The following is a 72,089-nucleotide window of genomic DNA, read 5'->3' as shown; positions in this document are numbered from 1 at the left end:
GATACCCTTCCTATTGCATGAGATGTGATATCCAACTCCTTCCCATTCCAATCCTGACACACTTCCTATAGCATGAGATGTGATATCTCAATGCTTCTAATACCAAACCTGAGACCCGTCCTATAACATGGGATGTGATATCCAAATCCTTCATCTTCCAAACCTGAGACCCTTCCTTTAGCATGAGATGTGATATCCAGCTCCTCCCATTCCAATCCTGAGACCCTTCCGATAGCATGAGATGTGATATCTCAATGCTTCTAATATCAAAACTGAGACCCTCCCCATAGCATGAGATGTGATATCTAAGTCCTTCCCATTCCAATCCTGAGACCCTTCCAATAGCAGAGATGTGATATCTCAATGCTTACACCAAACCTGAGACCCTTCCTATAGCATGAGATGTGATATCCAACTCCTTCCCATTCAAATCCTGAGAACCTTCCTATAGCATGAGATGTGATATCTCAATGCTTCTACCAAAACTGAGACCCTTCCTTTAGCATGAGATGTGATATCCAACTCCTTCCCATTCCAATCCTGAGACCCTTCCTATAGCATGAGATGTGATATCTCAATGCTTCTAATACCAAACCTGAGATCCTTCCTATAACATGAGATGTGATATCCAACTCCTTCCCATTCCAATCCTGGGACCCTTCCTATAGCATGAGATGTGATATCTCAATGCTTCTAATACCAAACCTGAGATCTTCCGATAGCATGAGTTGTGATTTCTCAATGCTTCTAATACCAAACCTGAGATCCTTCCTATAACATGAGATGTGATATCCAAATCCTTCCCCTTCCAAACCTGAGACCCTCCCTTTAGCATGAGATGTGATATCCAACTTCTTCCCATTCCAATCCTGATACCCTTCTGATAGCATGAGATGTGATATCTCAATGCCTCTAATACCAAACCTGAGATCCTACCTCTAACATGAAATGTGATAGCCCACTCCTTCCCTTTCCAAACCTGAGAGCCTTCCTACAGCATGAGATGTGATATCCAAGTCCTTCCCATTCCAATCCTGAGACCCTTCCTATAACATGAGATGTGATATCCAACTCCTTCCTATTCCAACCTGAGACCCTTCCTATAGCATGAGATGGGATATCCAACTCCTTCCAAATCCAATCCTGATACCCTTCCGATAGCATGAGATGTGATATCCCAATGCTTCTACAAAACCTGAGACCCATACCATGGCATGAGATGTGATATCAAACTCCCGTCCTATAACATGAGACTTGATATCTGAATGCTTCTAATACCAAACCTGAGACCGGTCCAATAACATGAGATGTGATATCCAAATCCTTCCCCTTCCAAACCTTAGACCCTTCCTTTATCATGAGATGTGATATCCAACTCCTTCCCATTCCATTCCTGAGACCCTTCCTATAGCATGAGATGTGATATCTCAATGCTTCTAATACCAAACCTGAGACCCTTCCTATAACATGAGATGTGATATCCAAGTCCTTCCCATTCCAATCCTGAGACCCTTCCTATAGCATGAGATGTGATATCTCAATGCTTCTAATACCAAACCTGAGACCCTTCCTGTAACATGAATTGTGATATCCAAGTCCTTCCCATTCCAATCCTGAGACCCTTCCGATAGCAGAGATGTGATATCTCAATGCTTATACCAAACCTGAGACCTTTCCGATAGCATGAGATGGGATATCCAACTCCTTCCAAATCCAATCCTGATACCCTTCCGATAGCATGAGATGTGATATCCCAATGCTTCTACAAAACCTGAGACCCATACCATGGCATGAGATGTGATATCAAACTCCCGTCCTATAACATGAGACTTGATATCTGAATGCTTCTAATACCAAACCTGAGACCGGTCCAATAACATGAGATGTGATATCCAAATCCTTCCCCTTCCGAACCGTAGACCCTCCCTTTAGCATGAAATGTGATATCCAACTCCTTCCCATTCCAATCCTGAGACCCTTCTGATAGCATGAGATGTGATATCTCAATGCTTCTAATACCAAACCTGTGATCCTTCCTATAACATGAGATGTGATATCCAAATCCTTCCCCTTCCAAACCTGAGACCCTCCCTGTAGCATGAGATGTGATATCCAACTCCTTCCCATTCCAATCCTGAGACCCTTCTGATAGCATGAGATGTGATATCTCAATGCCTCTAATACCAAACCTGAGATCCTTCCGATAGCATGAGATGTGATATCTCAATGCTTCTAATACCGAACCTGAGATCCTTCCTATAACATGAGATGTGATATCCAAATCCTTCACCTTCCAAACCTGAGACCCTCCCTTTAGCATGAGATGTGATATCCAAGTCCTTCCCATTCCAGTCCTGAGACCCTTCCTATAACATGAGATGGTATGTCTCAATGCTTCTAATACCAAACCTGAGACCCTTCCTATGGCATGAGATGTCATATACAACTCCTTCCCATTCCAATCCTGAGACCCTTCCTATAGCATGAGATGTGATATCGCAATGCTTATACCAAACCTGAGACCCTTCCTATAACATGAATTGTGATATCCAAGTCCTTCCCATTCCAATCCTGAGACCCTTCCGATAGCAGAGATGTGATATCTCAATGCTTATACCAAACCTGAGACCCTTCCGATAGCATGAGATGTGATATCTCAATGCTTCTAATACCAAACCTGAGATCCTTCCTATAACATGAGATGTGATATCCAAATCCTTCCCCTTCCGAACAGTAGACCCTCCCTTTAGCATGAAATGTGATATCCAACTCCTTCCCATTCCAATCCTGAGACCCTTCTGATAGCATGAGATGTGATATCTCGATGCTTCTAATACCAAACCTGTGATCCTTCCTATGACATGAGATGTGATATCCAAATCCTTCCCCTTCCAAACCTGAGACCCTCCCTTTAGCATGAGATGTGATATCCAACTCCTTCCCATTCCAATCCTGAGACCCTTCTGATAGCATGAGATGTGATATCTCAATGCCTCTAATACCAAACCTGAGATCCTTCCGATAGCATGAGATGTGATATCTCAATGCTTCTAATACCGAACCTGAGATCCTTCCTATAACATGAGATGTGATATCCAAATCCTTCACCTTCCAAACCTGAGACCCTCCCTTTAGCATGAGATGTGATATCCAAGTCCTTCCCATTCCAATCCTGAGACCCTTCCGATAGCAGAGATGTGATATCTCAATGCGTATACCAAACCTGAGACCCTTCCTATGGCATGAGATGTCATATACAACTCCTTCCCATTCCAATCCTGAGACCCTTCTGATAGCATGAGATGTGATATCTCAATGCCTCTAATACCAAACTTGAGATCCTACCTCTGACATGAAATGTGATATCCAACTCCTTCCCTTTCCAAACGTGAGACCCTCCCTATAGCATGAGATGTGATATCCAAGTCCTTCCCATTCCAGTCCTGAGACCCTTCCTATAACATGAGATGTGATATCTCAATGCTTCTAATATCAAACCTGAGACCCTTCCTATAACATAAGACGGGATATCCAACTCCTTCCCATTCCAATCCTGAGACCCTTCCGATAGCAGAGATGTGATATCTCAATGCTTATACCAAACCTGAGACCCTTCCTATGGAATGAGATGTCATATACAACCCCTTCCCATTCCAATCCTGAGACCCTTCCTATAGCATGAGATGTGATATATCAATGCTTATACCAAACCTGAGACCATTCCTATAGCATAAGATGTGATATCCAACTCCTTCCCATTCCAATCCTGAGACCCTTCCTATAACATGAGATGTGATGTCTCAATGCTTCTAATACCAAACCTGAGATCCTTCCTATGGCATGAGATGTCATATAAAACTCCTTCCCATTCCAATCCTGAGACCGTTCTGATAGCATGAGATGTGATATCTCAATTCTTCTAATACCAAACCTGAGATCATTCCTATAACACGAGATGTGATATCCAAATCCTTCCCCTTCCAAAACTGAGACCCTCTCTTTAGCATGAGATGTGATATCAAACTCCTTCCCATTCCAATCCTGAGACCCTTCTGATAGCATGAGATGTGATATCTCAATGCCTCTAATACCAAACCTGAGATCCTACCTCTAACATGAAATGTGATACCCAACTCCTTCCCCTTCCAAACCTGAGAGCCTTCCTATAGCATGAGATGTGATTTCGAAGTATTTCCCATTCCAATCCTGAGACCTTTCCTATAACATGAGATGTGAAATCCAACTCCTTCCCATTCCAACCTGAGACCCTTCCTATAGCATGAGATGGGATATCCAACTACTTCCCATTCCAAACCTGAGACCCTTCCGATAGCATGAGATGTGATATCTCAATGCTTCAAAAACCAAACATGAGAACCATCCTATAACATGAGATGTGAAATCCAAATCCTTCCCTTCCCAAACCTGAGACTCTTCCTATAGCATGAGATGTGATATCTCGATGCTTCTACCAAACCTGAGACCCTTCCTATAGCATGAGATGTGATATCCAGCTCCTCCCATTCCAATCCTGAGACCCTTCCGATAGCATGAGATGTGATATCTCAATGCTTCTAATATCAAAACTGAGACCCTCCCTATAGCATGAGATGTGATATCTAAGTCCTTCCCATTCCAATCCTGAGACCCTTCCAATAGCAGAGATGTGATATCTCAATGCTTATACCAAACCTGAGACCCTTCCTATAGCATGAGATGTGATATCCAACTCCTTCCCATTCCAATCCTGAGACCCTTCCTATAGCATGAGATGTGATATCTCAATGCTTCTACCAAAACTGAGACCCTTCCTTTAGCATGAGATTTGATATCCAACTCCTTCCCATTCCAATCCTGAGACCCTTCCTATAGCATGAGATGTGATATCTCAATGCTTCTAATACCAAACCTGAGATCCTTCCTATAACATGAGATGTGATATCCAACTCCTTCCCATTCCAATCCTGGGACCCTTCCTATAGCATGAGATGTGATATCTCAATGCTTCTAATACCAAACCTGAGATCCTTCCGATAGCATGAGTTGTGATTTCTCAATGCTTCTAATACCAAACCTGAGATCCTTCCTATAACATGAGATGTGATATCCAAATCCTTCCCCTTCCCAACCTGAGACCCTCCCTTTAGCATGAGATGTGATATCCAACTTCTTCCCATTCCAATCTGATACCCTTCTGATAGCATGAGATGTGATATCTCAATGCCTCTAATACCAAACCTGAGATCCTACCTCTAACATGAAATGTGATAGCCCACTCCTTCCCTTTCCAAACCTGAGAGCCTTCCTACAGCATGAGATGTGATATCCAAGTCCTTCCCATTCCAATCCTGAGACCCTTCCTATAACATGAGATGTGATATCCAACTCCTTCCTATTCCAACCTGAGACCCTTCCTATAGCATGAGATGGGATATCCAACTCCTTCCAAATCCAATCCTGATACCCTTCCGATAGCATGAGATGTGATATCCCAATGCTTCTACAAAACCTGAGACCCATACCATGGCATGAGATGTGATATCAAACTCCCGTCCTATACCATGAGACTTGATATCTGAATGCTTCTAATACCAAACCTGAGACCGGTCCAATAACATGAGATGTGATATCCAAATCCTTCCCCTTCCAAACCTTAGACCCTTCCTTTATCATGAGATGTGATATCCAACTCCTACCCATTCCATTCCTGAGACCCTTCCTATAGCATGAGATGTGATATCTCAATGCTTCTAATACCAAACCTGACACCCTTCCTATAACATAAGATGGGATATCCAACTCCTTCCCATTACAATCCTGAGGCCCTTCCAATAGCAGAGATGTGATATCTCAATGCTTATACCAAACCTGAGACCCTTCCTATGGCATGAGATGTCATATACAACTCCTTCCCATTCCAATCCTGAGACCCTTCATATAACATGAGATGGTATTTCTCAATGCTTCTAATACTAAACCTGAGATTCTTCCTATGGCATGAGATGTCATATAAAACTCCTTCCCATTCCATTCCTGAGACCCTTCCTATAGCATGAGATGTGATATCCAACTCCTTCCCATTCCAATCCTGAGAACCTTCCTATAGCATGAGATGTGATATCTCAATGCTTCTAAGACCAAACCTGAGATCCTTCCTATAACATGAGATGTGATATCCAAATCCTTCCCCTTCCAACCCTGAGACCCTTCCTATACCATGAGATGTGATATCTCAATGCTTCTAATACCAAACCTGGGACCCGTCCTATAACATGAGATATGATATCCAAATCCTTCCCCTTCCAAACCTGAGACCCTTCCTTTAGCATGAGATGTGATATCCAAATCCTTCCCATTCCAATCCTAAAACCCTTCCTATAGCATGAGATGTGATATCTCAATGTTTCTAATAAAAAACCTTAGACCCTTCCTATAGCAAGAGATGTGATATCCAAATCCTTCCCATTCCAATCCTGAGACCCTTCCTATAACATGAGATGTGATATCCAACTCCTTCCCATTCCAACCTGAGACCCTATAGTATGAGAAGGGATATCCAACTCCTTCCCAATCCAATCCTGAGACCCTTCCGATAGCAGAGATGTGATATCTCAATGCTTATTCCAAACCTGAGACCCTTCCTATGGCATGAGATGTGATATCCAAATCCTTCACATTCCAATCCGGAGACCCTTCCTATAGCATGAGATGTGATATCTCAATGCTTCTAATACCAAACCTGAGATCCTTCCTATAACATGAGATGTGATATCCAACTACTTCCCATTCCAAACCTGAGACCCTTCCGATAGCATGAGATGTGATATCTCAATGCTTCAAAAACCAAACATGAGAACCATCCTATAACATGAGATGTGAAATCCAAATCCTTCCCTTCCCAAACCTGAGACTCTTCCTATAGCATGAGATGTGATATCTCAATGCTTCTACCAAACCTGAAACCCTTCCTATAGCATGAGATGTGATATCCAACTCCTTCCCATTCCAATCCTGACACACTTCCTATAGCATGAGATGTGATATCTCAATGCTTCTAATACCAAACCTGAGACCCGTCCTATAACATGAGATGTGATATCCAAATCCTTCCCCTTCCAAACCTGAGACCCTTCCTTTAGCATGAGATGTGATATCCAGCTCCTCCCATTCCAATCCTGAGACCCTTCCGATAGCATGAGATGTGATATCTCAATGCTTCTAATATCAAAACTGAGACCCTCCCTATAGCATGAGATGTGATATATAAGTCCTTCCCATTCCAATCCTGAGACCCTTCCTATAGCATGAGATGTGATATCTCAATGCTTATACCAAACCTGAGACCCTTCCTATAGCATAAGATGTGATATCCAACTCCTTCCCATTCCAATCCTGATACCCTTCCTATAACATGAGATGGTATGTCTCAATGCTTCTAATACCATTCCTGAGACCCTTCCTATAGCATGAGATGTGATATCTAACTCCTTCCCATTCCAATCCTGAGAACCTTCCTATAGCATGAGATGTGATATCTCAATGCTTCTAAGACCAAACCTGAGATCCTTCCTATAACATGAGATGTGATATCCAAATCCTTCCCCTTTCAACCCTGAGACCCTTCCTATACCATGAGATGTGATATCTCAATGCTTCTAATACCAAACCTGGGACCCGTCCTATAAAATGAGATATGATATCCAAATCCTTCCCCTTCCAAACCTGAGACCCTTCTTTAGCATGAGATGTGATATCCAAATCCTTCCCATTCCAATCCTAAAACCCTTCCCATAGCATGAGATGTGATATCTCAATGTTTCTAATAAAAAACCTTAGACCCTTCCTATAGCAAGAGATGTGATATCCAAATCCTTCCCATTCCAATCCTGAGACCCTTCCTATAACATGAGATGTGATATCCAACTCCTTCCCATTCCAACCTGAGACCCTATAGTATGAGAAGGGATATCCAACTCCTTCCCAATCCAATCCTGAGACCCTTCCGATAGCAGAGATGTGATATCTCAATGCTTATTCCAAACCTGAGACCCTTCCTATGGCATGAGATGTGATATCCAAATCCTTCACATTCCAATCCGGAGACCCTTCCTATAGCATGAGATGTGATATCTCAATGCTTCTAATACCAAACCTGAGATCCTTCCTATAACATGAGATGTGATATCCAACTACTTCCCATTCCAAACCTGAGACCCTTCCGATAGCATGAGATGTGATATCTCAATGCTTCAAAAACCAAACATGAGAACCATCCTATAACATGAGATGTGAAATCCAAATCCTTCCCTTCCCAAACCTGAGACTCTTCCTATAGCATGAGATGTGATATCTCAATGCTTCTACCAAACCTCAAACCCTTCCTATAGCATGAGATGTGATATCCAACTCCTTCCCATTCCAATCCTGACACACTTCCTATAGCATGAGATGTGATATCTCAATGCTTCTAATACCAAACCTGAGACCCGTCCTATAACATGAGATGTGATATCCAAATCCTTCCCTTCCAAACCTGAGACCCTTCCTTTAGCATGAGATGTGATATCCAGCTCCTCCCATTCCAATCCTGAGACCCTTCCAATAGCATGAGATGTGATATCTCAATGCTTCTAATATCAAAACTGAGACCCTCCCTATAGCATGAGATGTGATATATAAGTACTTCCCATTCCAATCCTGAGACCCTTCCTATAGCATGAGATGTGATATCTCAATGCTTATACCAAACCTGAGACCCTTCCTATAGCATAAGATGTGATATCCAACTCCTTCCCATTCCAATCCTGAGACCCTTCCTATAACATGAGATGGTATGTCTCAATGCTTCTAATACCAAACCTGAGACCCTTCCTATGGCATGAGATGTCATATACAACTCTTTCCCATTCCAATCCTGAGACCCTTCCTATAGCATGAGATGTGATATCTCAATGCTTATACCAAACCTGAGACTCTTCCTATAACATGAGATGTGATATCCAACTCTTTCCAGTTCCAAACCTGAGACCCTTCCTATAGCATGAGATGTGATATCCAACTCCTTCCCATTCCAATCCTGAGACCCTTCCGACAGCATGAGATGTGATATCTCAATGCTTCTAATACCAAACCTGGGATCCTTCCTATAACATGAGATGTGATATCCAAATCCTTCCCCTTCCAAACCTGAGACCCTCCCTTTAGCATGAGATGTGATATCCAACTCCTTCCCATTCCAATCCTGAGACCCTTCTGATAGCATGAGATGTGATATCTCAATGCCTCTAATACCAAACCTGAGATCCTTCCGATAGCATGAGATGTGATATCTCAATGCTTCTAATATCGAACCTGAGATCCTTCCTATAACATGAGATGTGATATCCAAAACCTTCACCTTCCAAACCTGAGACCCTCCCTTTAGCATGAGATGTGATATCCAAGTCCTTCCCATCCAGTCCTGAGACCCTTCCTATAACATGAGATGTGATATCTCCATGCTTCTAATATCAAACCTGAGACCCTTCCTATAACCTAAGATGGGATATCCAACTCCTTCCCATTCCAATCCTGAGAGCCTTCCGATAGCAGAGATGTGATATCTCAATGCTTATACCAAACCTGAGACCCTTCCTATGGCGTGAGATGTCATATACAACTCCTTCCCATTCCAATCCTGAGAGCCTTCTGATAGCATGAGATGTGATATCTCAATGCCTCTAATACCAAACCTGAGATCCTACCTCTGACATGAAATGTGATATCCAACTCCTTCCCTTTCCAAACGTGAGACCCTCCCTATAGCATGAGATGTGATATCCAAGTCCTTCCCATTCCAGTCCTGAGACCCTTCCTATAACATGAGATGTGATATCTCAATGCTTCTAATATCAAACCTGAGACCCTTCCTATAAAATAAGATGGGATATCCAACTCCTTCCCATTCCAATCCTGAGACCCTTCCGATAGCAGAGATGTGATATCTCAATGCTTATACCAAACCTGAGACCCTTCCTATGGCATGAGATGTCATATCCAACTCCTTCGAATTCCAATCCTGAGACCCTTCCTATAGCATGAGATGTGATATATCAATGCTTATACCAAACCTGAGACCATTCCTATAGCATAAGATGTGATATCCAACTCCTTCCCATTCCAATCCTGAGACCCTTCCTATAACATGAGATGTGATGTCTCAATGCTTCTAATACCAAACCTGAGATCCTTCCTATGGCATGAGATGTCATATATAACTCCTTCCCATTCCAATCCTGAGACCGTTCTGATAGCATGAGATGTGATATTTCAATGCTTCTAATACCAAACCTGAGATCCTTCCGATAGCATGAGATGTGATATCTCAATTCTTCTATTACCAAACCTGAGATCATTCCTATAACACGAGATGTGATATCCAAATCCTTCCCCTTCCAAAACTGAGACCCTCTCTTTAGCATGAGATGTGATATCAAACTCCTTCCCATTCCAATCCTGAGACCCTTCTGATAGCATGAGATGTGATATCTCAATGCCTCTAATACCAAACCTGAGATCCTACCTCTAACATGAAATGTGATACCCAACTCCTTCCTCTTCCAAACCTGAGAGCCTTCCTATAGCATGAGATGTGATATCGAAGTATTTCCCATTCCAATCCTGAGACCTTTCCTATAACATGAGATGTGAAATCCAACTCCTTCCCATTCCAACCTGAGACCCTTCCTATAGCATGAGATGGGATATCCAACTACTTCCAAATCCAATCCTGATACCCTTCCGATAGCATGAGATGTGATATCTCAATCCCTCTAATACCAAACCTGAGATCCTTCGGATAGCATGAGATGTGATATCTCAATGCTTCTAATACCAAACCTGAGATCCTTCCTATAACATGAGATGTGATATCAAAATCCTTCCCCTTCCAAACCTGAGACCCTCCCTTTAGCATGAGATGTGATATCCAAATCCTTCCAATTCCAATCCTTAGACCCTTCTCATAGCATGAGATGTGATATCTCAATGCCTCTAATACCAAACCTGAGATCCTACCTCTAACATGAAATGTGATATCCAACTCCTTCCCTTTCCAAACGTGAGACCCTCCCTATAGCATGAGATGTGATATCCAAGTCCTTCCCATTCCAATCCTGAGACCCTTCCTATAGCATGAGATGTGATATCTCAATGCTTCTAATACCAAACCTGACACCCTTCCTATAACATAAGATGGGATATCCAACTCCTTCCCATTACAATCCTGAGACCCTTCCAATAGCAGAGATGTGATATCTCAATGCTTATACCAAACCTGAGACCCTTCCTATGGCATGAGATGTCATATACAACTCCTTCCCATTCCAATCCTGAGACCCTTCCTATAGCATGAGATGTGATATCCAACTCCTTCCCATTCCAATCCTGAGAACCTTCCTATAGCATGAGATGTGATATCTCAATGCTTCTAAGACCAAACCTGAGATCCTTCCTATAACATGAGATGTGATATCCAAATCCTTCCCCTTCCAACCCTGAGACCCTTCCTATACCATGAGATGTGATATCTCAATGCTTCTAATACCAAACCTGGGACCCGTCCTATAACATGAGATATGATATCCAAATCCTTCCCCTTCCAAACCTGAGACCCTTCCTTTAGCATGAGATGTGATATCCAAATCCTTCCCATTCCAATCCTAAAACCCTTCCTATAGCATGAGATGTGATATCTCAATGTTTCTAATAAAAAACCTTAGACCCTTCCTGTAGCAAGAGATGTGATATCCAAATCCTTCCCATTCCAATCCTGAGACCCTTCCTATAACATGAGATGTGATATCCAACTCCTTCCCATTCCAACCTGAGACCCTATAGTATGAGAAGGGATATCCAACTCCTTCCCAATCCAATCCTGAGACCCTTCCGTAAGCAGAGATGTGATATCTCAATGCTTATACCAAACCTGAGACCCTTCCTATGGCATGAGATGTGATATCCAAATCCTTCACATTCCAATCCGGAGACCCTTCCTATAGCATGAGATGTGATATCTCAATGCTTCTAATACCAAACCTGAGATCCTTCATATAACATGAGATGTGATATCCAACTACTTCCCATTCCAAACCTGAGACCCTTCCGATAGCATGAGATGTGATATCTCAATGCTTCAAAAACCAAACATGAGAACCATCCTATAACATGAGATGTGAAATCCAAATCCTTCCCTTTCCAAACCTGAGACTCTTCCTATAGCATGAGATGTGATATCTCAATGCTTCTACCAAACCTGAAACCCTTCCTATAGCATGAGATGTGATATCCAACTCCTTCCCATTCCAATCCTGACACACTTCCTATAGCATGAGATGTGATATCTCAATGCTTCTAATACCAAACCTGAGACCCGTCCTATAACATGAGATGTGATATCCAAATCCTTCCCCTTCCAAACCTGAGACCCTTCCTTTAGCATGAGATGTGATATCCAGCTCCTCCCATTCCAATCCTGAGACCCTTCCGATAGCATGAGATGTGATATCTCAATGCTTCTAATATCAAAACTGAGACCCTCCCTATAGCATGAGATGTGATATCTAAGTCCTTCCCATTCCAATCCTGAGACCCTTCCAATAGCAGAGATGTGATATCTCAATGCTTATACCAAACCTGAGACCCTTCCTATAGCATGAGATGTGATATCCAACTCCTTCCCATTCCAATCCTGAGACCCTTCCTATAGCATGAGATGTGATATCTCAATGCTTCTACCAAAACTGAGACCCTTCCTTTAGCATGAGATGTGATATCCAACTCCTTCCCATTCCAATCCTGAGACCCTTCCTATAGCATGAGATGTGATATCTCAATGCTTCTAATACCAAACCTGAGATCATTCCTATAACATGAGATGTGATATCCAACTCCTTCCCATTCCAATCCTGGGACCCTTCCTATAGCATGAGATGTGATATCTCAATGCTTCTAATACCAAACCTGAGATCCTTCCGATAGCATGAGTTGTGATTTCTCAATGCTTCTAATACCAAACCTGAGATCCTTCCTATAACATGAGATGTGATATCCAAATCCTTCCCTTTCCAAACCTGAGACCCTCCCTTTAGCATGAGATGTGATATCCAACTTCTTCCCATTCCAATCCTGATACCCTTCTGATAGCATGAGATGTGATATCTCAATGCCTCTAATACCAAACCTGAGATCCTACCTCTAACATGAAATGTGATAGCCCACTCCTTCCCTTTCCAAACCTGAGAGCCTTCCTACAGCATGAGATGTGATATCCAACTCCTTCCTATTCCAACCTGAGACCCTTCCTATAGCATGAGATGGGATATCCAACTCCTTCCAAATCCAATCCTGATACCCTTCCGATAGCATGAGATGTGATATCCCAATGCTTCTACAAAACCTGAGACCCATACCATGGTATGAGATGTGATATCAAACTCCCGTCCTATACCATGAGACTTGATATCTGAATGCTTCTAATACCAAACCTGAGACCGGTCCAATAACATGAGATGTGATATCCAAATCCTTCCCCTTCCAAACCTTAGACCCTTCCTTTATCATGAGATGTGATATCCAACTCCTTCCCATTCCATTCCTGAGACCCTTCCTATAGCATGAGATGTGATATCTCAATGCTTCTAATACCAAACCTGAGACCCTTCCTATAACATGAGATGTGATATCCAAGTCCTTCCCATTCCAATCCTGAGACCCTTCCTATAGCATGAGATGTGATATCTCAATGCTTCTAATACCAAACCTGAGACCCTTCCTATAACATGAATTGTGATATCCAAGTCCTTCCCATTCCAATCCTGAGACCCTTCCGATAGCAGAGATGTGATATCTCAATGCTTATACCAAACCTGAGACCCTTCCGATAGCATGAGATGTGATATCTCAATGCTTCTAATACCAAACCTGAGATCCTTCCTATAACATGAGATGTGATATCCAAATCCTTCCCCTTCCGAACCGTAGACCCTCCCTTTAGCATGAAATGTGATATCCAACTCCTTCCCATTCCAATCCTGAGACCCTTCTGATAGCATGAGATGTGATATCTCAATGCTTCTAATACCAAACCTGTGATCCTTCCTATAACATGAGATGTGATATCCAAATCCTTCCCCTTCCAAACCTGAGACCCTCCCTTTAGCATGAGATGTGATATCCAACTCCTTCCCATTCCAATCCTGAGACCCTTCTGATAGCATGAGATGTGATATCTCAATGCCTCTAATACCAAACCTGAGATCCTTCCGATAGCATGAGATGTGATATCTCAATGCTTCTAATACCGAACCTGAGATCCTTCCTATAACATGAGATGTGATATCCAAATCCTTCACCTTCCAAACCTGAGACCCTCCCTTTAGCATGAGATGTGATATCCAAGTCCTTCCCATTCCAGTCCTGAGATCCTTCCTATAACATGAGATGGTATGTCTCAATGCTTCTAATACCACACCTGAGACCCTTCCTATGGCATGAGATGTCATATACAACTCCTTCCCATTCCAATCCTGATACCCTTCCTATAGCATGAGATGTGATATCGCAATGCTTATACCAAACCTGAGACCCTTCCTATAACATGAATTGTGATATCCAAGTCCTTCCCATTCCAATCCTGAGACCCTTCCGATAGCAGAGATGTGATATCTCAATGCTTATACCAAACCTGAGACCCTTCCGATAGCATGAGATGTGATATCTCAATGCTTCTAATACCAAACCTGAGATCCTTCCTATAACATGAGATGTGATATCCAAATCCTTCCCCTTCCGAACCGTAGACCCTTCTTTAGCATGAAATGTGATATCCAACTCCTTCCCATTCCAATCCTGAGACCCTTCTGATAGCATGAGATGTGATATCTCAATGCTTCTAATACCAAACCTGTGATCCTTCCTATGTCATGAGATGTGATATCCAAATCCTTCCCCTTCCAAACCTGAGACCCTCCCTTTAGCATGAGATGTGATATCCAACTCCTTCCCATTCCAATCCTGAGACCCTTCTGATAGCATGAGATGTGATATCTCAATGCCTCTAATACCAAACCTGAGATCCTTCCGATAGCATGAGATGTGATATCTCAATGCTTCTAATACCGAACCTGAGATCCTTCCTATAACATGAGATGTGATATCCAAATCCTTCACCTTCCAAACCTGAGACCCTCCCTTTAGCATGAGATGTGATATCCAAGTCCTTCCCATTCCAATCCTGAGACCCTTCCGATAGCAGAGATGTGATATCTCAATGCTTATACCAAACCTGAGACCCTTCCTATGGCATGAGATGTCATATACAACTCCTTCCCATTCCAATCCTGAGAACCTTCTGATAGCATGAGATGTGATATCTCAATGCCTCTAATACCAAACTTGAGATCCTACCTCTGACATGAAATGTGATATCCAACTCCTTACCTTTCCAAACGTGAGACCCTCCCTATAGCATGAGATGTGATATCCAAGTCCTTCCCATTCCAGTCCTGAGACCCTTCCTATAACATGAGATGTGATATCTCAATGCTTCTAATATCAAACCTGAGACCCTTCCTATAACATAAGACGGGATATCCAACTCCTTCCCATTCCAATCCTGAGACCCTTCCGATAGCAGAGATGTGATATCTCAATGCTTATACCAAACCTGAGACCCTTCCTATGGAATGAGATGTCATATACAACTCCTTCCCATTCCAATCCTGAGACCCTTCCTATAGCATGGGATGTGATATATCAATGCTTATACCAAACCTGAGACCATTCCTATAGCATAAGATGTGATATCCAACTCCTTCCCATTCCAATCCTGAGACCCTTCCTATAACATGAGATGTGATGTCTCAATGCTTCTAATACCAAACCTGAGATCCTTCCTATGGCATGAGATGGCATATAAAACTCCTTCCCATTCCAATCCTGAGACCGTTCTGATAGCATGAGATGTGATATTTCAATGCTTCTAATACCAAACCTGAGATCCTTCCGATAGCATGAGATGTGATATCTCAATTCTTCTAATACCAAACCTGAGATCATTCCTATAACACGAGATGTGATATCCAAATCCTTCCCCTTCCAAAACTGAGACCCTCTCTCTAGCATGAGATGTGATATCAAACTCCTTCCCATTCCAATCCTGAGACCCTTCTGATAGCATGAGATGTGATATCTCAATGCCTCTAATACCAAACCTGAGATCCTACCTCTAACATGAAATGTGATACCCAACTCCTTCCCCTTCCAAACCTGATAGCCTTCCTATAGCATGAGATGTGATTTTGAAGTATTTCCCATTCCAATCCTGAGACCTTTCCTATAGCATGAGATGGGATATCCAACTACTTCCCATTCCAAACCTGAGACCCTTCCGATAGCATGAGATGTGATATCTCAATGCTTCAAAAACCAAACATGAGAACCATCCTATAACATGAGATATGAAATCCAAATCCTTCCCTTCCCAAACCTGAGACTCTTCCTATAGCATGAGATGTGATATCTCAATGCTTCTACCAAACCTGAGACCCTTCCTATAGCATGAGATGTGATATCCAGCTCCTCCCATTCCAATCCTGAGACCCTTCCGATAGCATGAGATGTGATATCTCAATGCTTCTAATATCAAAACTGAGACCCTCCCTATAGCATGAGATGTGATATCTAAGTCCTTCCCATTCCAATCCTGAGACCCTTCCAATAGCAGAGATGTGATATCTCAATGCTTATACCAAACCTGAGACCCTTCCTATAGCATGAGATGTGATATCCAACTCCTTCCCATTCCAATCCTGAGACCCTTCCTATAGCATGAGATGTGATATCTCAATGCTTCTACCAAAACTGAGACCCTTCCTTTAGCATGAGATGTGATATCCAACTCCTTCCCATTCCAATCCTGAGACCCTTCCTATAGCATGAGATGTGATATCTCAATGCTTCTAATACCAAACCTGAGATCCTTCCTATAACATGAGATGTGATATCCAACTCCTTCCCATTCCAATCCTGGGACCCTTCCTATAGCATGAGATGTGATATCTCAATGCTTCTAATACCAAACCTGAGATCCTTCCGATAGCATGAGTTGTGATTTCTCAATGCTTCTAATACCAAACCTGAGATCCTTCCTATAACATGAGATGTGATATCCAAATCCTTCCCCTTCCCAACCTGAGACCCTCCCTTTAGCATGAGATGTGATATCCAACTTCTTCCCATTCCAATCCTGATACCCTTCTGATAGCTTGAGATGTGATATCTCAATGCCTCTAATACCAAACCTGAGATCCTACCTCTAACATGAAATGTGATAGCCCACTCCTTCCCTTTCCAAACCTGAGAGCCTTCCTACAGCATGAGATGTGATATCCAAGTCCTTCCCATTCCAATCCTGAGACCCTTCCTATAACATGAGATGTGATATCCAACTCCTTCCTATTCCAACCTGAGACCCTTCCTATAGCATGAGATGGGATATCCAACTCCTTCCAAATCCAATCCTGATACCCTTCCGATAGCATGAGATGTGATATCCCAATGCTTCTACAAAACCTGAGACCCATACCATGGCATGAGATGTGATATCAAACTCCCGTCCTATACCATGAGACTTGATATCTGAATGCTTCTAATACCAAACCTGAGACCGGTCCAATAACATGAGATGTGATATCCAAATCCTTCCCCTTCCAAACCTTAGACCCTTCCTTTATCATGAGATGTGATATCCAACTCCTACCCATTCCATTCCTGAGACCCTTCCTATAGCATGAGATGTGATATCTCAATGCTTCTAATACCAAACCTGACACCCTTCCTATAACATAAGAAGGAATATCCAACTCCTTCCCATTACAATCCTGAGACCCTTCCAATAGCAGGGATGTGATATCTCAATGCTTATACTAAACCTGAGACCCTTCCTATGGCATGAGATGTCATATACAACTCCTTCCCATTCCAATCCTGAGACCCTTCATATAACATGAGATGGTATGTCTCAATGCTTCTAATACTAAACCTGAGATTCTTCCTATGGCATGAGATGTCATATAAAACTCCTTCCCATTCCATTCCTGAGACCCTTCCTATAGCATGAGATGTGATATCCAACTCCTTCCCATTCCAATCCTGAGAACCTTCCTATAGCATGAGATGTGATATCTCAATGCTTCTAAGACCAAACCTGAGATCCTTCCTATAACATGAGATGTGATATCCAAATCCTTCCCCTTCCAACCCTGAGACCCTTCCTATACCATGAGATGTGATATCTCAATGCTTCTAATACCAAACCTGGGACCCGTCCTATAACATGAGATATGATATCCAAATCCTTCCCCTTCCAAACCTGAGACCCTTCCTTTAGCATGAGATGTGATATCCAAATCCTTCCCATTCCAATCCTAAAACCCTTCCTATAGCATGAGATGTGATATCTCATTGTTTCTAATAAAAAACCTTAGACCCTTCCTATAGCAAGAGATGTGATATCCAAATCCTTCCCATTCCAATCCTGAGACCCTTCCTATAACATGAGATGTGATATCCAACTCCTTCCCATTCCAACCTGAGACCCTATAGTATGAGAAGGGATATCCAACTCCTTCCCAATCCAATCCTAAGACCCTTCCGATAGCAGAGATGTGATATGTCAATGCTTATACCAAACCTGAGACCCTTCCTATGGCATGAGATGTGATATCCAAATCCTTCACATTCCAATCCGGAGACCCTTCCTATAGCATGAGATGTGATATCTCAATGCTTCTAATACCAAACCTGAGATCCTTCCTATAACATGAGATGTGATATCCAACTACTTCCCATTCCAAACCTGAGACCCGTCCGATAGCATGAGATGTGATATCTCAATGCTTCAAAAACCAAACATGAGAACCATCCTATAACATGAGATGTGAAATCCAAATCCTTCCCTTCCCAAACCTGAGACTCTTCCTATAGCATGAGATGTGATATCTCAATGCTTCTACCAAACCTGAAACCCTTCCTATAGCATGAGATGTGATATCCAACTCCTTCCCATTCCAATCCTGACACACTTCCTATAGCATGAGATGTGATATCTCAATGCTTCTAATACCAAACCTGAGACCCGTCCTATAACATGAGATGTGATATCCAAATCCTTCCCCTTCCAAACCTGAGACCCTTCCTTTAGCATGAGATGTGATATCCAGCTCCTCCCATTCCAATCCTGAGACCCTTCCGATAGCATGAGATGTGATATCTCAATGCTTCTAATATCAAAACTGAGACCCTCCCTATAGCATGAGAAGTGATATCTAAGTCCTTCCCATTCCAATCCTGAGACCCTTCCAATAGCAGAGATGTGATATCTCAATGCTTATACCAAACCTGAGACCCTTCCTATAGCATGAGATGTGATATCCAACTCCTTCCCATTCCAATCCTGAGACCCTTCCTATAGCATGAGATGTGATATCTCAATGCTTCTACCAAAACTGAGACCCTTCCTTTAGCATGAGATGTGATATCCAACTCCTTCCCATTCCAATCCCGAGACCCTTCCTATAGCATGAGATGTGATATCTCAATGCTTCTAATACCAAACCTGAGATCCTTCCTATAACATGAGATGTGATATCCAACTCCTTCCCATTCCAATCCTGGGACCCTTCCTATAGCATGAGATGTGATATCTCAATGCTTCTAATACCAAACCTGAGACCCTTCCTATAGCATGAGATGTGATATCTCAATGCTTCTAATACCAAACCTGAGACCCTTCCTATAACATGAATTGTGATATCCAAGTCCTTCCCATTCCAATCCTGAGACCCTTCCGATAGCAGAGATGTGATATCTCAATGCTTATACCAAACCTGAGACCCTTCCGATAGCATGAGATGTGATATCTCAATGCTTCTAATACCAAACCTGAGATCCTTCCTATAACATGAGATGTGATATCCAAATCCTTCCCCTTCCGAACCGTAGACCCTCCCTTTAGCATGAAATGTGATATCCAACTCCTTCCCATTCCAATCCTGAGACCCTTCTGATAGCATGAGATGTGATATCTCAATGCTTCTAATACCAAACCTGTGATCCTTCCTACAACATGAGATGTGATATCCAAATCCTTCCCCTTCCAAACCTGAGACCCTCCCTTTAGCATGAGATGTGATATCCAACTCCCTCCCATTCCAATCCTGAGACCCTTCTGATAGCATGAGATGTGATATCTCAATGCCTCTAATACCAAACCTGAGATCCTTCCGATAGCATGAGATGTGATATCTCAATGCTTCTAATACCGAACCTGAGATCCTTCCTATAACATGAGATGTGATATCCAAATCCTTCACCTTCCAAACCTGAGACCCTCCCTTTAGCATGAGATGTGATATCCAAGTCCTTCCCATTCCAGTCCTGAGACCCTTCCTATAACATGAGATGGTATGTCTCAATGCTTCTAATACCAAACCTGAGACCCTTCCTATGGCATGAGATGTCATATACAACTCCTTCCCATTCCAATCCTGAGACCCTTCCTATAGCATGAGATGTGATATCGCAATGCTTATACCAAACCTGAGACCCTTCCTATAACATGAATTGTGATATCCAAGTCCTTCCCATTCCAATCCTGAGACCCTTCCGATAGCAGAGATGTGATATCTCAATGCTTATACCAAACCTGAGACCCTTCCGATAGCATGAGATGTGATATCTCAATGCTTCTAATACCAAACCTGAGATCCTTCCTATAACATGAGATGTGATATCCAAATCCTTCCCCTTCCGAACCGTAGACCCTCCCTTTAGCATGAAATGTGATATCCAACTCCTTCCCATTCCAATCCTGAGACCCTTCTGATAGCATGAGATGTGATATCTCAATGCTTCTAATACCAAACCTGTGATCCTTCCTATAACATGAGATGTGATATCCAAATCCTTCCCCTTCCAAACCTGAGACCCTCCCTTTAGCATGAGATGTGATATCCAACTCCTTCCCATTCCAATCCTGAGACCCTTCTGATAGCATGAGATGTGATATCTCAATGCCTCTAATACCAAACCTGAGATCCTTCCGATAGCATGAGATGTGATATCTCAATGCTTCTAATACCGAACCTGAGATCCTTCCTATAACATGAGATGTGATATCCAAATCCTTCACCTTCCAAACCTGAGACCCTCCCTTTAGCATGAGATGTGATATCCAAGTCCTTCCCATTCCAGTCCTGAGACCCTTCCTATAACATGAGATGGTATGTCTCAATGCTTCTAATACCAAACCTGAGACCCTTCCTATGGCATGAGATGTCATATACAACTCCTTCCCATTCCAATCCTGAGACCCTTCCTATAGCATGAGATGTGATATCGCAATGCTTATACCAAACCTGAGACCCTTCCTATAACATGAATTGTGATATCCAAGTCCTTCCCATTCCAATCCTGAGACCCTTCCGATAGCAGAGATGTGATATCTCAATGCTTATACCAAACCTGAGACCCTTCCGATAGCATGAGATGTGATATCTCAATGCTTCTAATACCAAACCTGAGATCCTTCCTATAACATGAGATGTGATATCCAAATCCTTCCCCTTCCGAACCGTAGACCCTCCCTTTAGCATGAAATGTGATATCCAACTCCTTCCCTTTCCAATCCTGAGACCCTTCTGATAGCATGAGATGTGATATCTCAATGCTTCTAATACCAAACCTGTGATCCTTCCTATAACATGAGATGTGATATCCAAATCCTTCCCCTTCCAAACCTGAGACTCTCCCTTTAGCATGAGATGTGATATCCAACTCCTTCCCATTCCAATCCTGAGACCCTTCTGATAGCATGAGATGTGATATTTCAATGCCTCTAATACCAAACCTGAGATCCTTCCGATAGCATGAGATGTGATATCTCAATGCTTCTAATACCGAACCTGAGATCCTTCCTATAACATGAGATGTGATATCCAAATCCTTCACCTTCCAAACCTGAGACCCTCCCTTTAGCATGAGATGTGATATCCAAGTCCTTCCCATTCCAATCCTGAGACCCTTCCGATAGCAGAGATGTGATATCTCAATGCTTATACCAAACCTGAGACCCTTCCTATGGCATGAGATGTCATATACAACTCCTTCCCATTCCAATCCTGAGACCCTTCTGATAGCATGAGATGTGATATCTCAATGCCTCTAATACCAAACTTGAGATCCTACCTCTGACATGAAATGTGATATCCAACTCCTTCCCTTTCCAAACGTGAGACCCTCCCTATAGCATGAGATGTGATATCCAAGTCCTTCCCATTCCAGTCCTGAGACCCTTCCTATAACATGAGATGTGATATCTCAATGCTTCTAATATCAAACCTGAGACCCTTCCTATAACATAAGATGGGATATCCAACTCCTTCCCATTCCAATCCTGAGACCCTTCCGATAGCAGAGATGTGATATCTCAATGCTTATACCAAACCTGAGACCCTTCCTATGGAATGAGATGTCATATACAACTCCTTCCCATTCCAATCCTGAGACCCTTCCTATAGCATGAGATGTGATATATCAATGCTTATACCAAACCTGAGACCATTCCTATAGCATAAGATGTGATATCCAACTCCTTCCCATTCCAATCCTGAGACCCTTCCTATAACATGAGATGTGATGTCTCAATGCTTCTAATACCAAACCTGAGATCCTTCCTATGGCATGAGATGTCATATAAAACTCCTTCCCATTCCAATCCTGAGACCGTTCTGATAGCATGAGATGTGATATTTCAATGCTTCTAATACCAAACCTGAGATCCTTCCGATAGCATGAGATGTGATATCTCAATTCTTCTAATACCAAACCTGAGATCATTCCTATAACACGAGATGTGATATCCAAATCCTTCCCCTTCCAAAACTGAGACCCTCTCTTTAGCATGAGATGTGATATCAAACTCCTTCCCATTCCAATCCTGAGACCCTTCTGATAGCATGAGATGTGATATCTCAATGCCTCTAATACCAAACCTGAGATCCTACCTCTAACATGAAATGTGATACCCAACTCCTTCCCCTTCCAAACCTGAGAGCCTTCCTATAGCATGAGATGTGATATCGAAGTATTTCCCATTCCAATCCTGAGACCTTTCCTATAACATGAGATATGAAATCCAACTCCTTCCCATTCCAACCTGAGACCCTTCTTATAGCATGAGATGGGATATCCAACTACTTCCCATTCCAAACCTGAGACCCTTCCGATAGCATGAGATGTGATATCTCAATGCTTCAAAAACCAAACATGAGAACCATCCTATAACATGAGATGTGAAATCCAAATCCTTCCCTTCCCAAACCTGAGACTCTTCCTATAGCATGAGATGTGATATCTCAATGCTTCTACCAAACCTGAGACCCTTCCTATAGCATGAGATGTGATATCCAGCTCCTCCCATTCCAATCCTGAGACCCTTCCGATAGCATGAGATGTGATATCTCAATGCTTCTAATATCAAAACTGAGACCCTCCCTATAGCATGAGATGTGATATCTAAGTCCTTCCCATTCCAATCCTGAGACCCTTCCAATAGCAGAGATGTGATATCTCAATGCTTATACCAAACCTGAGACCCTTCCTATAGCATGAGATGTGATATCCAACTCCTTCCCATTCCAATCCTGAGACCCTTCCTATAGCATGAGATGTGATATCTCAATGCTTCTACCAAAACGGAGACCCTTCCTTTAGCATGAGATGTGATATCCAACTCCTTCCCATTCCAATCCTGAGACCCTTCCTATAGCATGAGATGTGATATCTCAATGCTTCTAATACCAAACCTGAGATCCTTCCTATAACATGAGATGTGATATCCAACTCCTTCCCATTCCAATCCTGGGACCCTTCCTATAGCATGAGATGTGATATCTCAATGCTTCTAATACCAAACCTGAGATCCTTCCGATAGCATGAGTTGTGATTTCTCAATGCTTCTAATACCAAACCTGAGATCCTTCCTATAACATGAGATGTGATATCCAAATCCTTCCCCTTCCAAACCTGAGACCCTCCCTTTAGCATGAGATGTGATATCCAACTTCTTCCCATTCCAATCCTGATACCCTTCTGATAGCATGAGATGTGATATCTCAATGCCTCTAATACCAAACCTGAGATCCTACCTCTAACATGAAATGTGATAGCCAACTCCTTCCCTTTCCAAACCTGAGAGCCTTCCTACAGCATGAGATGTGATATCCAAGTCCTTCCCATTCCAATCCTGAGACCCTTCCTGTAACATGAGATGTGATATCCAACTCCTTCCTATTCCAACCTGAGACCCTTCCTATAGCATGAGATGGGATATCCAACTCCTTCCAAATCCAATCCTGATACCCTTCCGATAGCATGAGATGTGATATCCCAATGCTTCTACAAAACCTGAGACCCATACCATGGCATGAGATGTGATATCAAACTCCCGTCCTATACCATGAGACTTGTTATCTCAATGCTTCTAATACCAAACCTGAGACCGGTCCAATAACATGAGATGTGATATCCAAATCCTTCCCCTTCCAAACCTTAGACCCTTCCTTTATCATGAGATGTGATATCCAACTCCTTCCCATTCCATTCCTGAGACCCTTCCTATAGCATGAGATGTGATATCTCAATGCTTCTAATACCAAACCTGAGACCCTTCCTATAACATGAGATGTGATATCCAAGTCCTTCCCATTCCAATCCTGAGACCCTTCCTATAGCATGAGATGTGATATCTCAATGCTTCTAATACCAAACCTGAGACCCTTCCTATAACATGAATTGTGATATCCAAGTCCTTCCCATTCCAATCCTGAGACCCTTCCGATAGCAGAGATGTGATATCTCAATGCTTATACCAAACCTGAGACCCTTCCGATAGCATGAGATGTGATATCTCAATGCTTCTAATACCAAACCTGAGATCCTTCCTATAACATGAGATGTGATAACCAAATCCTTCCCCTTCCGAACCGTAGACCCTCCCTTTAGCATGAAATGTGATATCCAACTCCTTCCCATTCCAATCATGAGACCCTTCTGATAGCATGAGATGTGATATCTCAATGCTTCTAATACCAAACCTGTGATCCTTCCTATAACATGAGATGTGATATCCAAATCCTTCCCCTTCCAAACCTGAGACCCTCCCTTTAGCATGAAATGTGATATCCAACTCCTTCCCATTCCAATCCTGAGACCCATCTGATAGCATGAGAAGTGATATCTCAATGCCTCTAATACCAAACCTGAGATCCTTCCGATAGCATGAGATGTGATATCTCAATGCTTCTAATACCGAACCTGAGATCCTTCCTATATCATGAGATGTGATATCCAAATCCTTCACCTTCCAAACCTGAGACCCTCCCTTTAGCATGAGATGTGATATCCAAGTCCTTCCCATTCCAGTCCTGAGACCCTTCCTATTACATGAGATGGTATGTCTCAATGCTTCTAATACCAAACCTGAGACCCTTCCTATGGCATGAGATGTCATATACAACTCCTTCCCATTCCAATCCTGAGACCCTTCCTATAGCATGAGATGTGATATCGCAATGCTTATACCAAACCTGAGACCCTTCCTATAACATGAATTGTGATATCCAAGTCCTTCCCATTCCAATCCTGAGACCCTTCCGATAGCAGAGATGTGATATCTCAATGCTTATACCAAACCTGAGACCCTTCCGATAGCATGAGATGTGATATCTCAATGCTTCTAATACCAAACCTGAGATCCTTCTTATAACATGAGATGTGATATCCAAATCCTTCCCCTTCCGAACGGTAGACCCTCCCTTTAGCATGAAATGTGATATCCAACTCCTTCCCATTCCAATCCTGAGACCCTTCTGATAGCATGAGATGTGATATCTCAATGCTTCTAATACCAAACCTGTGATCCTTCCTATAACATGAGATCTGATATCCAAATCCTTCCCCTTCCAAACCTGAGACCCTCCCTTTAGCATGAGATGTGATATCCAACTCCTTCCCATTCCAATCCTGAGACCCTTCTGATAGCATGAGATGTGATATCTCAATGCCTCTAATACCAAACCTGAGATCCTTCCGATAGCATGAGATGTGATATCTCAATGCTTCTAATACCGAACCTGAGATCCTTCCTATAACATGAGATGTGATATCCAAATCCTTCACCTTCCAAACCTGAGACCCTCCCTTTAGCATGAGATGTGATATCCAAGTCTTTCCCATTCCAATCCTGAGACCCTTCCGATAGCAGAGATGTGATATCTCAATGCTTATACCAAACCTGAGACCCTTCCTATGGCATGAGATGTCATATACAACTCCTTTCCATTCCAATCCTGAGACCCATCTGATAGCATGAGATGTGATATCTCAATGCCTCTAATACCAAACTTGAGATCCTACCTCTGACATGAAATGTGATATCCAACTCCTTCCCTTTCCAAACGTGAGACCCTCCCTATAGCATGAGATGTGATATCCAAGTCCTTCCCATTCCAGTCCTGAGACCCTTCCTATAACATGAGATGTGATATCTCAATGCTTCTAATATCAAACCTGAGACCCTTCCTATAACATAAGATGGGATATCCAACTCCTTCCCATTCCAATCCTGAGACCCTTCCTATAGCATGAGATGTGATGTCGCAATGCTTATACCAAACCTGAGACCCTTCCTATAACATGAATTGTGATATCCAAGTCCTTCCCATTCCAATCCTGAGACCCTTCCGATAGCAGAGATGTGATATCTCAATGCTTATACCAAACCTGAGACCCTTCCGATAGCATGAGATGTGATATCTCAATGCTTCTAATACCAAACCTGAGATCCTTCCTATAACATGAGATGTGATATCCAAATCCTTCCCCTTCCGAACCGTAGACCCTCCCTTTAGCATGAAATGTGATATCCAACTCCTTCCCATTCCAATCCTGAGACCCTTCTGATAGCATGAGATGTGATATCTCAATGCTTCTAATACCAAACCTGTGATCCTTCCTATAACATGAGATCTGATATCCAAATCCTTCCCCTTCCAAACCTGAGACCCTCCCTTTAGCATGAGATGTGATATCCAACTCCTTCCCATTCCAATCCTGAGACCCTTCTGATAGCATGAGATGTGATATCTCAATGCCTCTAATACCAAACCTGAGATCCTTCCGATAGCATGAGATGTGATATCTCAATGCTTCTAATACCGAACCTGAGATCCTTCCTATAACATGAGATGTGATATCCAAATCCTTCACCTTCCAAACCTGAGACCCTCCCTTTAGCATGAGATGTGATATCCAAGTCCTTCCCATTCCAATCCTGAGACCCTTCCGATAGCAGAGATGTGATATCTCAATGCTTATACCAAACCTGAGACCCTTCCTATGGCATGAGATGTCATATACAACTCCTTCCCATTCCAATCCTGAGACCCTTCTGATAGCATGAGATGTGATATCTCAATGCCTCTAATACCAAACTTGAGATCCTACCTCTGACATGAAATGTGATATCCAACTCCTTCCCTTTCCAAACGTGAGACCCTCCCTATAGCATGAGATGTGATATCCAAGTCCTTCCCATTCCAGTCCTGAGACCCTTCCTATAACATGAGATGTGATATCTCAATGCTTCTAATATCAAACCTGAGACCCTTCCTATAACATAAGATGGGATATCCAACTCCTTCCCATTCCAATCCGGAGACCCTTCCGATAGCAGAGATGTGATTTCTCAATGCTTATACCAAACCTGAGACCCTTCCTATGCCATGAGATGTCATATACAACTCCTTCCCATTCCAATCCTGAGACCCTTCCGATAGCAGAGATGTGATATCTCAATGCTTATACCAAACCTGAGACCCTTCCTATGGCATGAGATGTCATATACAACTCCTTCCCATTCCAATCCTGAGACCTTCTGATAGCATGAGATGTGATATCTCAATGCCTCTAATACCAAACTTGAGATCCTACCTCTGACATGAAATGTGATATCCAACTCCTTCCCTTTCCAAACGTGAGACCCTCCCTATAGCATGAGATGTGATATCCAAGTCCTTCCCATTCCAGTCCTGAGACCCTTCCTATAACATGAGATGTGATATCTCAATGCTTCTAATATCAAACCTGAGACCATTCCTATCACATAAGATGGGATATCCAACTCCTTCCCATTCCAATCCTGAGACCCTTCCTATAGCATGAGATGTGATATCGCAATGCTTATACCAAACCTGAGACCCTTCCTATAACATGAATTGTGATATCCAAGTCCTTCCCATTCCAATCCTGAGACCCTTCCGATAGCAGAGATGTGATATCTCAATGCTTATACCAAACCTGAGACCCTTCCGATAGCATGAGATGTGATATCTCAATGCTTCTAATACCAAACCTGAGATCCTTCCTATAACATGAGATGTGATATCCAAATCCTTCCCCTTCTGAACCGTAGACCCTCCCTTTAGCATGAAATGTGATATCCAACTCCTTCCCATTCCAATCCTGAGACCCTTCTGATAGCATGAGATGTGATATCTCAATGCTTCTAATACCAAACCTGTGATCCTTCCTATAACATGAGATCTGATATCCAAATCCTTCCCCTTCCAAACCTGAGACCCTCCCTTTAGCATGAGATGTGATATCCAACTCCTTCCCATTCCAATCCTGAGACCCTTCTGATAGCATGAGATGTGATATCTCAATGCCTCTAATACCAAACCTGAGATCCTTCCGATAGCATGAGATGTGATATCTCAATGCTTCTAATACCGAACCTGAGATCCTTCCTATAACATGAGATGTGATATCCAAATCCTTCACCTTCCAAACCTGAGACCCTCCCTTTAGCATGAGATGTGATATCCAAGTCCTTCCCATTCCAATCCTGAGACCCTTCCGATAGCAGAGATGTGATATCTCAATGCTTATACCAAACCTGAGACCCTTCCTATGGCATGAGATGTCATATACAACTCCTTCCCATTCCAATCCTGAGACCCTTCTGATAGCATGAGATGTGATATCTCAATGCCTCTAATACCAAACTTGAGATCCTACCTCTGACATGAAATGTGATATCCAACTCCTTCCCTTTCCAAACGTGAGACCCTCCCTATAGCATGAGATGTGATATCCAAGTCCTTCCCATTCCAGTCCTGAGACCCTTCCTATAACATGAGATGTGATATCTCAATGCTTCTAATATCAAACCTGAGACCCTTCCTATAACATAAGATGGGATATCCAACTCCTTCCCATTCCAATCCTGAGACCCTTCCGATAGCAGAGATGTGATATCTCAATGCTTATACCAAACCTGAGACCCTTCCTATGGCATGAGATGTCATATACAACTCCTTCCCATTCCAATCCTGAGACCCTTCCTATAGCATGAGATTTGATATATCAATGCTTATACCAAACCTGAGACCATTCCTATAGCATAAGATGTGATATCCAACTCCTTCCCATTCCAATCCTGAGACCCTTCCTATAACATGATATGTGATGTCTCAATGCTTCTAATACCAAACCTGAGATCCTTCCTATGGCATGAGATGTCATATAAAACTCCTTCCCATTCCAATCCTGAGACCGTTCTGATAGCATGAGATGTGATATTTCAATGCTTCTAATACCAAACCTGAGATCCTTCCGATAGCATGAGATGTGATATCTCAATTCTTCTAATACCAAACCTGAGATCATTCCTATAACACGAGATGTGATATCCAAATCCTTCCCCTTCAAAAACTGAGACCCTCTCTTTAGCATGAGATGTGATATCAAACTCCTTCCCATTCCAATCCTGAGACCCTTCTGATAGCATGAGATGTGATATCTCAATGCCTCTAATACCAAACCTGAGATCCTACCTCTAACATGAAATGTGATACCCAACTCCTTCCCCTTCCAAACCTGAGAGCCTTCCTATAGCATGAGATGTGATATCGAAGTATTTCCCATTCCAATCCTGAGACCTTTCCTATAACATGAGATGTGAAATCCAACTCCTTCCCATTCCAACCTGAGACCCTTCCTATAGCATGAGATGGGATATCCAACTACTTCCCATTCCAAACCTGAGACCCTTCCGATAGCATGAGATGTGATATCTCAATGCTTCAAAAACCAAACATGAGAACCATCCTATAACATGAGATGTGAAATCCAAATCCTTCCCTTCCCAGACCTGAGACTCTTCCTATAGCATGAGATGTGATATCTCAATGCTTCTACCAAACCTGAGACCCTTCCTATAGCATGAGATGTGATATCCAACTCCTTCCCATTCCAATCCTGAGACCCTTCCTATAGCATGAGATGTGATATCCAACTCCTTCCCATTCCAATCCTGAGACCCTTCCTATAACATGAGATGGTATGTCTCAATGCTTCTAAGACCAAACCTGAGATCCTTCCTATAACATGAGATGTGATATCCAAATCCTTCCCCTTCCAACCCTGAGACCCTTCCTATACCATGAGATGTGATATCTCAATGCTTCTAATACCAAACCTGGGACCCGTCCTATAACATGAGATGTGATATCCAAATCCTTCCCATTCCAATCCTAAAACCCTTTCTATAGCATGAGATGTGATATCTCAATGTTTCTAATAAAAAACCTTAGACCCTTCCTATAGCAAGAGATGTGATATCCAAATCCTTCCCATTCCAATCCTGAGACCCTTCCTATAACATGAGATGTGATATCCAACTCCTTCCCATTCCAACCTGAGACCCTATAGTATGAGAAGGGATATCCAACTCCTTCCCAATCCAATCCTGAGACCCTTCCGATAGCAGAGATGTGATATCTCAATGCTTATACCAAACCTGAGACCCTTCCTATGGCATGAGATGTGATATCCAAATCCTTCACATTCCAATCCTGAGACCCTTCCTATAGCATGAGATGTGATATCTCAATGCTTCTAATACCAAACCTGAGATCCTTCCTATAACATGAGATGTGATATCCAACTACTTCCCATTCCAAACCTGAGACCCTTCCGATAGCATGAGATGTGATATCTCAATGCTTCAAAAACCAAACATGAGAACCATCCTATAACATGAGATGTGAAATCCAAATCCTTCCCTTCCCAAACCTGAGACTCTTCCTATAGCATGAGATGTGATATCTCAATGCCTCTAATACCAAACTTGAGATCCTACCTCTGACATGAAATGTGATATCCAACTCCTTCCCTTTCCAAACGTGAGACCCTCCCTATAGCATGAGATGTGATATCCAAGTCCTTCCCATTCCAGTCCTGAGACCCTTCCTATAACATGAGATGTGATATCTCAATGCTTCTAATATCAAACCTGAGACCCTTCCTATAACATAAGATGGGATATCCAACTCCTTCCCATTCCAATCCTGAGACCCTTCCGATAGCAGAGATGTGATATCTCAATGCTTATACCAAACCTGAGACCCTTCCTATGGCATGAGATGTCATATACAACTCCTTCCCATTCCAATCCTGAGACCCTTCCTATAGCATGAGATGTGATATATCAATGCTTATACCAAACCTGAGACCATTCCTATAGCATAAGATGTGATATCCAACTCCTTCCCATTCCAATCCTGAGACCCTTCCTATAACATGAGATGTGATGTCTCAATGCTTCTAATACCAAACCTGAGATCCTTCCTATGGCATGAGATGTCATATACAACTCCTTCCCATTCCAATCCTGAGACCGTTCTGATAGCATGAGATGTGATATTTCAATGCTTCTAATACCAAACCTGAGATCCTTCCGATAGCATGAGATGTGATATCTCAATTCTTCTAATACCAAACCTGAGATCATTCCTATAACACGAGATGTGATATCCAAATCCTTCCCCTTCAAAAACTGAGACCCTCTCTTTAGCATGAGATGTGATATCAAACTCCTTCCCATTCCAATCCTGAGACCCTTCTGATAGCATGAGATGTGATATCTCAATGCCTCTAATACCAAACCTGAGATCCTACCTCTAACATGAAATGTGATACCCAACTCCTTCCCCTTCCAAACCTGAGAGCCTTCCTATAGCATGAGATGTGATATCGAAGTATTTCCCATTCCAATCCTGAGACCTTTCCTATAACATGAGATGTGAAATCCAACTCCTTCCCATTCCAACCTGAGACCCTTCCTATAGCATGAGATGGGATATCCAACTACTTCCCATTCCAAACCTGAGACCCTTCCGATAGCATGAGATGTGATATCTCAATGCTTCAAAAACCAAACATGAGAACCATCCTATAACATGAGATGTGAAATCCAAATCCTTCCCTTCCCAGACCTGAGACTCTTCCTATAGCATGAGATGTGATATCTCAATGCTTCTACCAAACCTGAGACCCTTCCTATAGCATGAGATGTGATATCCAACTCCTTCTCATTCCAATCCTGAGACCCTTCCTATAGCATGAGATGTGATATCCAACTCCTTCCCATTCCAATCCTGAGACCCTTCCTATAACATGAGATGGTATGTCTCAATGCTTCTAAAACCAAACCTGAGATCCTTCCTATAACATGAGATGTGATATCCAAATCCTTCCCCTTCCAACCCTGAGACCCTTCCTATCCCATGAGATGTGATATCTCAATGCTTCTAATACCAAACCTGGGACCCGTCCTATAACATGAGATGTGATATCCAAATCCTTCCCATTCCAATCCTAAAACCCTTCCTATAGCATGAGATGTGATATCTCAATGTTTCTAATAAAAAACCTTAGACCCTTCCTATAGCAAGAGATGTGATATCTAAATCCTTCCCATTCCAATCCTGAGACCCTTCCTATAACATGAGATGTGATATCCAACTCCTTCCCATTCCAACCTGAGACCCTATAGTATGAGAAGGGATATCCAACTCCTTCCCAATCCAATCCTGAGACCCTTCCGATAGCAGAGATGTGATATCTCAATGCTTATACCAAACCTGAGACCCTTCCTATGGCATGAGATGTGATATCCAAATCCTTCACATTCCAATCCTGAGACCCTTCCTATAGCATGAGATGTGATATCTCAATGCTTCTAATACCAAACCTGAGATCCTTCCTATAACATGAGATGTGATATCCAACTACTTCCCATTCCAAACCTGAGACCCTTCCGATAGCATGAGATGTGATATCTCAATGCTTCAAAAACCAAACATGAGAACCATCCTATAACATGAGATGTGAAATCCAAATCCTTCCCTTCTCAAACCTGAGACTCTTCCTATAGCATGAGATGTGATATCTCAGTGCTTCTACCAAACCTGAAACCCTTCCTATAGCATGAGATGTGATATCCAACTCCTTCCCATTCCAATCCTTACACACTTCCTATAGCATGAGATGTGATATCTCAATGCTTCTAATACCAAACCTGAGACCCGTCCTATAACATGAGATGTGATATCCAAATCCTTCCCCTTCCAAACCTGAGACCCTTCCTTTAGCATGAGATGTGATATCCAGCTCCTCCCATTCCAATCCTGAGACCCTTCCGATAGCATGAGATGTGATATCTCAATGCTTCTAATATCAAAACTGAGACCCTCCCTATAGCATGAGATGTGATATATAAGTCCTTCCCATTCCAATCCTGAGACCCTTCCGATAGCAGAGATGTGATATCTCAATGCTTATACCAAACCTGAGACCCTTCCTATAGCATGAGATGTGATATCCAACTCCTTCCCATTCCAATCCTGAGACCCTTCCTATAGCATGAGATGTGATATCTCAATGCTTCTACCAAAACTGAGACCCTTCCTTTAGCATGAGATGTGATATCCAACTCCTTCCCATTCCAATCCTGAGACCCTTCCTATAGCATGAGATGTGATATCTCAATGCTTCTAATACCAAACCTGAGATCCTTCCTATAACATGAGTTGTGATATCTCAATGCTTCTAATACCAAACCTGAGATCCTTCCTATAACATGAGATGTGATATCCAAATCCTTCCCCTTCCAAACCTGAGACCCTCCCTTTAGCATGAGATGTGATATCCAACTCCTTCCCATTCCAATCCTGATACCCTTCTGATAGCATGAGATGTGATATCTCAATGCCTCTAATACCAAACCTGAGATCCTACCTCTAACATGAAATGTGATAGCCCACTCCTTCCCTTTCCAAACCTGAGAGCCTTCCTACAGCATGAGATGTGATATCCAAGTCCTTCCCATTCCAATCCTGAGACCCTTCCTATAACATGAGATGTGAAATCCAACTCCTTCCTATTCCAACCTGAGACCCTTCCTATAGCATGAGATGGGATATCCAACTCCTTCCAAATCCAATCCTGATACCCTTCCGATAGCATGAGATGTGATATCCCAATGCTTCTACAAAACCTGAGACCCATACCATGGCATGAGATGTGATATCAAACTCCCGTCCTATACCATGAGACTTGATATCTCAATGCTTCTAATACCAAACCTGAGATCCTTCCTATGGCATGAGATGTCATATAAAACTCCTTCCCATTCCAATCCTGAGACCGTTCTGATAGCATGAGATGTGATATTTCAATGCTTCCAATACCAAACCTGAGATCCTTCCGATAGCATGAGATGTGATATCTCAATTCTTCTAATACCAAACCTGAGATCATTCCTATAACACGAGATGTGATATCCAAATCCTTCCCCTTCCAAAACTGAGACCCTCCCTTTAGCATGAGATGTGATATCAAACTCCTTCCCATTCCAATCCTGAGACCCTTCTGATAGCATGAGATGTGATATCTCAATGCCTCTAATACCAAACCTGAGATCCTACCTCTAACATGAAATGTGATACCCAACTCCTTCCCCTTCCAAACCTGAGAGCCTTCCTATAGCATGAGATGTGATATCGAAGTATTTCCCATTCCAATCCTGAGACCTTTCCTATAACATGAGATGTGATATCCAACTCCTTCCCATTCCAACCTGAGACCCTTCCTATAGCATGAGATGGGATATCCAACTACTTCCAAATCCAATCCTGATACCCTTCCGATAGCATGAGATGTGATATCTCAATCCCTCTAATACCAAACCTGAGATCCTTCCTATAACATGAGATGTGATATCAAAATCCTTCCCCTTCCAAACCTGAGACCCTCCCTTTAGCATGAGATGTGATATCCAAATCCTTCCAATTCCAATCCTGAGACCCTTCTCATAGCATGAGATGTGATATCTCAATGCCTCTAATACCAAACCTGAGATCCTACCTCTAACATGAAATGTGATATCCAACTCCTTCCCTTTCCAAACGTGAGACCCTCCCTATAGCATGAGATGTGATATCCAAGTCCTTCCCATTCCAATCCTGAGACCCTTCCTATAGCATGAGATGTGATATCTCAATGCTTCTAATACCAAACCTGACACCCTTCCTATAACATGAATTGTGATATCCAAGTCCTTCCCATTCCAATCCCGAGACCCTTCCGATAGCAGAGATGTGATATCTCAATGCTTATACCAAACCTGAGACCCTTCCGATAGCATGAGATGTGATATCTCAATGCTTCTAATACCAAACCTGAGATCCTTCCTATAACATGAGATGTGATATCCAAATCCTTCCCCTTCCGAACCGTAGACCCTCCCTTTAGCATGAAATGTGATATCCAACTCCTTCCCATTCCAATCCTGAGACCCTTCTGATAGCATGAGATGTGATATCTCAATGCTTCTAATACCAAACCTGTGATCCTTCCTATAACATGAGATCTGATATCCAAATCCTTCCCCTTCCAAACCTGAGACCCTCGCCTTTAGCATGAGATGTGATATCCAACTCCTTCCCATTCCAATCCTGAGACCCTTCTGATAGCATGAGATGTGATATCTCAATGCCTCTAATACCAAACCTGAGATCCTTCCGATAGTATGAGATGTGATATCTCAATGCTTCTAATACCGAACCTGAGATCCTTCCTATAACATGAGATGTGATATCCAAATCCTTCACCTTCCAAACCTGAGACCCTCCCTTTAGCATGAGATGTGATATCCAAGTCCTTCCCATTCCAATCCTGAGACCCTTCCGATAGTAGAGATGTGATATCTCAATGCTTATACCAAACCTGAGACCCTTCCTATGGCATGAGATGTCATATACAACTCCTTCCCATTCCAATCCTGAGACCCTTCTGATAGCATGAGATGTGATATCTCAATGCCTCTAATACCAAACTTGAGATCCTACCTCTGACATGAAATGTGATATCCAACTCCTTCCCTTTCCAAACGTGAGACCCTCCCTATAGCATGAGATGTGATATCCAAGTCCTTCCCATTCCAGTCCTGAGACCCTTCCTATAACATGAGATGTGATATCTCAATGCTTCTAATATCAAACCTGAGACCCTTCCTATAACATAAGATGGGATATCCAACTCCTTCCCATTCCAATCCTGAGACCCTTCCGATAGCAGAGATGTGATATCTCAATGCTTATACCAAACCTGAGACCCTTCCTATGGCATGAGATGTCATATACAACTCCTTCCCATTCCAATCCTGAGACCCTTCCGATAGCAGAGATGTGATATCTCAATGCTTATACCAAACCTGAGACCCTTCCTATGGCATGAGATGTCATATACAACTCCTTCCCATTCCAATCCTGAGACCCTTCTGATAGCATGAGATGTGATATCTCAATGCCTCTAATACCAAACTTGAGATCCTACCTCTGACATGAAATGTGATATCCAACTCCTTCCCTTTCCAAACGTGAGACCCTCCCTATAGCATGAGATGTGATATCCAAGTCCTTCCCATTCCAGTCCTGAGACCCTTCCTATAACATGAGATGTGATATCTCAATGCTTCTAATATCAAACCTGAGACCCTTCCTATAACATAAGATGGGATATCCAACTCCTTCCCATTCCAATCCTGAGACCCTTCCTATAGCATGAGATGTGATATCGCAATGCTTATACCAAACCTGAGACCCTTCCTATAACATGAATTGTGATATCCAAGTCCTTCCCATTCTAATCCTGAGACCCTTCCGATAGCAGAGATGTGATATCTCAATGCTTATACCAAACCTGAGACCCTTCCGATAGCATGAGATGTGATATCTCAATGCTTCTAATACCAAACCTGAGATCCTTCCTATAACATGAGATGTGATATCCAAATCCTTCCCCTTCCGAACCGTAGACCCTCCCTTTTGCATGAAATGTGATATCCAACTCCTTCCCATTCCAATCCTGAGACCCTTCTGATAGCATGAGATGTGATATCTCAATGCTTCTAATACCAAACCTGTGATCCTTCCTATAACATGAGATCTGATATCCAAATCCTTCCCCTTCCAAACCTGAGACCCTCCCTTTAGCATGAGATGTGATATCCAACTCCTTCCCATTCCAATCCTGAGACCCTTCTGATAGCATGAGATGTGATATCTCAATGCCTCTAATACCAAACCTGAGATCCTTCCGATAGCATGAGATGTGATATCTCAATGCTTCTAATACCGAACCTGAGATCCTTCCTATAAAATGAGATGTGATATCCAAATCCTTCACCTTCCAAACCTGAGACCCTCCCTTTAGCATGAGATGTGATATCCAAGTCCTTCCCATTCCAATCCTGAGACCCTTCCGATAGCAGAGATGTGATATCTCAATGCTTATACCAAACCTGAGACCCTTCCTATGGCATGAGATGTCATATACAACTCCTTCCCATTCCAATCCTGAGACCCTTCTGATAGCATGAGATGTGATATCTCAATGCCTCTAATACCAAACTTGAGATCCTACCTCTGGCATGAAATGTGATATCCAACTCCTTCCCTTTCCAAACGTGAGACCCTCCCTATAGCATGAGATGTTATATCCAAGTCCTTCCCAATCCAGTCCTGAGACCCTTCCTATAACATGAGATGTGATATCTCAATGCTTCTAATATCAAACCTGAGACCCTTCCTATAACATAAGATGGGATGTCCAACTCCTTCCCATTCCAATCCTGAGACCCTTCCGATAGCAGAGATGTGATATCTCAATGCTTATACCAAACCTGAGACCCTTCCTATGGCATGAGATGTCATATACAACTCCTTCCCATTCCAATCCTGAGACCCTTCCTATAGCATGAGATGTGATATATCAATGCTTATACCAAACCTGAGACCATTCCTATAGCATAAGATGTGATATCCAACTCCTTCCCATTCCAATCCTGAGACCCTTCCTATAACATGAGATGTGATGTCTCAATGCTTCTAATACCAAACCTGAGATCCTTCCTATGGCATGAGATGTCATATAAAACTCCTTCCCATTCCAATCCTGAGACCGTTCTGATAGCATGAGATGTGATATTTCAATGCTTCTAATACCAAACCTGAGATCCTTCCGATAGCATGAGATGTGATATCTCAATTCTTCTAATACCAAACCTGAGATCATTCCTATAACACGAGATGTGATATCCAAATCCTTCCCCTTCCAAAACTGAGACCCTCTCTTTAGCATGAGATGTGATATCAAACTCCTTCCCATTCCAATCCTGAGACCCTTCTGATAGCATGAGATGTGATATCTCAATGCCTCTAATACCAAACCTGAGATCCTACCTCTAACATGAAATGTGATACCCAACTCCTTCACCTTCCAAACCTGAGACCCTCCCTTTAGCATGAGATGTGATATCCAAGTCCTTCCCATTCCAATCCTGAGACCCTTCCGATAGCAGAGATGTGATATCTCAATGCTTATACCAAACCTGAGACCCTTCCTATGGCATGAGATGTCATATACAACTCCTTCCCATTCCAATCCTGAGACCCTTCTGATAGCATGAGATGTGATATCTCAATGCCTCTAATACCAAACTTGAGATCCTACCTCTGACATGAAATGTGATATCCAACTCCTTCCCTTTCCAAACGTGAGACCCTCCCTATAGCATGAGATGTGATATCCAAGTCCTTCCCATTCCAGTCCTGAGACCCTTCCTATAACATGAGATGTGATATCTCAATGCTTCTAATATCAAACCTGAGACCCTTCCTATAACATAAGATGGGATATCCAACTCCTTCCCATTCCAATCCTGGAACCCTTCCGATAGCAGAGATGTGATATCTCAATGCTTATACCAAACCTGAGACCCTTCCTATGGCATGAGATGTCATATACAACTCCTTCCCATTCCAATCCTGAGACCCTTCCGATAGCAGAGATGTGATATCTCAATGCTTATACCAAACCTGAGACCCTTCCTATGGCATGAGATGTCATATACAACTCCTTCCCATTCCAATCCTGAGACCCTTCTGATAGCATGAGATGTGATATCTCAATGCCTCTAATACCAAACTTGAGATCCTACCTCTGACATGAAATGTGATATCCAACTCCTTCCCTTTCCAAACGTGAGACCCTCCCTATAGCATGAGATGTGATATCCAAGTCCTTCCCATTCCAGTCCTGAGACCCTTCCTATAACATGAGATGTGATATCTCAATGCTTCTAATATCAAACCTGAGACCCTTCCTATAACATAAGATGGGATATCCAACTCCTTCCCATTCCAATCCTGAGACCCTTCCTATAGCATGAGATGTGATATCGCAATGCTTATACCAAACCTGAGACCCTTCCTATAACATGAATTGTGATATCCAAGTCCTTCCCATTCCAATCCTGAGACCCTTCCGATAGCAGAGATGTGATATCTCAATGCTTATACCAAACCTGAGACCCTTCCGATAGCATGAGATGTGATATCTCAATGCTTCTAATACCAAACCTGAGATCCTTCCTATAACATGAGATGTGATATCCAAATCCTTCCCCTTCCGAACCGTAGACCCTCCCTTTTGCATGAAATGTGATATCCAACTCCTTCCCATTCCAATCCTGAGACCCTTCTGATAGCATGAGATGTGATATCTCAATGCTTCTAATACCAAACCTGTGATCCTTCCTATAACATGAGATCTGATATCCAAATCCTTCCCCTTCCAAACCTGAGACCCTCCCTTTAGCATGAGATGTGATATCCAACTCCTTCCCATTCCAATCCTGAGACCCTTCTGATAGCATGAGATGTGATATCTCAATGCCTCTAATACCAAACCTGAGATCCTTCCGATAGCATGAGATGTGATATCTCAATGCTTCTAATACCGAACCTGAGATCCTTCCTATAAAATGAGATGTGATATCCAAATCCTTCACCTTCCAAACCTGAGACCCTCCCTTTAGCATGAGATGTGATATCCAAGTCCTTCCCATTCCAATCCTGAGACCCTTCCGATAGCAGAGATGTGATATCTCAATGCTTATACCAAACCTGAGACCCTTCCTATGGCATGAGATGTCATATACAACTCCTTCCCATTCCAATCCTGAGACCCTTCTGATAGCATGAGATGTGATATCTCAATGCCTCTAATACCAAACTTGAGATCCTACCTCTGACATGAAATGTGATATCCAACTCCTTCCCTTTCCAAACGTGAGACCCTCCCTATAGCATGAGATGTTATATCCAAGTCCTTCCCATTCCAGTCCTGAGACCCTTCTTATAACATGAGATGTGATATCTCAATGCTTCTAATATCAAACCTGAGACCCTTCCTATAACATAAGATGGGATATCCAACTCCTTCCCATTCCAATCCTGAGACCCTTCCGATAGGAGAGATGTGATATCTCAATGCTTATACCAAACCTGAGACCCTTCCTATGGCATGAGATGTCATATACAACTCCTTCCCATTCCAATCCTGAGACCCTTCCTATAGCATGAGATGTGATATATCAATGCTTATACCAAACCTGAGACCATTCCTATAGCATAAGATGTGATATCCAACTCCTTCCCATTCCAATCCTGAGACCCTTCCTATAACATGAGATGTGATGTCTCAATGCTTCTAATACCAAACCTGAGATCCTTCCTATGGCATGAGATGTGATATCTCAATTCTTCTAATACCAAACCTGAGATCATTCCTATAACACGAGATGTGATATCCAAATCCTTCCCCTTCCAAAACTGAGACCCTCTCTTTAGCATGAGATGTGATATCAAACTCCTTCCCATTCCAATCCTGAGACCCTTCTGATAGCATGAGATGTGATATCTCAATGCCTCTAATACCAAACCTGAGATCCTACCTCTAACATGAAATGTGATACCCAACTCCTTCCCCTTCAAAACCTGAGAGCCTTCCTATAGCATGAGATGTGATATCGAAGTATTTCCCATTCCAATCCTGAGACCTTTCCTATAACATGAGATGTGAAATCCAACTCCTTCCCATTCCAACCTGAGACCCTTCCTATAGCATGAGATGGGATATCCAACTACTTCCCATTCCAAACCTGAGACCCTTCCGATAGCATGAGATGTGATATCTCAATGCTTCAAAAACCAAACATGAGAACCATCCTATAACATGAGATGTGAAATCCAAATCCTTCCCTTCCCAAACCTGAGACTCTTCCTATAGCATGAGATGTGATATCTCAATGCTTCTACCAAACCTGAGACCCTTCCTATAGCATGAGATGTGATATCCAACTCCTTCCCATTCCAATCCTGAGACCCTTCCTATAGCATGAGATGTGATATCCAACTCCTTCCCATTCCAATCCTGAGACCCTTCCTATAACATGAGATGGTATGTCTCAATGCTTCTAAGACCAAACCTGAGATCCTTCCTATAACATGAGATGTGATATCCAAATCCTTCCCCGTCCAACCCTGAGACCCTTCCTATACCATGAGATGTGATATCTCAATGCTTCTAATACCAAACCTGGGACCCGTCCTATAACATGAGATGTGATATCCAAATCCTTCCCATTCCAATCCTAAAACCCTTCCTATAGCATGAGATGTGATATCTCAATGTTTCTAATAAAAAACCTTAGACCCTTCCTATAGCAAGAGATGTGATATCCAAATCCTTCCCATTCCAATCCTGAGACCCTTCCTATAACATGAGATGTGATATCCAACTCCTTCCCATTCCAACCTGAGACCCTATAGTATGAGAAGGGATATCCAACTCCTTCCCAATCCAATCCTGAGACCCTTCCGATAGCGGAGATGTGATATCTCAATGCTTATACCAAACCTGAGACCCTTCCTATGGCATGAGATGTGATATCCAAATCCTTCACATTCCAATCCTGAGACCCTTCCTATAGCATGAGATGTGATATCTCAATGCTTCTAATACCAAACCTGAGATCCTTCCCATAACATGAGATGTGATATCCAACTACTTCCTATTCCAAACCTGAGACCCTTCCGATAGCATGAGATGTGATATCTCAATGCTTCAAAAACCAAACATGAGAACCATCCTATAACATGAGATGTGAAATCCAAATCCTTCCCTTCCCAAACCTGAGACTCTTCCTATAGCATGAGATGTGATATCTCAGTGCTTCTACCAAACCTGAAACCCTTCCTATAGCATGAGATGTGATATCCAACTCCTTCCCATTCCAATCCTTACACACTTCCTATAGCATGAGATGTGATATCTCAATGCTTCTAATACCAAACCTGAGACCCGTCCTATAACATGAGATGTGATATCCAAATCCTTCCCCTTCCAAACCTGAGACCCTTCCTTTAGCATGAGATGTGATATCCAGCTCCTCCCATTCCAATCCTGAGACCCTTCCGATAGCATGAGATGTGATATCTCAATGCTTCTAATATCAAAACTGAGACCCTCCCTATAGCATGAGATGTGATATATAAGTCCTTCCCATTCCAATCCTGAGACCCTTCCGATAGCAGAGATGTGATATCTCAATGCTTATACCAAACCTGAGACCCTTCCTATAGCATGAGATGTGATATCCAACTCCTTCCCATTCCAATCCTGAGACCCTTCCTATAGCATGAGATGTGATATCTCAATGCTTCTACCAAAACTGAGACCCTTCCTTTAGCATGAGATGTGATATCCAACTCCTTCCCATTCCAATCCTGAGACCCTTCCTATAGCATGAGATGTGATATCTCAATGCTTCTAATACCAAACCTGAGATCCTTCCTATAACATGAGTTGTGATATCTCAATGCTTCTAATACCAAACCTGAGATCCTTCCTATAACATGAGATGTGATATCCAAATCCTTCCCCTTCCAAACCTGAGACCCGCCCTTTAGCATGAGATGTGATATCCAACTCCTTCCCATTCCAATCCTGATACCCTTCTGATAGCATGAGATGTGATATCTCAATGCCTCTAATACCAAACCTGAGACCTACCTCTAACATGAAATGTGATAGCCCACTCCTTCCCTTTCCAAACCTGAGAGCCTTCCTACAGCATGAGATGTGATATCCAAGTCCTTCCCATTCCAATCCTGAGACCCTTCCTATAACATGAGATGTGAAATCCAACTCCTTCCTATTCCAACCTGAGACCCTTCCTATAGCATGAGATGGGATATCCAACTCCTTCCAAATCCAATCCTGATACCCTTCCGATAGCATGAGATGTGATATCCCAATGATTCTACAAAACCTGAGACCCATACCATGGCATGAGATGTGATATCAAACTCCCGTCCTATACCATGAGACTTGATATCTCAATGCTTCTAATACCAAACCTGAGATCCTTCCTATGGCATGAGATGTCATATAAAACTCCTTCCCATTCCAATCCTGAGACCGTTCTGATAGCATGAGATGTGATATTTCAATGCTTCCAATACCAAACCTGAGATCCTTCCGATAGCATGAGATGTGATATCTCAATTCTTCTAATACCAAACCTGAGATCATTCCTATAACACGAGATGTGATATCCAAATCCTTCCCATTCCAAAACTGAGACCCTCCCTTTAGCATGAGATGTGATATCAAACTCCTTCCCATTCCAATCCTGAGACCCTTCTGATAGCATGAGATGTGATATCTCAATGCCTCTAATACCAAACCTGAGATCCTACCTCTAACATGAAATGTGATACCCAACTCCTTCCCCTTCCAAACCTGAGAGCCTTCCTATAGCATGAGATGTGATATCGAAGTATTTCCCATTCCAATCCTGAGACCTTTCCTATAACATGAGATGTGATATCCAACTCCTTCCCATTCCAACCTGAGACCCTTCCTATAGCATGAGATGGGATATCCAACTATTTCCAAATCCAATCCTGATACCCTTCCGATAGCATGAGATGTGAGATCTCAATCCCTCTAATACCAAACCTGAGATCCTTTGGATAGCATGAGATGTGATATCTCAATGCTTCTAATACCAAACCTGAGATCCTTCCTGTAACATGAGATGTGATATCAAAATCCTTCCCCTTCCAAACCTGAGACCCTCCCTTTAGCATGAGATGTGATATCCAAATCCTTCCAATTCCAATCCTGAGACCCTTCTCATAGCATGAGATGTGATATCTCAATGCCTCTAATACCAAACCTGAGATCCTACCTCTAACATGAAATGTGATATCCAACTCCTTCCCTTTCCAAACGTGAGACCCTTCCTATAGCATGAGATGTGATATCCAAGTCCTTCCCATTACAATCCTGAGACCCTTCCTATAGCATGAGATGTGATATCTCAATGCTTCTAATACCAAACCTGACACCCTTCCTATAACATAAGATGGGATATCCAACTCCTTCCCATTACAACCCTGAGGCCCTTCCAATAGCAGAGATGTGATATCTCAATGCTTATACCAAACCTGAGACCCTTCCTATGGCATGAGATGTCATATACAACTCCTTCCCATTCCAATCCTGAAACCCTTCCTATAGCATGAGATGTGATATCTCAATGCTTATACCAAACCTGAGACCCTTCCTATAGCATAAGATGTGATATCCAACTCCTTCCCATTCCAATCCTGAGACCCTTCCTATAACATGAGATGGTATGTCTCAATGCTTCTAATACCAAACCTGAGACCCTTCCTATGGCATGAGATGTCATATGCAACTCCTTCCCATTCCAATCCTGAGACCCTTCCTATAGCATGAGATGTGATATCTCAATGCTTATACCAAACCTGAGACTCTTCCTATAACATGAGATGTGATATCCAACTCCTTCCAGTTCCAAACCTGAGACCCTTCCTATAGCATGAGATGTGATATCCAACTCCTTCCCATTCCAATCCTGAGACCCTTCTGATAGCATGAGATGTGATATCTCAATGCTTCTAATACCAAACCTGTGATCCTTCCTATAACATGAGATGTGATATCCAAATCCTTCCCCTTCCAAACCTGAGACCCTCCCTTTAGCATGAGATGTGATATTCAACTCCTTCCCATTCCAATCCTGAGACCCTTCTGATAGCATGAGATGTGATATCTCAATGCCTCTAATACCAAACCTGAGATCCTTCCGATAGCATGAGATGTGATATCTCAATGCTTCTAATACCGAACCTGAGATTCTTCCTATAACATGAGATGTGATATCCAAATCCTTCACCTTCCAAACCTGAGACCCTCCCTTTAGCATGAGATGTGATATCCAAGTCCTTCCCATTCCAGTCCTGAGACCCTTCCTATAACATGAGATGGTATGTCTCAATGCTTCTAATACCAAACCTGAGACCCTTCCTATGGCATGAGATGGCATATACAAATCCTTCCCATTCCAATCCTGAGACCCTTCCTATAGCATGAGATGTGATATCTCAATGCTTATACCAAACCTGAGACCCTTCCTATAGCATGAGATGTGATATCCAACTCCTTCCCATTCCAATCCTGAGACCCTTCCGATAGCATGAGATGTGATATCTCAATGCTTCTAATACCAAACCTGTGATCCTTCCTATAACATGAGATGTGATATCCAAATCCTTCCCCTTCCAAACCTGAGACCCTTCCTTTAGCATGAGATGTGATATCCAACTCCTTCCCATTCCAATCCTGAGACCCTTCTGATAGCATGAGATGTGATATCTCAATGCCTCTAATTCCAAACCTGAGATCCTTCCGATAGCATGAGATGTGATATCTCAATGCTTCTAATACCGAACCTGAGATCCTTCCTATAACATGAGATGTGATATCCAAATCCTTCACCTTCCAAACCTGAGACCCTTCCTTTAGCATGAGATGTGATATCCAAGTCCTTCCCATTCCAGTCCTGAGACCCTTCCTATAACATGAGATGTGATATCTCCATGCTTCTAATATCAAACCTGAGACCCTTCCTATAACATAAGATGGGATATCCAACTCCTTCCCATTCCAATCCTGAGACCCTTCCGATAGCAGAGATGTGATATCTCAATGCTTATACCAAACCTGAGACCCTTCCTATGGCATGAGATGTCATATACAACTCCTTCCCATTCCAATCCTGAGACCCTTCTGATAGCATGAGATGTTATATCTCAATGCCTCTAATACCAAACCTGAGATCCTACCTCTGACATGAAATGTGATATCCAACTCCTTCCCTTTCCAAACGTGAGAACCTCCCTATAGCATGAGATGTGATATCCAAGTCCTTCCCATTCCAGTCCTGAGACCCTTCCTATAACATGAGATGTGATATCTCAATGCTTCTAATATCAAACCTGAGACCCTTCCTATAACATAAGATGGGATATCCAACTCCTTCCCATTCCAATCCTGAGACCCTTCCGATAGCAGAGATGTGATATCTCAATGCTTATACCAAACCTGAGACCCTTCCTATGGCATGAGATGTCATATACAACTCCTTCCCATTCCAATCCTGAGACCCTTCCTATAGCATGAGATGTGATATATCAATGCTTATACCAAGCAAACCTGAGACCATTCCTATAGCATAAGATGTGATATCCAACTCCTTCCCATTCCAATCCTGAGACCCTTCCTATAACATGAGATGTGATGTCTCAATGCTTCTAATACCAAACCTGAGATCCTTCCTATGGCATGAGATGTCATATAAAACTCCTTCCCATTCCAATCCTGAGACCGTTCTGATAGCATGAGATGTGATATTTCAATGCTTCTAATACCAAACCTGAGATCCTTCCGATAGCATGAGATGTGATATCTCAATTCTTCTATTACCAAACCTGAGATCATTCCTATAACACGAGATGTGATATCCAAATCCTTCCCCTTCCAAAACTGAGACCCTCTCTTTAGCATGAGATGTGATATCAAACTCCTTCCCATTCCAATCCTGAGACCCTTCTGATAGCATGAGATGTGATATCTCAATGCCTCTAATACCAAACCTGAGATCCTACCTCTAACATGAAATGTGATACCCAACTCCTTCCTCTTCCAAACCTGAGAGCCTTCCTATAGCATGAGATGTGATATCGAAGTATTTCCCATTCCAATCCTGAGACCTTTCCTATAACATGAGATGTGAAATCCAACTCCTTCCCATTCCAACCTGAGACCCTTCCTATAGCATGAGATGGGATATCCAACTACTTCCAAATCCAATCCTGAGACCCTTCTGATAGCATGAGATTTGATATTTCAATCCCTCTAATACCAAACCTGAGATCCTTCGGATAGCATGAGATGTGATATCCAACTCGTTCCCATTCCAATCCTGAGACGCTTCCTATAGCATGAGATGTGATATCTCAATGCTTCTAATACCAAACCTGAGATCCTTCCTATAACATGAGTTGTGATATCTCAATGCTTCTAATACCAAACCTGAGATCCTTCCTATAACATGAGATGTGATATCCAAATCCTTCCCCTTCCAAACCTGAGACCCTCCCTTTAGCATGAGATGTGATATCCAACTCCTTCCCATTCCAATCCTGATACCCTTCTGATAGCATGAGATGTGATATCTCAATGCCTCTAATACCAAACCTGAGATCCTACCTCTAACATGAAATGTGATAGCCCACTCCTTCCCTTTCCAAACCTGAGAGCCTTCCTACAGCATGAGATGTGATATCCAAGTCCTTCCCATTCCAATCCTGAGACCCTTCCTATAACATGAGATGTGAAATCCAACTCCTTCCTATTCCAACCTGAGACCCTTCCTATAGCATGAGATGGGATATCCAACTCCTTCCAAATCCAATCCTGATACCCTTCCGATAGCATGAGATGTGATATCCCAATGCTTCTACAAAACCTGAGATCCATACCATGGCATGAGATGTGATATCAAACTCCCGTCCTATACCATGAGACTTGATATCTCAATGCTTCTAATACCAAACCTGAGATCCTTCCTATGGCATGAGATGTCATATAAAACTCCTTCCCATTCCAATCCTGAGACCGTTCTGATAGCATGAGATGTGATATTTCAATGCTTCCAATACCAAACCTGAGATCCTTCCGATAGCATGAGATGTGATATCTCAATTCTTCTAATACCAAACCTGAGATCATTCCTATAACACGAGATGTGATATCCAAATCCTTCCCATTCCTAAACTGAGACCCTCCCTTTAGCATGAGATGTGATATCAAACTCCCGTCCTATACCATGAGACTTGATATCTCAATGCTTCTAATACCAAACCTGAGATCCTTCCTATGGCATGAGATGTCATATAAAACTCCTTCCCATTCCAATCCTGAGACCCTTCTGATAGCATGAGATGTGATATCTCAATGCCTCTAATACCAAACCTGAGATCCTACCTCTAACATGAAATGTGATACCCAACTCCTTCCCCTTCCAAACCTGAGAGCCTTCCTATAGCATGAGATGTGATATCGAAGTATTTCCCATTCCAATCCTGAGACCTTTCCTATAACATGAGATGTGATATCCAACTCCTTCCCATTCCAACCTGAGACCCTTCCTATAGCATGAGATGGGATATCCAACTACTTCCAAATCCAATCCTGATACCCTTCCGATAGCATGAGATGTGATATCTCAATCCCTCTAATACCAAACCTGAGATCCTTTGGATAGCATGAGATGTGATATCTCAATGCTTCTAATACCAAACCTGAGATCCTTCCTATAACATGAGATGTGATATCAAAATCCTTCCCCTTCCAAACCTGAGACCCTCCCTTTAGCATGAGATGTGATATCCAAATCCTTCCAATTCCAATCCTGAGACCCTTCTCATAGCATGAGATGTGATATCTCAATGCCTCTAATACCAAACCTGAGATCCTACCTCTAACATGAAATGTGATATCCAACTCCTTCCCTTTCCAAACGTGAGACCCTCCCTATAGCATGAGATGTGATATCCAAGTCCTTCCCATTACAATCCTGAGACCCTTCCTATAGCATGAGATGTGATATCTCAATGCTTCTAATACCAAACCTGACACCCTTCCTATAACATAAGATGGGATATCCAACTCCTTCCCATTACAACCCTGAGGCCCTTCCAATATCAGAGATGTGATATCTCAATGCTTATACCAAACCTGAGACCCTTCCTATAGCATAAGATGTGATATCCAACTCCTTCCCATTCCAATCCTGAGACCCTTCCTATAACATGAGATGGTATGTCTCAATGCTTCTAATACCAAACCTGAGACCCTTCCTATGGCATGAGATGTCATATGCAACTCCTTCCTATTCCAATCCTGAGACCCTTCCTATAGCATGAGATGTGATATCTCAATGCTTATACCAAACCTGAGACTCTTCCTATAACATGAGATGTGATATCCAACTCCTTCCAGTTCCAAACCTGAGACCCTTCCTATAGCATGAGATGTGATATCCAACTCCTTCCCATTCCAATCCTGAGACCCTTCTGATAGCATGAGATGTGATATCTCAATGCTTCTAATACCAAACCTGTGATCCTTCCTATAACATGAGATGTGATATCCAAATCCGTCCCCTTCCAAACCTGAGACCCTCCCTTTAGCATGAGATGTGATATTCAACTCCTTCCCATTCCAATCCTGAGACCCTTCTGATAGCATGAGATGTGATATCTCAATGCCTCTAATACCAAACCTGAGATCCTTCCGATAGCATGAGATGTGATATCTCAATGCTTCTAATACCGAACCTGAGATCCTTCCTATAACATGAGATGTGATATCCAAATCCTTCACCTTCCAAACCTGAGACCCTCCCTTTAGCATGAGATGTGATATCCAAGTCCTTCCCATTCCAGTCCTGAGACCCTTCCTATAACATGAGATGGTATGTCTCAATGCTTCTAATACCAAACCTGAGACCCTTCCTATGGCATGAGATGTCATATACAACTCCTTCCCATTCCAATCCTGAGACCCTTCCTATAGCATGAGATGTGATATCTCAATGCTTATACCAAACCTGAGACCCTTCCTATAGCATGAGATGTGATATCCAACTCCTTCCCATTCCAATCCTGAGACCCTTCCGATAGCATGAGATGTGATATCTCAATGCTTCTAATACCAAACCTGTGATCCTTCCTATAACATGAGATGTGATATCCAAATCCTTCCCCTTCCAAACCTGAGACCCTTCCTTTAGCATGAGATGTGATATCCAACTCCTTCCCATTCCAATCCTGAGACCCTTCTGATAGCATGAGATGTGATATCTCAATGCCTCTAATACCAAACCTGAGATCCTTCCGATAGCATGAGATGTGATATCTCAATGCTTCTAATACCGAACCTGAGATCCTTCCTATAACATGAGATGTGATATCCAAATCCTTCACCTTCCAAACCTGAGACCCTTCCTTTAGCATGAGATGTGATATCCAAGTCCTTCCCATTAAAGTCCTGAGACCCTTCCTATAACATGAGATGTGATATCTCCATGCTTCTAATATCAAACCTGAGACCCTTCCTATAACATAAGATGGGATATCCAACTCCTTCCCATTCCAATCCTGAGACCCTTCCGATAGCAGAGATGTGATATCTCAATGCTTATACCAAACCTGAGACCCTTCCTATGGCATGAGATGTCATATACAACTCCTTCCCATTCCAATCCTGAGACCCTTCTGATAGCATGAGATGTGATATCTCAATGCCTCTAATACCAAACCTGAGATCCTACCTCTGACATGAAATGTGATATCCAACTCCTTCCCTTTCCAAACGTGAGACCCTCCCTATAGCATGAGATGTGATATCCAAGTCCTTCCCATTCCAGTCCTGAGACCCTTCCTATAACATGAGATGTGATATCTCAATGCTTCTAATATCAAACCTGAGACCCTTCCTATAACATAAGATGGGATATCCAACTCCTTCCCATTCCAATCCTGAGACCCTTCCGATAGCAGAGATGTGATATCTCAATGCTTATACCAAACCTGAGACCCTTCCTATGGCATGAGATGTCATATACAACTCCTTCCCATTCCAATCCTGAGACCCTTCCTATAGCATGAGATGTGATATATCAATGCTTATACCAAGCAAACCTGAGACCATTCCTATAGCATAAGATGTGATATCCAACTCCTTCCCATTCCAATCCTGATTCCCTTCCTATAACATGAGATGTGATGTCTCAATGCTTCTAATACCAAACCTGAGATCCTTCCTATGGCATGAGATGTCATATAAAACTCCTTCCCATTCCAATCCTGAGACCGTTCTGATAGCATGAGATGTGATATTTCAATGCTTCTAATACCAAACCTGAGATCCTTCCGATAGCATGAGATGTGATATCTCAATTCTTCTATTACCAAACCTGAGATCATTCCTATAACACGAGATGTGATATCCAAATCCTTCCCCTTCCAAAACTGAGACCCTCTCTTTAGCATGAGATGTGATATCAAACTCCTTCCCATTCCAATCCTGAGACCCTTCTGATAGCATGAGATGTGATATCTCAATGCCTCTAATACCAAACCTGAGATCCTACCTCTAACATGAAATGTGATACCCAACTCCTTCCTCTTCCAAACCTGAGAGCCTTCCTATAGCATGAGATGTGATATCGAAGTATTTCCCATTCCAATCCTGAGACCTTTCCTATAACATGAGATGTGAAATCCAACTCCTTCCCATTCCAACCTGAGACCCTTCCTATAGCATGAGATGGGATATCCAACTACTTCCAAATCCAATCCTGAGACCCTTCTGATAGCATGAGATGTGATATTTCAATCCCTCTAATACCAAACCTGAGATCATTCGGATAGCATGAGATGTGATATCCAACTCCTTCCCATTCCAATCCTGAGACCCTTCCTATAGCATGAGATGTGATATCTCAATGCTTCTAATACCAAACCTGAGATCCTTCCTATAACATGAGTTGTGATATCTCAATGCTTCTAATACCAAACCTGAGATCCATCCTATAACATGAGATGTGATATCCAAATCCTTCCCCTTCCAAACCTGAGACCCTCCCTTTAGCATGAGATGTGATATCCAACTCCTTCCCATTCCAATCCTGATACCCTTCTGATAGCATGAGATGTGATATCTCAATGCCTCTAATACCAAACCTGAGATCCTACCTCTAACATGAAATGTGATAGCCCACTCCTTCCCTTTCCAAACCTGAGAGCCTTCCTACAGCATGAGATGTGATATCCAAGTCCTTCCCATTCCAATCCTGAGACCCTTCCTATAACATGAGATGTGAAATCCAACTCCTTCCTATTCCAACCTGAGACCCTTCCTATAGCATGAGATGGGATATCCAACTCCTTCCAAATCCAATCCTGATACCCTTCCGATAGCATGAGATGTGATATCCCAATGCTTCTACAAAACCTGAGACCCATACCATGGCATGAGATGTGATATCAAACTCCCGTCCTATACCATGAGACTTGATATCTCAATGCTTCTAATACCAAACCTGAGATCCTTCCTATGGCATGAGATGTCATATAAAACTCCTTCCCATTCCAATCCTGAGACCGTTCTGATAGCATGAGATGTGATATTTCAATGCTTCCAATACCAAACCTGAGATCCTTCCGATAGCATGAGATGTGATATCTCAATTCTTCTAATACCAAACCTGAGATCATTCCTATAACACGAGATGTGATATCCAAATCCTTCCCATTCCAAAACTGAGACCCTCCCTTTAGCATGAGATGTGATATCAAACTCCTTCCCATTCCAATCCTGAGACCCTTCTGATAGCATGAGATGTGATATCTCAATGCCTCTAATACCAAACCTGAGATCCTACCTCTAACATGAAATGTGATACCCAACTCCTTCCCCTTCCAAACCTGAGAGCCTTCCTATAGCATGAGATGTGATATCGAAGTATTTCCCATTCCAATCCTGAGACCTTTCCTATAACATGAGATGTGATATCCAACTCCTTCCCATTCCAACCTGAGACCCTTCCTATAGCATGAGATGGGATATCCAACTACTTCCAAATCCAATCCTGATACCCTTCCGATAGCATGAGATGTGATATCTCAATCCCTCTAATACCAAACCTGAGATCCTTTGGATAGCATGAGATGTGATATCTCAATGCTTCTAATACCAAACCTGAGATCCTTCCTATAACATGAGATGTGATATCAAAATCCTTCCCCTTCCAAACCTGAGACCCTCCCTTTAGCATGAGATGTGATATCCAAATCCTTCCAATTCCAATCCTGAGACCCTTCTCATAGCATGAGATGTGATATCTCAATGCCTCTAATACCAAACCTGAGATCCTACCTCTAACATGAAATGTGATATCCAACTCCTTCCCTTTCCAAACGTGAGACCCTCCCTATAGCATGAGATGTGATATCCAAGTCCTTCCCATTACAATCCTGAGACCCTTCCTATAGCATGAGATGTGATATCTCAATGCTTCTAATACCAAACCTAACACCCTTCCTATAACATAAGATGGGATATCCAACTCCTTCCCATTACAACCCTGAGGCCCTTCCAATAGCAGAGATGTGATATCTCAATGCTTATACCAAACCTGAGACCCTTCCTATGGCATGAGATGTCATATACAACTCCTTCCCATTCCAATCCTGAGACCCTTCCTATAGCATGAGATGTGATATCTCAATGCTTATGCCAAACCTGAGACCCTTCCTATAGCATAAGATGTGATATCCAACTCCTTCCCATTCCAATCCTGAGACCCTTCCTATAACATGAGATGGTATGTCTCAATGCTTCTAATACCAAACCTGAGACCCTTCCTATGGCATGAGATGTCATATGCAACTCCTTCCCATTCCAATCCTGAGACCCTTCCTATAGCATGAGATGTGATATCTCAATGCTTATACCAAACCTGAGACTCTTCCTATAACATGAGATGTGATATCCAACTCCTTCCAGTTCCAAACCTGAGACCCTTCCTATAGCATGAGATGTGATATCCAACTCCTTCCCATTCCAATCCTGAGACCCTTCTGATAGCATGAGATGTGATATCTCAATGCTTCTAATACCAAACCTGTGATCCTTCCTATAACATGAGATGTGATATCCAAATCCTTCCCCTTCCAAACCTGAGACCCTCCCTTTAGCATGAGATGTGATATTCAACTCCTTCCCATTCCAATCCTGAGACCCTTCTGATAGCATGAGATGTGATATCTCAATGCCTCTAATACCAAACCTGAGATCCTTCCGATAGCATGAGATGTGATATCTCAATGCTTCTAATACCGAACCTGAGATCCTTCCTATAACATGAGATGTGATATCCAAATCCTTCACCTTCCAAACCTGAGACCCTCCCTTTAGCATGAGATGTGATATCCAAGTCCTTCCCATTCCAGTCCTGAGACCCTTCCTATAACATGAGATGGTATGTCTCAATGCTTCTAATACCAAACCTGAGACCCTTCCTATGGCATGAGATGTCATATACAACTCCTTCCCATTCCAATCCTGAGACCCTTCCTATAGCATGAGACGTGATATCTCAATGCTTATACCAAACCTGAGACCCTTCCGATAGCATGAGATGTGATATCTCAATGCTTCTAATACCAAACCTGTGATCCTTCCTATAACATGAGATGTGATATCCAAATCCTTCCCCTTCCAAACCTGAGACCCTTCCTTTAGCATGAGATGTGATATCCAACTCCTTCCCATTCCAATCCTGAGACCCTTCTGATAGCATGAGATGTGATATCTCAATGCCTCTAATACCAAACCTGAGATCCTTCCGATAGCATGAGATGTGATATCTCAATGCTTCTAATACCGAACCTGAGATCCTTCCTATAACATGAGATGTGATATCCAAATCCTTCACCTTCCAAACCTGAGGCCCTTCCTTTAGCATGAGATGTGATATCCAAGTCCTTCCCATTCCAGTCCTGAGACCCTTCCTATAACATGAGATGTGATATCTCCATGCTTCTAATATCAAACCTGAGACCCTTCCTATAACATAAGATGGGATATCCAACTCCTTCCCATTCCAATCCTGAGACCCTTCTGATAGCAGAGATGTGATATCTCAATGCTTATACCAAACCTGAGACCCTTCCTATGGCATGAGATGTCATATACAACTCCTTCCCATTCCAATCCTGAGACCCTTCTGATAGCATGAGATGTGATATCTCAATGCCTCTAATACCAAACCTGAGATCCTACCTCTGACATGAAATGTAATATCCAACTCCTTCCCTTTCCAAACGTGAGACCCTCCCTATAGCATGAGATGTGATATCCAAGTCCTTCCCATTCCAGTCCTGAGACCCTTCCTATAACATGAGATGTGATATCTCAATGCTTCTAATATCAAACCTGAGACCCTTCCTATAACATAAGATGGGATATCCAACTCCTTCCCATTCCAATCCTGAGACCCTTCCGATAGCAGAGATGTGATATCTCAATGCTTATACCAAACCTGAGACCCTTCCTATGGCATGAGATGTCATATACAACTCCTTCCCATTCCAATCCTGAGACCCTTCCTATAGCATGAGATGTGATATATCAATGCTTATACCAAGCAAACCTGAGACCATTCCTATAGCATAAGATGTGATATCCAACTCCTTCCCATTCCAATCCTGAGACCCTTCCTATAACATGAGATGTGATGTCTCAATGCTTCTAATACCAAACCTGAGATCCTTCCTATGGCATGAGATGTCATATAAAACTCCTTCCCATTCCAATCCTGAGACCGTTCTGATAGCATGAGATGTGATATTTCAATGCTTCTAATACCAAACCTGAGATCCTTCCGATAGCATGAGATGTGATATCTCAATTCTTCTATTACCAAACCTGAGATCATTCCTATAACACGAGATGTGATATCCAAATCCTTCCCCTTCCAAAACTGAGACCCTCTCTTTAGCATGAGATGTGATATCAAACTCCTTCCCATTCCAATCCTGAGACCCTTCTGATAGCATGAGATGTGATATCTCAATGCCTCTAATACCAAACCTGAGATCCTACCTCTAACATGAAATGTGATACCCAACTCCTTCCTCTTCCAAACCTGAGAGCCTTCCTATAGCATGAGATGTGATATCGAAGTATTTCACATTCCAATCCTGAGACCTTTCCTATAACATGAGATGTGAAATCCAATTCCTTCCCATTCCAACCTGAGACCCTTCCTATAGCATGAGATGGGATATCCAACTACTTCCAAATCCAATCCTGAGACCCTTCTGATAGCATGAGATGTGATATTTCAATCCCTCTAATACCAAACCTGAGATCCTTCGGATAGCATGAGATGTGATATCTCAATGCTTCTAATACCAAACCTGAGATCCTTCCTATAACATGAGATGTGATATCAAAATCCTTCCCCTTCCAAACCTGAGACCCTCCCTTTAGCATGTGATGTGATATCCAAATCCTTCCAATTCCAATCCTGAGACCCTTCTCATAGCATGAGATGTGATATCTCAATGCCTCTAATACCAAACCTGAGATCCTACCTCTAACATGAAATGTGATATCCAACTCCTTCCCTTTCCAAACGTGAGACCCTCCCTATAGCATGAGATGTGATATCCAAGTCCTTCCCATTCCAATCCTGAGACCCTTCCTATAGCATGAGATGTGATATCTCAATGCTTCTAATACCAAACCTGACACCCTTCCTATAACATAAGATGGGATATCCAACTCCTTCCCATTACAATCCTGAGACCCTTCCAATAGCAGAGATGTGATATCTCAATGCTTATACCAAACCTGAGACCCTTCCTATGGCATAAGATGTCATATACAACTCCTTCCCATTCCAATCCTGAGACCCTTCCTATAGCATGAGATGTGATATCCAAGTCCTTCCCATTCCAATCCTGAGACCCTTCCTATAACATGAGATGTGAAATCCAACTCCTTCCTATTCCAACCTGAGACCCTTCCTATAGCATGAGATGGGATATCCAACTCCTTCCAAATCCAATCCTGATACCCTTCCGATAGCATGAGATGTGATATCCCAATGCTTCTACAAAACCTGAGACCCATACCATGGCATGAGATGTGATATCAAACTCCCGTCCTATACCATGAGACTTGATATCTCAATGCTTCTAATACCAAACCTGAGATCCTTCCTATGGCATGAGATGTCATATAAAACTCCTTCCCATTCCAATCCTGAGACCGTTCTGATAGCATGAGATGTGATATTTCAATGCTTCCAATACCAAACCTGAGATCCTTCCGATAGCATGAGATGTGATATCTCAATTCTTCTAATACCAAACCTGAGATCATTCCTATAACACGAGATGTGATATCCAAATCCTTCCCATTCCAAAACTGAGACCCTCCCTTTAGCATGAGATGTGATATCAAACTCCTTCCCATTCCAATCCTGAGACCCTTCTGATAGCATGAGATGTGATATCTCAATGCCTCTAATACCAAACCTGAGATCCTACCTCTAACATGAAATGTGATACCCAACTCCTTCCCCTTCCAAACCTGAGAGCCTTCCTATAGCATGAGATGTGATATCGAAGTATTTCCCATTCCAATCCTGAGACCTTTCCTATAACATGAGATGTGATATCCAAATCCTTCCCATTCCAACCTGAGACCCTTCCTATAGCATGAGATGGGATATCCAACTACTTCCAAATCCAATCCTGATACCCTTCCGATAGCATGAGATGTGATATCTCAATCCCTCTAATACCAAACCTGAGATCCTTTGGATAGCATGAGATGTGATATCTCAATGCTTCTAATACCAAACCTGAGATCCTTCCTATAACATGAGATGTGATATCAAAATCCTTCCCCTTCCAAACCTGAGACCCTCCCTTTAGCATGAGATGTGATATCCAAATCCTTCCAATTCCAATCCTGAGACCCTTCTCATAGCATGAGATGTGATATCTCAATGCCTCTAATACCAAACCTGAGATCCTACCTCTAACATGAAATGTGATATCCAACTCCTTCCCTTTCCAAACGTGAGACCCTCCCTATAGCATGAGATGTGATATCCAAGTCCTTCCCATTACAATCCTGAGACCCTTCCTATAGCATGAGATGTGATATCTCAATGCTTCTAATACCAAACCTAACACCCTTCCTATAACATAAGATGGGATATCCAACTCCTTCCCATTACAACCCTGAGGCCCTTCCAATAGCAGAGATGTGATATCTCAATGCTTATACCAAACCTGAGACCCTTCCTATGGCATGAGATGTCATATACAACTCCTTCCCATTCCAATCCTGAGACCCTTCCTATAGCATGAGATGTGATATCTCAATGCTTATACCAAACCTGAGACCCTTCCTATAGCATAAGATGTGATATCCAACTCCTTCCCATTCCAATCCTGAGACCCTTCCTATAACATGAGATGGTATGTCTCAATGCTTCTAATACCAAACCTGAGACCCTTCCTATGGCATGAGATGTCATATGCAACTCCTACCCATTCCAATCCTGAGTACCCTTCCTATAGCATGAGATGTGATATCTCAATGCTTATACCAAACCTGAGACTCTTCCTATAACATGAGATGTGATATCCAACTCCTTCCAGTTCCAAACCTGAGACCCTTCCTATAGCATGAGATGTGATATCCAACTCCTTCCCATTCCAATCCTGAGACCCTTCTGATAGCATGAGATGTGATATCTCAATGCTTCTAATACCAAACCTGTGATCCTTCCTATAACATGAGATGTGATATCCAAATCCTTCCCCTTCCAAACCTGAGACCCTCCCTTTAGCATGAGATGTGATATTCAACTCCTTCCCATTCCAATCCTGAGACCCTTCTGATAGCATGAGATGTGATATCTCAATGCCTCTAATACCAAACCTGAGATCCTTCCGATAGCATGAGATGTGATATCTCAATGCTTCTAATACCGAACCTGAGATCCTTCCTATAACATGAGATGTGATATCCAAATCCTTCACCTTCCAAACCTGAGACCCTCCCTTTAGCATGAGATGTGATATCCAAGTCCTTCCCATTCCAGTCCTGAGACCCTTCCTATAACATGAGATGGTATGTCTCAATGCTTCTAATACCAAACCTGAGACCCTTCCTATGGCATGAGATGTCATATACAACTCCTTCCCATTCCAATCCTGAGACCCTTCCTATAGCATGAGACGTGATATCTCAATGCTTATACCAAACCTGAGACCCTTCCGATAGCATGAGATGTGATATCTCAATGCTTCTAATACCAAACCTGTGATCCTTCCTATAACATGAGATGTGATATCCAAATCCTTCCCCTTCCAAACCTGAGACCCTTCCTTTAGCATGAGATGTGATATCCAACTCCTTCCCATTCCAATCCTGAGACCCTTCTGATAGCATGAGATGTTATATCTCAATGCCTCTAATACCAAACCTGAGATCCTTCCGATAGCATGAGATGTGATATCTCAATGCTTCTAATACCGAACCTGAGATCCTTCCTATAACATGAGATGTGATATCCAAATCCTTCACCTTCCAAACCTGAGGCCCTTCCTTTAGCATGAGATGTGATATCCAAGTCCTTCCCATTCCAGTCCTGAGACCCTTCCTATAACATGAGATGTGATATCTCCATGCTTCTAATATCAAACCTGAGACCCTTCCTATAACATAAGATGGGATATCCAACTCCTTCCCATTCCAATCCTGAGACCCTTCCGATAGCAGAGATGTGATATCTCAATGCTTATACCAAACCTGAGACCCTTCCTATGGCATGAGATGTCATATACAACTCCTTCCCATTCCAATCCTGAGACCCTTCTGATAGCATGAGATGTGATATCTCAATGCCTCTAATACCAAACCTGAGATCCTACCTCTGACATGAAATGTGATATCCAACTCCTTCCCTTTCCAAACGTGAGACCCTCCCTATAGCATGAGATGTGATATCCAAGTCCTTCCCATTCCAGTCCTGAGACCCTTCCTATAACATGAGATGTGATATCTCAATGCTTCTAATATCAAACCTGAGACCCTTCCTATAACATAAGATGGGATATCCAACTCCTTCCCATTCCAATCCTGAGACCCTTCCGATAGCAGAGATGTGATATCTCAATGCTTATACCAAACCTGAGACCCTTCCTATGGCATGAGATGTCATATACAACTCCTTCCCATTCCAATCCTGAGACCCTTCCTATAGCATGAGATGTGATATATCAATGCTTATACCAAGCAAACCTGAGACCATTCCTATAGCATAAGATGTGATATCCAACTCCTTCCCATTCCAATCCTGAGACCCTTCCTATAACATGAGATGTGATGTCTCAATGCTTCTAATACCAAACCTGAGATCCTTCCTATGGCATGAGATGTCATATAAAACTCCTTCCCATTCCAATCCTGAGACCGTTCTGATAGCATGAGATGTGATATTTCAATGCTTCTAATACCAAACCTGAGATCCTTCCGATAGCATGAGATGTGATATCTCAATTCTTCTATTACCAAACCTGAGATCATTCCTATAACACGAGATGTGATATCCAAATCCTTCCCCTTCCAAAACTGAGACCCTCTCTTTAGCATGAGATGTGATATCAAACTCCTTCCCATTCCAATCCTGAGACCCTTCTGATAGCATGAGATGTGATATCTCAATGCCTCTAATACCAAACCTGAGATCCTACCTCTAACATGAAATGTGATACCCAACTCCTTCCTCTTCCAAACCTGAGAGCCTTCCTATAGCATGAGATGTGATATCGAAGTATTTCACATTCCAATCCTGAGACCTTTCCTATAACATGAGATGTGAAATCCAATTCCTTCCCATTCCAACCTGAGACCCTTCCTATAGCATGAGATGGGATATCCAACTACTTCCAAATCCAATCCTGAGACCCTTCTGATAGCATGAGATGTGATATTTCAATCCCTCTAATACCAAACCTGAGATCCTTCGGATAGCATGAGATGTGATATCAAAATCCTTCCCCTTCCAAACCTGAGACCCTCCCTTTAGCATGTGATGTGATATCCAAATCCTTCCAATTCCAATCCTGAGACCCTTCTCATAGCATGAGATGTGATATCTCAATGCCTCTAATACCAAACCTGAGATCCTACCTCTAACATGAAATGTGATATCCAACTCCTTCCCTTTCCAAACGTGAGACCCTCCCTATAGCATGAGATGTGATATCCAAGTCCTTCCCATTCCAATCCTGAGACCCTTCCTATAGCATGAGATGTGATATCTCAATGCTTCTAATACCAAACCTGACACCCTTCCTATAACATAAGATGGGATATCCAACTCCTTCCCATTACAATCCTGAGACCCTTCCAATAGCAGAGATGTGATATCTCAATGCTTATACCAAACCTGAGACCCTTCCTATGGCATAAGATGTCATATACAACTCCTTCCCATTCCAATCCTGAGACCCTTCCTATAGCATGAGATGTGATATCCAACTCCTTCCCATTCCAATCCTGAGACCCTTCCTATAACATGAGATGGTATGTCTCAATGCTTCTAATACCAAACCTGAGATTCTTCCTATGGCATGAGATGTCATATAAAACTCCTTCCCATTCCATTCCTGAGACCCTTCCTATAGCATGAGATGTGATATCCAACTCCTTCCCATTCCAATCCTGAGAACCTTCCTATAGCATGAGATGTGATATCTCAATGCTTCTAAGACCAAACCTGAGATCCTTCCTATAACATGAGACGTGATATCCAAATCCTTCCCCTTCCAACCCTGAGACCCTTCCTATACCATGAGATGTGATATCTCAATGCTTCTAATACCAAACCTGGGACCCGTCCTATAACATGAGATATGATATCCAAATCCTTCCCCTTCCAAACCTGAGACCCTTCCTTTAGCATGAGATGTGATATCCAAATCCTTCCCATTCCAATCCTAAAACCCTTCCTATAGCATGAGATGTGATATCTCAATGTTTCTAATAAAAACCTTAGACCCTTCCTATAGCAAGAGATGTGATATCCAAATCCTTCCCATTCCAATCCTGAGACCCTTCCTATAACATGAGATGTGATATCCAACTCCTTCCCATTCCAACCTGAGACCCTATAGTATGAGAAGGGATATCCAACTCCTTCCCAATCCAATCCTGAGACCCTTCCGATAGCAGAGATGTGATATCTCAATGTTTATACCAAACCTGAGACCCTTCCTATGGCATGAGATGTGATATCCAAATCCTTCACATTCCAATCCTGAGACCCTTCCTATAGCATGAGATGTGATATCTCAATGCTTCTAATACCAAACCTGAGATCCTTCCTATAACATGAGATGTGATATCCAACTACTTCCCATTCCAAACCTGAGACCCTTCCAATAGCATGAGATGTGATATCTCAATGCTTCAAAAACCAAACATGAGAACCATCCTATAACATGAGATGTGAAATCCAAATCCTTCCCTTCCCAAACCTGAGACTCTTCCTATAGCATGAGATGTGATATCTCAATGCTTCTACCAAACCTGAAACCCTTCCTATAGCATGAGATGTGATATCCAACTCCTTCCCATTCCAATCCTGACACACTTCCTATAGCATGAGATGTGATATCTCAATGCTTCTAATACCAAACCTGAGACCCGTCCTATAACATGAGATGTGATATCCAAATCCTTCCCCTTCCAAACCTGAGACCCTTCCTTTAGCATGAGATGTGATATCCAGCTCCTCCCATTCCAATCCTGAGACCCTTCCGATAGCATGAGATGTGATATCTCAATGCTTCTAATATCAAAACTGAGACCCTCCCTATAGCATGAGATGTGATATCTAAGTCCTTCCCATTCCAATCCTGAGACCCTTCCGATAGCAGAGATGTGATATCTCAATGCTTATACCAAACCTGAGACCCTTCCTATAGCATGAGATGTGATATCCAACTCCTTCCCATTCCAATCCTGAGACCCTTCCTATAGCATGAGATGTGATATCTCAATGCTTCTACCAAAACTGAGACCCTTCCTTTAGCATGAGATGTGATATCCAACTCCTTCCCATTCCAATCCTGAGACCCTTCCTATAGCATGAGATGTGATATCTCAATGCTTCTAATACCAAACCTGAGATCCTTCCTATGGCATGAGATGTCATATAAAACTCCTTCCCATTCCAATCCTGAGACCGTTCTGATAGCATGAGATGTGATATTTCAATGCTTCTAATACCAAACCTGAGATCCTTCCGATAGCATGAGATGTGATATCTCAATTCTTCTATTACCAAACCTGAGATCATTCCTATAACACGAGATGTGATATCCAAATCCTTCCCCTTCCAAAACTGAGACCCTCTCTTTAGCATGAGATGTGATATCAAACTCCTTCCCATTCCAATCCTGAGACCCTTCTGATAGCATGAGATGTGATATCTCAATGCCTCTAATACCAAACCTGAGATCCTACCTCTAACATGAAATGTGATACCCAACTCCTTCCTCTTCCAAACCTGAGAGCCTTCCTATAGCATGAGATGTGATATCGAAGTATTTCACATTCCAATCCTGAGACCTTTCCTATAACATGAGATGTGAAATCCAATTCCTTCCCATTCCAACCTGAGACCCTTCCTATAGCATGAGATGGGATATCCAACTACTTCCAAATCCAATCCTGAGACCCTTCTGATAGCATGAGATGTGATATTTCAATCCCTCTAATACCAAACCTGAGATCCTTCGGATAGCATGAGATGTGATATCTCAATGCTTCTAATACCAAACCTGAGATCCTTCCTATAACATGAGATGTGATATCAAAATCCTTCCCCTTCCAAACCTGAGACCCTCCCTTTAGCATGTGATGTGATATCCAAATCCTTCCAATTCCAATCCTGAGACCCTTCTCATAGCATGAGATGTGATATCTCAATGCCTCTAATACCAAACCTGAGATCCTACCTCTAACATGAAATGTGATATCCAACTCCTTCCCTTTCCAAACGTGAGACCCTCCCTATAGCATGAGATGTGATATCCAAGTCCTTCCCATTCCAATCCTGAGACCCTTCCTATAGCATGAGATGTGATATCTCAATGCTTCTAATACCAAACCTGACACCCTTCCTATAACATAAGATGGGATATCCAACTCCTTCCCATTACAATCCTGAGACCCTTTCAATAGCAGAGATGTGATATCTCAATGCTTATACCAAACCTGAGACCCTTCCTATGGCATAAGATGTCATATACAACTCCTTCCCATTCCAATCCTGAGACCCTTCCTATAGCATGAGATGTGATATCCAACTCCTTCCCATTCCAATCCTGAGACCCTTCCTATAACATGAGATGGTATGTCTCAATGCTTCTAATACCAAACCTGAGATTCTTCCTATGGCATGAGATGTCATATAAAACTCCTTCCCATTCCATTCCTGAGACCCTTCCTATAGCATGAGATGTGATATCCAACTCCTTCCCATTCCAATCCTGAGAACCTCCCTATAGCATGAGATGTGATATCTCAATGCTTCTAAGACCAAACCTGAGATCCTTCCTATAACATGAGACGTGATATCCAAATCCTTCCCCTTCCAACCCTGAGACCCTTCCTATACCATGAGATGTGATATCTCAATGCTTCTAATACCAAACCTGGGACCCGTCCTATAACATGAGATATGATATCCAAATCCTTCCCCTTCCAAACCTGAGACCCTTCCTTTAGCATGGGATGTGATATCCAAATCCTTCCCATTCCAATCCTAAAACCCTTCCTATAGCATGAGATGTGATATCTCAATGTTTCTAATAAAAAACCTTAGACCCTTCCTATAGCAAGAGATGTGATATCCAAATCCTTCCCATTCCAATCCTGAGACCCTTCCTATAACATGAGATGTGATATCCAACTCCTTCCCATTCCAACCTGAGACCCTATAGTATGAGAAGGGATATCCAACTCCTTCCCAATCCAATCCTGAGACCCTTCCGATAGCAGAGATGTGATATCTCAATGTTTATACCAAACCTGAGACCCTTCCTATGGCATGAGATGTGATATCCAAATCCTTCACATTCCAATCCTGAGACCCTTCCTATAGCATGAGATGTGATATCTCAATGCTTCTAATACCAAACCTGAGATCCTTCCTATAACATGAGATGTGATATCCAACTACTTCCCATTCCAAACCTGAGACCCTTCCAATAGCATGAGATGTGATATCTCAATGCTTCAAAAACCAAACATGAGAACCATCCTATAACATGAGATGTGAAATCCAAATCCTTCCCTTCCCAAACCTGAGACTCTTCCTATAGCATGAGATGTGATATCTCAATGCTTCTACCAAACCTGAAACCCTTCCTATAGCATGAGATGTGATATCCAACTCCTTCCCATTCCAATCCTGACACACTTCCTATAGCATGAGATGTGATATCTCAATGCTTCTAATACCAAACCTGAGACCCGTCCTATAACATGAGATGTGATATCCAAATCCTTCCCCTTCCAAACCTGAGACCCTTCCTTTAGCATGAGATGTGATATCCAGCTCCTCCCATTCCAATCCTGAGACCCTTCCGATAGCATGAGATGTGATATCTCAATGCTTCTAATATCAAAACTGAGACCCTCCCTATAGCATGAGATGTGATATCTAAGTCCTTCCCATTCCAATCCTGAGACCCTTCCGATAGCAGAGATGTGATATCTCAATGCTTATACCAAACCTGAGACCCTTCCTATAACATGAGATGTGATATCCAACTCCTTCCAGTTCCAAACCTGAGACCCTTCCTATAGCATGAGATGTGATATCCAACTCCTTCCCATTCCAATCCTGAGACCCTTCTGATAGCATGAGATGTGATATCTCAATGCTTCTAATACCAAACCTGTGATCCTTCCTATAACATGAGATGTGATATCCAAATCCTTCCCCTTCCAAACCTGAGACCCTCCCTTTAGCATGAGATGTGATATTCAACTCCTTCCCATTCCAATCCTGAGACCCTTCTGATAGCATGAGATGTGATATCTCAATGCCTCTAATACCAAACCTGAGATCCTTCCGATAGCATGAGATGTGATATCTCAATGCTTCTAATACCGAACCTGAGATCCTTCCTATAACATGAGATGTGATATCCAAATCCTTCACCTTCCAAACCTGAGACCCTCCCTTTAGCATGAGATGTGATATCCAAGTCCTTCCCATTCCAGTCCTGAGACCCTTCCTATAACATGAGATGGTATGTCTCAATGCTTCTAATACCAAACCTGAGACCCTTCCTATGGCATGAGATGTCATATACAACTCCTTCCCATTCCAATCCTGAGACCCTTCCTATAGCATGAGACGTGATATCTCAATGCTTATACCAAACCTGAGACCCTTCCGATAGCATGAGATGTGATATCTCAATGCTTCTAATACCAAACCTGTGATCCTTCCTATAACATGAGATGTGATATCCAAATCCTTCCCCTTCCAAACCTGAGACCCTTCCTTTAGCATGAGATGTGATATCCAACTCCTTCCCATTCCAATCCTGAGACCCTTCTGATAGCATGAGATGTTATATCTCAATGCCTCTAATACCAAACCTGAGATCCTTCCGATAGCATGAGATGTGATATCTCAATGCTTCTAATACCGAACCTGAGATCCTTCCTATAACATGAGATGTGATATCCAAATCCTTCACCTTCCAAACCTGAGGCCCTTCCTTTAGCATGAGATGTGATATCCAAGTCCTTCCCATTCCAGTCCTGAGACCCTTCCTATAACATGAGATGTGATATCTCCATGCTTCTAATATCAAACCTGAGACCCTTCCTATAACATAAGATGGGATATCCAACTCCTTCCCATTCCAATCCTGAGACCCTTCCGATAGCAGAGATGTGATATCTCAATGCTTATACCAAACCTGAGACCCTTCCTATGGCATGAGATGTCATATACAACTCCTTCCCATTCCAATCCTGAGACCCTTCTGATAGCATGAGATGTGATATCTCAATGCCTCTAATACCAAACCTGAGATCCTACCTCTGACATGAAATGTGATATCCAACTCCTTCCCTTTCCAAACGTGAGACCCTCCCTATAGCATGAGATGTGATATCCAAGTCCTTCCCATTCCAGTCCTGAGACCCTTCCTATAACATGAGATGTGATATCTCAATGCTTCTAATATCAAACCTGAGACCCTTCCTATAACATAAGATGGGATATCCAACTCCTTCCCATTCCAATCCTGAGACCCTTCCGATAGCAGAGATGTGATATCTCAATGCTTATACCAAACCTGAGACCCTTCCTATGGCATGAGATGTCATATACAACTCCTTCCCATTCCAATCCTGAGACCCTTCCTATAGCATGAGATGTGATATATCAATGCTTATACCAAGCAAACCTGAGACCATTCCTATAGCATAAGATGTGATATCCAACTCCTTCCCATTCCAATCCTGAGACCCTTCCTATAACATGAGATGTGATGTCTCAATGCTTCTAATACCAAACCTGAGATCCTTCCTATGGCATGAGATGTCATATAAAACTCCTTCCCATTCCAATCCTGAGACCGTTCTGATAGCATGAGATGTGATATTTCAATGCTTCTAATACCAAACCTGAGATCCTTCCGATAGCATGAGATGTGATATCTCAATTCTTCTATTACCAAACCTGAGATCATTCCTATAACACGAGATGTGATATCCAAATCCTTCCCCTTCCAAAACTGAGACCCTCTCTTTAGCATGAGATGTGATATCAAACTCCTTCCCATTCCAATCCTGAGACCCTTCTGATAGCATGAGATGTGATATCTCAATGCCTCTAATACCAAACCTGAGATCCTACCTCTAACATGAAATGTGATACCCAACTCCTTCCTCTTCCAAACCTGAGAGCCTTCCTATAGCATGAGATGTGATATCGAAGTATTTCACATTCCAATCCTGAGACCTTTCCTATAACATGAGATGTGAAATCCAATTCCTTCCCATTCCAACCTGAGACCCTTCCTATAGCATGAGATGGGATATCCAACTACTTCCAAATCCAATCCTGAGACCCTTCTGATAGCATGAGATGTGATATTTCAATCCCTCTAATACCAAACCTGAGATCCTTCGGATAGCATGAGATGTGATATCTCAATGCTTCTAATACCAAACCTGAGATCCTTCCTATAACATGAGATGTGATATCAAAATCCTTCCCCTTCCAAACCTGAGACCCTCCCTTTAGCATGTGATGTGATATCCAAATCCTTCCAATTCCAATCCTGAGACCCTTCTCATAGCATGAGATGTGATATCTCAATGCCTCTAATACCAAACCTGAGATCCTACCTCTAACATGAAATGTGATATCCAACTCCTTCCCTTTCCAAACGTGAGACCCTCCCTATAGCATGAGATGTGATATCCAAGTCCTTCCCATTCCAATCCTGAGACCCTTCCTATAGCATGAGATGTGATATCTCAATGCTTCTAATACCAAACCTGACACCCTTCCTATAACATAAGATGGGATATCCAACTCCTTCCCATTACAATCCTGAGACCCTTCCAATAGCAGAGATGTGATATCTCAATGCTTATACCAAACCTGAGACCCTTCCTATGGCATAAGATGTCATATACAACTCCTTCCCATTCCAATCCTGAGACCCTTCCTATAGCATGAGATGTGATATCCAACTCCTTCCCATTCCAATCCTGAGACCCTTCCTATAACATGAGATGGTATGTCTCAATGCTTCTAATACCAAACCTGAGATTCTTCCTATGGCATGAGATGTCATATAAAACTCCTTCCCATTCCATTCCTGAGACCCTTCCTATAGCATGAGATGTGATATCCAACTCCTTCCCATTCCAATCCTGAGAACCTTCCTATAGCATGAGATGTGATATCTCAATGCTTCTAAGACCAAACCTGAGATCCTTCCTATAACATGAGACGTGATATCCAAATCCTTCCCCTTCCAACCCTGAGACCCTTCCTATACCATGAGATGTGATATCTCAATGCTTCTAATACCAAACCTGGGACCCGTCCTATAACATGAGATATGATATCCAAATCCTTCCCCTTCCAAACCTGAGACCCTTCCTTTAGCATGAGATGTGATATCCAAATCCTTCCCATTCCAATCCTAAAACCCTTCCTATAGCATGAGATGTGATATCTCAATGTTTCTAATAAAAACCTTAGACCCTTCCTATAGCAAGAGATGTGATATCCAAATCCTTCCCATTCCAATCCTGAGACCCTTCCTATAACATGAGATGTGATATCCAACTCCTTCCCATTCCAACCTGAGACCCTATAGTATGAGAAGGGATATCCAACTCCTTCCCAATCCAATCCTGAGACCCTTCCGATAGCAGAGATGTGATATCTCAATGTTTATACCAAACCTGAGACCCTTCCTATGGCATGAGATGTGATATCCAAATCCTTCACATTCCAATCCTGAGACCCTTCCTATAGCATGAGATGTGATATCTCAATGCTTCTAATACCAAACCTGAGATCCTTCCTATAACATGAGATATGATATCCAACTACTTCCCATTCCAAACCTGAGACCCTTCCAATAGCATGAGATGTGATATCTCAATGCTTCAAAAACCAAACATGAGAACCATCCTATAACATGAGATGTGAAATCCAAATCCTTCCCTTCCCAAACCTGAGACTCTTCCTATAGCATGAGATGTGATATCTCAATGCTTCTACCAAACCTGAAACCCTTCCTATAGCATGAGATGTGATATCCAACTCCTTCCCATTCCAATCCTGACACACTTCCTATAGCATGAGATGTGATATCTCAATGCTTCTAATACCAAACCTGAGACCCGTCCTATAACATGAGATGTGATATCCAAATCCTTCCCCTTCCAAACCTGAGACCCTTCCTTTAGCATGAGATGTGATATCCAGCTCCTCCCATTCCAATCCTGAGACCCTTCCGATAGCATGAGATGTGATATCTCAATGCTTCTAATATCAAAACTAAGACCCTCCCTATAGCATGAGATGTGATATCTAAGTCCTTCCCATTCCAATCCTGAGACCCTTCCGATAGCAGAGATGTGATATCTCAATGCTTATACCAAACCTGAGACCCTTCCTATAGCATGAGATGTGATATCCAACTCCTTCCCATTCCAATCCTGAGACCCTTCCTATAGCATGAGATGTGATATCTCAATGCTTCTACCAAAACTGAGACCCTTCCTTTAGCATGAGATGTGATATCCAACTCCTTCCCATTCCAATCCTGAGACCCTTCCTATAGCATGAGATGTGATATCTCAATGCTTCTAATACCAAACCTGAGATCCTTCCTATGGCATGAGATGTCATATAAAACTCCTTCCCATTCCAATCCTGAGACCGTTCTGATAGCATGAGATGGGATATTTCAATGCTTCTAATACCAAACCTGAGATCCTTCCGATAGCATGAGATGTGATATCTCAATTCTTCTATTACCAAACCTGAGATCATTCCTATAACACGAGATGTGATATCCAAATCCTTCCCCTTCCAAAACTGAGACCCTCTCTTTAGCATGAGATGTGATATCAAACTCCTTCCCATTCCAATCCTGAGACCCTTCTGATAGCATGAGATGTGATATCTCAATGCCTCTAATACCAAACCTGAGATCCTACCTCTAACATGAAATGTGATACCCAACTCCTTCCTCTTCCAAACCTGAGAGCCTTCCTATAGCATGAGATGTGATATCGAAGTATTTCACATTCCAATCCTGAGACCTTTCCTATAACATGAGATGTGAAATCCAATTCCTTCCCATTCCAACCTGAGACCCTTCCTATAGCATGAGATGGGATATCCAACTACTTCCAAATCCAATCCTGAGACCCTTCTGATAGCATGAGATGTGATATTTCAATCCCTCTAATACCAAACCTGAGATCCTTCGGATAGCATGAGATGTGATATCTCAATGCTTCTAATACCAAACCTGAGATCCTTCCTATAACATGAGATGTGATATCAAAATCCTTCCCCTTCCAAACCTGAGACCCTCCCTTTAGCATGTGATGTGATATCCAAATCCTTCCAATTCCAATCCTGAGACCCTTCTCATAGCATGAGATGTGATATCTCAATGCCTCTAATACCAAACCTGAGATCCTACCTCTAACATGAAATGTGATATCCAACTCCTTCCCTTTCCAAACGTGAGACCCTCCCTATAGCATGAGATGTGATATCCAAGTCCTTCCCATTCCAATCCTGAGACCCTTCCTATAGCATGAGATGTGATATCTCAATGCTTCTAATACCAAACCTGACACCCTTCCTATAACATAAGATGGGATATCCAACTCCTTCCCATTACAATCCTGAGACCCTTTCAATAGCAGAGATGTGATATCTCAATGCTTATACCAAACCTGAGACCCTTCCTATGGCATAAGATGTCATATACAACTCCTTCCCATTCCAATCCTGAGACCCTTCCTATAGCATGAGATGTGATATCCAACTCCTTCCCATTCCAATCCTGAGACCCTTCCTATAACATGAGATGGTATGTCTCAATGCTTCTAATACC

The sequence above is a fragment of the Ambystoma mexicanum genome, chromosome 9, assembly GCF_040938575.1.
Source record: "Ambystoma mexicanum isolate Mex_15411 chromosome 9, UKY_AmexF1_1, whole genome shotgun sequence".
NCBI lineage: Eukaryota > Metazoa > Chordata > Amphibia > Caudata > Ambystomatidae > Ambystoma > Ambystoma mexicanum.
The sequence above is the reverse complement of the archived record's forward strand: the minus strand, read 5'-3'. Positions refer to the sequence as shown.